Below are 72,089 nucleotides of genomic sequence, written 5' to 3' on the forward strand. Positions count from 1 at the left end.
AAGCTGTAAGCCAAAGAGCCAATAGGAAAACCATGCAGGCCTATGGCAAAAGCAGGACACTAATACTCACAGTCCAAACACCCAAAAAGGCCACCACCCACATGAACACACACAAATCACAAGGAAGCCGGGGGCCTGGGAAACACCAGGAGCTGACAAAAGGCCTATAAAAGCCAGGTAAAGGATGCCTGCTAAAGCACACTGCTCTGACTTTTGAATGCAACAAAATGTAGGAACATTCACAGGCCCCAAAAAGCTCTGCAGGGTGCATGCATTGCACACCAACACACCAGTGACCAGACACATAAAAAAAACATGGATTGTCTTTAAGACAACCAACATTAGCAAGGCCACCCCCCAAAAAGCACATTTCCCCAACTCAATCCAATGCCATCCATGCCCTAAATGAAGTCTAAATTCAACAGATCGCATAGAAAACACTTGATCAATAAAGCTGTGGCTACCTGCTCTGATCCTAGTGGATGAAAAAGCAGGCCTGTTGGCAGACAAGGCCAGGCAAGCTTGCAGGCCTAGGCCTCAAAATGGCCACCAGCCACATGGCCAGGCCCAACAACATCAGCAAGGCCACCCCCAAAAACACACTTCCTAAACTCAATCCAATGCCATCCATGCCCTAAATGATGTCTAAATTCAACAGATCACATAGAAAACAGTAGATTAATAAAGCTGTGGCTACCTGCTCTGGTCCTAGTGGATGAAAGCAGGCCTGTTGGCAGACAAGGCCAGGCAAGCTTGCAGGCCTAGGCCTCAAAATGGCCACCAGCCACATGGCCAGGCCCAACAACATCAGCAAGGCCACCCCCAAAAACACACTTCCTAAATTCAATCCAATGCCATCCATGCCCTAAATGATGTCTAAATTCAACAGATCACATAGAAAACAGTAGATTAATAAAGCTGTGGCTACCTGCTCTGGTCCTAGTGGATGAAAGCAGGCCTGTTGGCAGACAAGGCCAGGCAAGCTTGCAGGCCTAGGTCTCAAAATGGCCACCAGCCACATGGCCAGGCCCAACAACATCAGCAAGGCCACCCCCAAAAACACACTTCCCCAACTCAATCCAATGCCATCCATGCCCTAAATGATGTCTAAATTCAACAGATCACATAGAAAACACTTGATCAATAAAGCTGTGGCTACCTGCTCTGGTCCTAGTGGATGAAAGCAGGCCTGTTGGCAGACAAGGCCAGGCAAGCTTGCAGGCCTAGGCCTCAAAATGGCCACCAGCCACATGGCCAGGCCCAACAACATCAGCAAGGCCACCCCCAAAAACACACTTCCTCAACTCAATCCAATGCCATCCATGCCCTAAACGATGTCTAAATTCAACAGATCACATAGAAAACACTTGATCAATAAAGCTGTGGCTACCTGCTCTGGTCCTAGTGGATGAAAGCAGGCCTGTTGGCAGACAAGGCCAGGCAAGCTTGCAGGCCTAGGCCTCAAAATGGCCACCAGCCACATGGCCAGGCCCAACAACATCACAAAGGCCACCCCAAAAAACACACTTCCCCAACTCAATCCAATGCCATCCATGCCCTAAATGATGTCTAAATTCAACAGATCACATAGAAAACACTTGATCAGTAAAGCTGTGGCTACCTGCTCTGGTCCTAGTGGATGAAAGCAGGCCTGTTGGCAGACAAGGCCAGGCAAGCTTGCAGGCCTAGGCCTCAAAATGGCCACCAGCCACATGGCCAGGCCCAACAACATCAGCAAGGCCACCCCCAAAAACACACTTCCTCAACTCAATCCAATGCCATCCATGCCCTAAATGATGTCTAAATTCAACAGATCAAATAGAAAACACTTGATCAATAAAGCTGTGGCTACCTGCTCTGGTCCTAGTGGATGAAAGCAGGCCTGTTGGCAGACAAGGCCAGGCAAGCTTGCAGGCCTAGGCCTTAAAATGGCCACCAGCCACATGGCCAGGCCCAACAACATCACAAAGGCCACCCCAAAAAACACACTTCCCCAACTCAATCCAATGCCATCCATGCCCTAAATGTGCTTGAAAATGAAATACATTATAAAACCAAAAGGAACAGTTGCTTCATCATGCACACACACCCATGAGGCCATGCCCATGGCTAGCTCGGGCCTACTACTACAACCCACAAAATAAAAAAAATAAAAAAAGAATGATGATAATTAATTAATTATCAAAAATAAATTGTAGTTACAACAACTGCAATGCCCACAATCAAACACAACAACCACTTACTTGTAAAATATCCTATTCCAAAAATCCTTAAATCCAATTGCAATGATGCAGCAGACAAAAAGAGTGATCTTTCCAGCTCCAAATCCAAAGGCAGAATGAGCAGGAGATGGACAAAGCACTGGGAGGAGCCTGCTGGACAGGAACAGGAAGTTGGAGATTCTGTGTCACTTCCTCCCTCTCTCCACCTTTTAAAAAAATGACTCCTTGCACAAAAAAGGAAAGCCAAATGTCAATGTAAGGAGTTCTTTTCATCCAAAATCAGCATTTGCAGACGGTTTCATGCTGCTAGAGCCGATATTCCTCTCCAAATTGTAAATTTTACGTTGTTGAGTTCTCGAGCTTCACATTACTTCCGCCGGCGTGTCGAAAACGATATGATCGCGTTCTCTTCTTTGTCCCTGTCGCGTTGGATATGACGTGTTCGCGGTCTCTTTCTCCTGTTCGCGTTCGATTAGACGTGCCCGCGTCCTCATCCTCTGGCTCGCGATGTAGAATGACATGTTCGAGATCTCAATCTTCTCATACTCGCGCGGTGCATGATCGCGAGAAGAAAGACGTGATCGCGCGACAAATGACGTGATCGTGTGACAAATGACGTTAATGCAGCCGCAAACTCGTGAAGAACGCGACCCGTTCAAGAAAACTTGTCAGAGAACGCAGGGATTCAGGTAAGGCGATCGCGTGCACGCGAGAATGTATTATTTTACAGCGCGAGCAAGAAACAAATTATCGCTAAGCTGCGGAATGCGGAAATTTTGACATTTTCGCGCTTTCCGCGGAATGCGAAAATGCCAAAATATCGCAATTTCCGCGAACGGACCGGAATTTTGGCCCAGGCCTACCCAGAACTGCCAGCCTCCCCAATTTGCAGGAGGCCTGTTTCCTTCCCTTTCCCATTTAGTACAAGAGCATAGTCCACAAAGTGCTGTTGTATACTCCTGGTAGACTTGTAATTTGAATATACCTTTTTTCCATACCATGATTTTCCCCCATTCTATCTTTATCCCCAGTATCTGTTGTGACTCTTCTAGGCTGAATTGGTATTTCATATACCCAATTTGTTGATAACTTACGTGTTATGGCCTTTTTCTCATCTACGTTATTGATTGTGTAAACAATTGCCCACCCATCACCACACCCCCGCCCCTGGGTCCACTGCTGTTCTTATCCAGAAACCTCAGTTGATGGGATCCAAGCTCCCTGTTTATCCCTTCAGGTCTCAGAATGTTCTGGCTTATCATCTGTTGGCATGTCAGAGTGTGGGTGGATTCTCTGCTTCTTTGCACCATATTGCCCCTTTATGATGGCTGCTCAGTGGCTTATGTTGTCTCTGGAGATTTTGAGCATCCTTCTGTCCACTGCATGATCGTTGAAGCACTCTGTCTCATTCCTCCAGGCAGTCCCACACTTCTTCTGACGTCTGAAAAATCCATGTCTTACCGTCACCCATTATTTTTACTTTCGCCATAAACATCATAGGGGGCCCGATTCACAGAACTAACTTAAGACAAAATCCTAAACTTACTACTATTTTCGTATTCACAGAAGGCACTTACTCATTTTGGTATTCACAGAAGACACTTACTCACTTCGGTATTCACAGAAGTTAGGAGTCCTAACTTTAGGACTCCTAAATGCCTTCTGTGAATACCGAAAGTCTTAAAATTAGGATTTTTCTCAGTTTAGGAGTCCTAAAGTTAGGACTCCTAACTTTACTACTACTAAACTGAGAAAAATCCTTATATTAAGACTTTCGGTATTCACAGAAGGCATTTAGGAGTCCTAAAGTTAGGAGTCCTAAGTTTACTACTACTAAATTGAGAAAAATCCTAATTTTAAGACTTTCGGTTTTCACAGAAGGCATTTAGGAGTCCTAAAGTTAGGAGTCCTAACTATACTACTACTAAACTGCGAAAAACCCCGTTCTAGGCTCTAAGTGACACTGTCGCCTGGAGAACAGAGATGAAGGCCAGGGGGCTTCCTCTCCAGGGCAAGCCAGAGCACTGGCCAGGGTCCGATCAGAGCTTCCTAACTCAGCCAAGCTAGGGGAGACCTGCCAGTGTCTGCAAGACCCTGTCCCATGGCACTTTCAGACATGGTGGGTTGGAAAGCAGAGCCCAGGGCTGGAAGCTTGAATCTCAGAGTCAGCTAGAGCTCGGATCTGGGGCGAGGCCAGAGCTTCTTAACCCGACCAAGCTGGGGAGATTCCCCTGAGGCCTGCAGGATGCCATCGTAGTCAGCTAGAGAACGGGGCCAAGTGCCAGAGGCTTCCCCTTCTAGGCCAGCAGATGTGCTGACCAAGGGCTCAGTCAGAGTTTCATAATTCGGCCAAGAAGGGGAGCTCTCCTGGTGCCTGCGGGACCACATCCCAGGTGCTTTGAGACACAGTGTGCTAGAGGACGGAAACCATAGCAGGGGGCTTAGACTTCCACCCTAGAACAGAAAGTAGCTCTGACCGAGGGCCCATTCGTAGCTTCTTAACACAGTGAAGGAGGGAAGACCTTCCTGGGCCTGCGGACCCATCCCATGCACTTTGAGACAGGCCAGGCCAGAGATAGGAGCCCAAGGCCAGGAGCTTCCACCCCAGAGCCAGTCGGAGCTCTGACCTAGGGCCCTGTCAGAGCTTCTTAACCCAGCCAAGCAGGGTATACTTCCCCAGACCTGCAATATCCCTTCCTGGGCTCCAAGTGACACAGTGGGCTGGAGAACAGAGCCCAGTGTCGAGGTCTTCCACTTTAGGGCCAGCTGGAGCTCTGACCCGGATCCCAGTCAGAGCTTCTAAACCCAGCCAAGCCGTGGAAACCTCCCTCAGATTTCAGAACTCCTTCCCAAACATATTGAGACACAGTAGGCCAGAGAATAGACCCCAGTACTGGGGGCTTCCATCGCAGGTCCAGCCAGAGTTCCGACCTGGTGCCCACTCAGATCTTCTTAACCCCTTCGATGCTCATGACGGAACGGTTCCGTCATGAGCATCGGTTGCGCTGTGCGGATGACGGAACCGTTCCGTCATGGCCCCGCCCGCGCTCGAACCCTTCAGCACAGCGCGGGAATCCGCGCCGCGCTGAAGGGGTTAACCAGGCTAAGCAGGGGAGAACTCCCCAGGCCTTCGGCACCCCATTTCGTGCACTTTGAGACACAGCCGACTGGAGAATGGAGCCAAGGCTGGGTACTTTCGCCCATTGGCCAACCAGCACTCTCACCCAGTGCCCGGTAATAGCTTATAAAGCCAGCCAAACAGCAGAGCCTTCCTGGTGTTTGCGAGACACTGTCCTGTACACTTTGAGACGCAGCGTGCCAGACAATGAAGCCTAGGTCTTCCATGTAATTGCAAGCTGGAGCACTGAGTCAGGGCCAGATTCGGGGGGTCTTCACCCGGTGCTGCCAGAGCACTACTTAATTCATGCACACCAAGTGACAGAGGGGGACATTCGAAAGAATGTATCTGAACTTCTGGAGACCTGACTGGGCTTGAATCTTCAAATGAGCCCTCACTGGAACTTCCAGGGCAGCTTGGAATTCTGAACACTGAGTCACTTCAAGGAATGATGTGTTTGATTTATTTATTTCAAGTACAAAATATCACCAGTGATGTTGACATGGCACATTTTGTACCATCCATGCAGACGTGGTAAATGCCTCAGAGGGGTAATTTCAGGTAAATGCCTCAGAGGGGGGTAATTTCACATACCAATAACTATAATTTTGCGCAGCCCTAATTGGGATAAAACACCATTTTGTCACCCTGGATTGCTTAAGGCACCTGGCAGTAGCTGTGGTCCCATCGGTAAGAACAATCATTAGGAAGGCCAATCTGTTTTGTCATTGTCAATGCTTATTTTGCCATGGTGTTTATAAAATGTTATTACAGGAGCTGCCGGGTGGTTATCAATATTAAGTTAAAAATTTAAATAAAGCAAAAATATTTTTGGGTCTCAAAAACACACATTGCCAGAGGAGTCCCTGAAGAGAACTACTTGGTGTGTGGATGTTCGCCCTGTGAAAAACCTGAATGTTTTCATTCGCAGTGAAGTTAGCCAATGGCTGCAGTGGGCTGACCCATTACCTCACGCTGTAAGCTGTAATTGGCGGAAGAATATCAGTGTCCCAACTGGTATCTGTGAAACTCATGTAGAAAAGGAAGGAAAGCCTTTGTGAATTTTATTGAAGCACAAAAACAAATCCAATTGATATGCAGTAGCATCTTTGTAGTACCTTTGTCAGAGTTGGCCCTTCCAAAGGGTGATGCAAGGGGCCTTAGGACGCCACCAAGCGGTGGTACCAAATTACTACAAAAAATTGAAAAAATGATTTCAGAGGCTTCCCATCAGGCATGCTGCTATTTTTGCTTGTAGCATTGAAAATCTTCAGGCCCTTCCTAACCTTTCGCGACTGGACCACAATTCAACAAACAGCCTTCAACCATAACACAAAACATAGGGGAGTTGGAGACCACAAGCGAAAGGGCTACGTCTGCTGTAACTTGTTCCACACTGCTTGACTGGCAGCAAGGGAAGACTGACAGCGCCATTTTAAGTAAAATCAAGGCCATGTGTTGCGAAATAAAACACTTTAGCCCAGGCACAATGGTTCTGCGGGTCCTCAGAGCCAGTAGCCCCGCACCACGCATCACTCGCTAATGAAAATACCGTGCAGTCGACTCCTACGACTTCAAACATCTGCAGAGGCAAAAGGAGCGCCAACCTGGGAACAGCTGGCGCTGGCAGACAGTGTCAGGCGCAGGTCGCGTTACTGAGTGTTTTCTGAGGCAGATCATGTCTCCCGTCCAACGAAAAGCTCCAAATAGTCCTGTGCTAATAAAGCAAAACATGCCAGGGCTTTCATTTCATGCCCGTACTCTTGTAAAGGAAATTAAAGCAGCATGTTTTTTTCATATTGGTAATAATGTATACATTAAAAAGCAGCTTTACTGTTAGTGATCTAGTTGCCCAATAATTCAGTCCCTTTAGCAAATATCTGCAGATCTAAAGTCAATTTATTTTATTTTGCTTATAACATTTTGTGAGTTACTGTCAATTTATGTAATAGGATTTCATAATTTTGGAGCTGTACTACACATGCACCTGTTTGGCTTTGGCACCCCAAAAGATAACAAGGGTCTAGTGCCATAATGGGTTTGTCCTTGAGAGAGTCTATTTACAGGGACTTTGTGGGCAGTGCCCTATGCATTGGGCAGGACCCCGTGCAGAGCTAAAGTAGGCTGAACTGCGGAGTTCAAGTTTGCTGCTGTTTGCTCTGGCTTGTCATAGGTTGGCACCAGATTGTGTTTGTATGCTCGCACAATTGTTCACGAAGTTGGCCTAGGTGGTACTGCGTCAGACTATCACTTTCTCTATTTTTCAACTTTTATTTTTTACCTTTTTAGGTCGAGAATTCGAGCCCTCTTGTATATACTTTAGTATATACTTATATGTGACTGTACTTTGTGGGCTCTGGAGATCAGCCCTAGGACTTGTCTGCTTCTGCTTAGGGACTTTTTTTTTCTGTTCAACTGCCTGTTTTTAACTGTCTTGATAGAAAACGTCCAGAAGAGATCAGTACAATACCACAATTGCTGTCTGCTGAGGGACTTTATTTTTTTAATTTTTCTGGCAACTGCCTCTATTTAACTTTCTTGTTAGAAAACGATCAGCACATGTCAGTAAAATACCAGAATCACTTTAGCATTCTCTAGATTCTAGTCCATAGAAATTGTCTTCTACAAGCACCCGTAGACAATAATATTTTTTCCAAATCTTGTATTTTCAGTGATATGAGCACTGAAGGCCCTAATTTTATATTAAAAACAAAGCTTTGGACCATACCATTTTCTGCTGAAAGGCAACATTTCTCTCCATGTATTCCCATACCTAGCATGTCACTCAGTATGGTGCTTACTTTCCCTCCATGTTAAAGAACAGTAGATGTTTCAGCACCAAGGCTACTGTGCTGCATAGCTAAATACATATAAGGTCCCAACGGCGAGCCCGATTGCAATGGAAACGCTTGTTTAATTACCCAGTTTGTTTCTCTTTTCACTCGTGCTTTTTCGATTTTTTTTTTTTAGCTTTTTGAGTTACCCAGTTTGTTTCTATTTTCACTCATGTTTGCTGAAAGGTTGGTGTTAATTTTTTTATATTTGCAGGAGATTTTTTGGGCCTACTTTTCTGACATTTTCTGACTTTCATAATAAGTTGTTTTCGTGAGGTATACAATGTTGTGTCAAGAATTAAGAGCTATTGGTGTGTGGTTTACAGGGAGAATATATATCTTGGTAGGTTTACCCCAAAGTGGATGTTGAGGATGTTAGTAGGGGACAACTGAAGAACAACTAATGTGCGGGTGGATGCAGGTACTTATTCTTAATCAGTTGATCCTGGTACACTGGCCACCTAACTCAAAATTTGGAGTTTCCTGTTTGTGTTATAGAGATTGCCATTTCTTAGACAATATGTCCATATACATAACAGGTTTAAATTTTTCAAGGTCTCCATCTCTTTCTTACAAAAGTGCTAGATGTGGTTGAAATGGAAATGGCATATTCTGCCTTAAATGAAAAAACCTTCTGAACATATTGTATCCTCACAACTTTACAATTCGTTTCTACTAATAACGTTTAAAGTTATGGGTCAGCCTAGAGAGTTTTTCAGGACCCTCCATGTTCCACTAAGGTCAGCAGATGGCTTTTGTCCCCACAGTAGCACCATTGGAAGACCTATACCCGGTCAAGCACCAGCAGTGGTGTCACCGCCTGCCTTGAAATTACTTGAATTGATTGTCCTTAGTATTTGATAAAGTTGAGCATGGCATCTTAGTTGCTGACTTGTAAGAGAGGGGTGGCAAGGCCCACCATAGTATAGTTTAGATCTTTTCTTTCCTGTACAACAATGGAAATGTACCTGTCCCCAGTTGGATACACGTTTAGGCCGCGGACTGCAGAGTTTGTCGGACCTTCACTCTACACCCCTGTCTTTTTAATGTGTGTGTTTGAACACTGGCTCTGCTCATCCAGTATCAAAGTTTCCACTTTTCTATTTATATCAGATCCTGCTGAAATGTATCACTGGTCAGAGAGCATCAGGCACTCACTTTTAACAGACCAAAGTCAATATTTGAGTGGAATTGGCTAAAATGAAGCACAGATAAAACTGAGGTGATGATGATACCTGGCCCTCTGAGGATGCCATCTGGCCTCAGTAAATATTTCATTGTCCCATCCACATTAAGCAATTAACATCTGTGCTTTCAAATGAATGATGTACAATGTATTCAGTATTTATAAAAAATGGGTAACTCAGTGCTTCTGAAAAACTATGGTACTTGTGCACAAGTTCATAAAAAAGAGTGCCACCATAAGTATTCATTCAATGACAATCTGTTACCTTTTGATTCTGACAATCCAGAACAGATACCAACCCTTTCAAATATACTTATCCCCAGACTACCAGTGTCAGAACCAATATCATGCATAATGTTGCAGGAAACAGCCTTTACATCGAATGTGCTACAATGCATTCCATTACAACGCGGGCGTTACACCGACCACGTTATTACAACGCAAACCATTACATCGTAAGTCGTTTCAACGACTTGTTGTAGGGGCGCACTGGTGTTGTATTTACAATCCAACACCTTCCCTGCTGTTGCACAAACTGGAGTAGGAATAGTAAATAATACTATTCCTAAGTCCAGCGCCCCCTGCAGCAAGTCGTTGTAACGACTTGCGATGTAATGGTTCGCTTTGAAACAACGCGGTCGTTGCAACAACTGCGTTGTAATGGAATGCGTGAAAAACACATTTGTTGTAATGAGACATATTCAATGTTGCTTCTTAAATAGAACTCAATATTCAGAAATGAGCCTTCTATAGAACAACAGTTTATTAGTTAATCAATAGACATGTAATATTGTTACATATATATTTTAATATGCAAAACCATGAAATAATGACAATACACTCAAATCACATTACTTGCCAGCAAGGAGTAATCTACACAGTAATATAGATTGGATGACAAACAATAAATAAACAGATACCATCTACATTATTAATGTTGACAACAAATATGTCACATGAAATGATCATTATCAAAGTCATTTTTTATCTAACTGTCAAAGTTTCAGTCCCCACTACACATTATGAAAAGGGAAACCATCAGGGATCAAACACTTCAGAAATAGACCATTTTCACCTGTGATCACAATGTAACTCATCATCTAACCAGCATATACTTACATATCATCTGAGTGTAAATGTGCTGAACTGTATCAGTGATGACAATCATTGGCTCATGATTAAATGTACTGTAACTTAAGATAGCTGCCAATCTATTGAGCCAACTATTCTTCATCCAAAATTCAGCAGAAAGGTTGTTTTATGCAGCCCGGAGAGTCAAAGACACAATCACCTTTTTTTGCTCCTCCTAAGTTCTGTGAAGACAAATTGAGATCCTATAGACCTTTCAAGTCATTACAGTTTACACCTCACCTATTCCAAGAACCATACTTTTGGAGTCAAAGGAATAGTCAACAAGCACAGTCAGTCATGGGCCTTAGTGATAGGCTATTCTCCCTGTCATCAAAAATTGATTCAGGAAGTCATGAAAATTTGTTTTTTTCAGGCAACTTATGCTTTCATGTCTCTGTCTAGTTTCTGTTCTTCTCCAGCGGCAAGCAGCCAATTGGATGTGTGCTGCTCTTTAAAAGTGTTACTTAAAAAGAAATATATATATTTTCCACTTCAGTTTTATTTGAAGAAAACATTAACACATTTATCGGTAGGACTTCTGGTAGCCAGCACGAGCCCCAGGTCCACCAAATTTCTTAGACTCACAACAACGAGGATCTGCTTACTGAGTGCGTAGAGCCAGAAAAAGCACGAGAAATGCGCGATTTCAATTGATTCATTTCTCTGTGCTCCACAGAGCATACCTTACCCCAGACAAAATTAGGAAATACTTTGGAGCTGCGGAAGCTGCGTGCCCTAGATGTAACAGGGTAGGAGCAGACCTGATCCACATGCTGAGGGCCTGCCCAAATCTGCAGGAGTACTGGGGGGAGGTTGGTGGCACGTTGAATGAAGTAGCAAATAGAGACTTACAGTACGACGCGGCCGTTTGTATACTCCACTGGTTCCCGCACACGCCCAAGAACAAAATATCCAGCAAGTTTATAGACATGGGCCTCATCCTGGCAAAGAGGGAGGTGACGAAGGGATGGAAGTCGAAGGTGGGTCCTACACACCGGAGATGGCTGAACGAATTCCTAAAATGGGCGGCTAGTGAGAGCACACTCAGATACCAGCTAGCTCACCGCAAACCGGATGACCGGGCTCAGGCGGCGGCAATGGAATGGGAAATGTTGGTACAGGCCTTGCGAGATAGCCTAGCCAGTGGGGAGGAAGATGAGAACTCTGATGACGTAGTAGACGGAGTCGTGACATCAGCTCCCCTGCCAATCACACACGCTTAGGGATTACTGGATCTTTCCTGCTACCCACCACACATGCTAATTATTCCTGACTAGGCGCAATGGGGGGGGGCACTAGGGAGGGGAGGGCTGAGGGTGGGATTGCAAGTTTAAGGTTTCATGGAAGTAGAATGTAAGTTATGTGAGTACCTGGGGGAGCAAGGGGACAACGCTCAAAAGCGGGCAGCGGGTCTCCCCACCAGAAGTTCGTTCTTGTCAGTACTATATCAATGTGCCACATGAATAAGTGATGCCGCCCGGCCTCCGGGATGTGGGCAGTACGGCTGTGTATGCTGCACGGATAAATGGTTAAGGGGGGGACGGGAAACCCGCATCACTGACATGCGTTCTGGTTGCTGTACAATATCCTTGGTCCTGCAATAAAAATGGTTTGACAAAAAAAACGAGGATCTGCTTCCAGTAGGGTCTTGCCACACTGGATCAATATACCCTTGATTTACTTCTTGGAAGCTTCATTAACATATTTCTGGTAGTAAGCCCCTAGCGCCTTTAAAATAGACTGGAGAATAGCGTACACTTGTGCAACATGGCCGCCACACTTCACACGAACTCTGATGTCAACACCAGCAAATCTCTATTTGCCTAGGAGAAGAACCAGCGCAAGAAGTCTTTACTGAAGTGTTCTAGGGTCAATCATTTCCAGAGGCCTTCCGTTAACTTTTATCAAGCGATTTCACCTTTTGCAGTGAGCAACAGCAGTTGCAGTTTTCTTTCGCCAGAAGACCTGGACGGACTGCAAAGGTCCTTTGCCGGCATGGTTCAGTGTACAATCGGCTTCAATAGTGACAAGTGCCCCATTACATGGGATTCACCCCAAAGGCGAAGGCCAACAGAAGGTGCCTTGGATCTTTCATTCCAATTATCAAAAGGCATCCTACCAGTTATAGGTGTCAGAAATTCAGCACTTTCCGTAGAGGTTTCTTTTGCGGCTTATATGGTTCTGTAATGGGAACCATACCTATACAAGTAGGTCATCACTGCATATGTGCACCCCCTTGAAGGATTCTCTGAATATTCTGTTCTTGCCTATTCAGTGCGCCCAGAGTAGCAAGTGTCATTCGTCTTCAGAGTTGCCACCTTCAAAGCAAGGGTGGACATGGTGACATAGAGTGGTTGCATAGAGGTGCCAGTAAAGGAGAGGCAGAAAAGAATGATGTTGCATATGAGAATGGTTGGCCAGAGGAACACCACAGAGACATCCATGTGTGAAAAAGAGCAGGGTAACGCAAAGCTCCTGCTTGCAATTAAAACCATAACAGAATGGCGGCTGTGATGACCGACTTGAGAAGTGGTAGGCCTAACATTTTAGGCATTGAAGGACCGGAGCCATATGATTGAGTGGTAGACAATGCTGGAAAGACTGTTTGAGATGGGCAGAAGACAAGAGAGTAATAAAAAAAAGCACACATGTAGCCAGTAACAGTGGCTTTTCTACCTACTGTCTATTCTCCATTGAGTCCCAGTGCCGCAGACTGAAAAGCAAAGGAGCACAGACAGTAGGTAGAAAAGAAGAGTTTAAGTAGGACCTTCCCATCAAGGGTATAAAAGTACAGGGAGCTGAGAGAAAGTGGAGTACAATTAATCTTGGAACAGGGTGTTAGGTGGCTGGTAGGGACGCTTCATACACAGAACGAGAAAACAACTCTACTTGCTGGAAATCTAATGTAAGAAGCTCACCAGAAAGGACTGTGTATTGAAATATTTTGCCAGTCAAATTGATCTTGAACCACTGCTCTGCAAAATAGAATATGCCCACATGTGAACATGTTGACGCCCAAACATATCTAATTTTATTGGGGTCAAGTCTCAGGAAAGGGAGAAATCCTGGTATCATATATTTAGCCAATTACATTAAGGAAAATACCTGAGCCACTAATCTTTTATTCAAATACCAAAATAATCATTACAGAAGGCAAAAAGGTAAGTTAATCAATCAAGGGAATAGCATAAATCCAGAATCATAATAAATGCATATTTTCATTTGCCTTTAGGAAATCAAACAAGCATTGACACGGATGTGCTCTGGCAAGCAATCATAATTATAACAGAACATATTTAATAGGCCTAAATGCAGAAAGGACCACAAGCATTTAACCCTCTCTAAGCAGCAAGCAGAATGTCTGACTGCACATAATGCATGAAAGAAATGGAATAAAAAAGAATCTGTCTGTTCCCAAAAAAAGAGTGTCTTTTATAATGTTTTAGATAAAAAAGCAAACAATTTTCATAGAATGACATTACATAAATAAGCAGTTCTCAAGTTTTACTTGCATGGCACCCTTCCCATTAGTATTTTAAAATAACATGTACTTAATAGTGCACATAACTTGTTATTAATGCAAAATGTCAGAGAAAGCAGCCAACTGCTTTTGCACATAACATCAACATGTTAATGGAGGCTCAGCACTGGAGGCGCAGCTCGGTGGCCCTACAATGTTGCAACATTAGAACATTATTCCAGGGAACACTAGTGAAACATTCTTTTGTTAAATGCAAGTATAGTCCATGGTTTGCAGCTGAATTAAAATTATTTTTTGAAACAGAATTGAAACATGAATGTGTTGCCTGATTCGGCTTAGGGCCTTATTATGACTACGGCCGTATGGTGCGCCATTACGACTTTGGTGGTCGGACTCCATTGGCACCACCGGATGATGATCACTGGTGGTTTTGCAGCGGTCTTGAGGCCACAATATGCTTGATGAAAGCATATTATGAGTTTCCTCTCTGCTGCGGTGAGCCTGCCATGAAAAATGTGTCAGAGAGGAAACAAAGGGGGCCCTACAGGGCACCCTGTTGCCTCTGCGCCAGGGGATGCTTGTGCCCCCCTAACTGTATGCACCCCCAGTTCCTGCCGAGCATGGACTTAACAGTCCATGCTCTGCAGGAACCTGCAATGGTGTTCCCATTGCGGTGCCTGTTACGGCTCTCCTATAAGCCTTTAAACAGGCACTGCCGTGGCTCAGCTGCCACAGGACGGCCTGATCTGAATTCTAGTCGGAATCCAGCATGCAGTCTAAATATGGCTTTGGTAGTGCGGGAGTGGGGCTCTGGTGTGCCAACCTGCTACCACACCACTAAAGTCATAATAAGGCCCATAGTCACGTCAACTAAAGCAAGCCTAAAGTAGGCCCAATATTTTTATATGAAAATATGCTCCGAAAAAATGTATGCCCATTCTTGCAGGCCTGCAAGGCAATTAAGAAAAGGTCATGTATAACTAAAAAGTTGGTGTGGTGGATAAGACAATTTATGTCTAGATTTATATTACTGAATCACTGCTAGGTGCATATTGCCAAATCAGAATATAGAGCCTGGTTCTTACTTGGGTATGGGAAATGGAAGGTTTGAAGAGTTTTGCATCATATTTGGTTTTAGTTTTTATTCATTGATCAGATGCAGCTGCAAAGATGCAATGTTGGTTAGGTGACTAGACCCACGGTGACAGAACTGCTCTGAAAGCATATGGTCTGCAGGTCATGTGTTTGAGTCCTGTTAAGCCGGAAACTGAAAACTATCACACCGAGTAGCACTAAAACTAGGGGTGGGCATAACTCGAGTAATTCCATGTAGCGTAATCACATGGAATTACCTAAGATTTCTGCAAGATTATGCTTGCATTACATGAGAAATGTAATTCGGCATTTAGCTTCTTAGCACATACATGCCCCCTTGTGTCCAAATAAACACAAGGATGCATTTTGTGCTAAAAAATCACACTAAAAGAAACAGAAAACAAATAGCAAGCACCCGCAGCTGCTCGCTAAATATACTCTTGGGGTAAGATTTCCCCCCAATTTATTACCGTCATTTAGCACTATTTTTGTAGTGCAAAACCCCTAGGGGCCCAATTACGAAGCGGTTCAGAAATCATTCCGACTAAATCGGTTTGGGAATGGTTTCCGACTGACTCGGATCTGGAGACTCCGACTGACCGATTACGATGCATCCAGATGCTTCCAGATACGATTCGGTCGGACTCCCATTGACTTCAATGGGAGCCTATGTTCCGATCAAATGCATAATCTCCCATTAAAGAAAGGGGTGCCCGGCACACTGTGCATGGCTGGTAAGGGTGGACCCATAGGTACCCCCAGGGCCTAATTAGGAATGCTCCAGGTGCATGGGGGACTGCTACGGGCCCTTAAAGTCTGATTCCGACTGCCAATTCGAGTTGGACAACATGATTCAGAAAGCCTGTCCGAATCCAGCATCGTAAACGGTCGCTCGGAAATGTGGCCCATAGAGATGTATGAGTCTGCTCCGTACGGCTCGGTCATTCCGAATGCCGTTGGGTTCCAATTAGGATATTCCTAACGCCTAACTGGCATCTTAATCGGTCTGTCGGAAAGACACATTCCCGATGCGATTCGAACAGAGCAAATTCCGTTAGGAGGCCTGCCAAACTGCATCGTAATTGACCCCTTAGTGTCTAAACTGGACACGAGGATGCATCTTGTGTTAAGAAATAGCGCTAAATGCAATAGAACATGAATAGCAAGCAGTTGTTCATGCTCACCAAATGTGATCTTTGGATAGGATTTTTCCCCAACATACTACCGTCACTTAGCGCATTTTTCTTAGTACATAATGCATTTTGTAGTGGTAAACAGCGCTAAATTCAGCAGAACACTGATAGCAAGCACAAGCGAGCACTCTCTTAATGTGCCCTTGGGCTAGGATATTTTCCCCTAAATGACTTTTAATTATGCAAGGAGGAGTAATCTCGTAATTATCCGTAATTTCGTGTCCACGAGTAAAACAGAATTACTGAAATTACTCTGACATAATTTGCAGCACGTAGACGTGGAGCAGGAATCACTATATTGTAAAGTGACAAACTAGGCTGCTGAACAGTTAGTAGGTACCAATGGAATAGGGTGTGTAGATGATTTTTCCCACAATGTTTCACAAAAATCCACTGGCAAACTGGACACTGTGATTCTTTGTGTCTATTAAATCGATTTACATCCGTATGTTAGCTGGGGCTTTCTTGAAGTGGCTTCTCCTCCAATGTAAATTAAAGGAAAGCATTTTGAAGCCATCTCAATTTTTGGCTGGTATGGAAACTGAGGCATAGGGAAATTAATTGAATTGTTGAGGGTCACACCATGATGGAAAGGCAGAAAGGCCTGGACACAAACTGAAAGCACAACTATCTGCATGTGACAGCTCAGCTACTTAAAAACTGTGCAAAGACAAAATGGTAATCAGATTCAAACACCGAGGTTATCCTGTATGACGGAATACCCGTGTGCCAAATCTGAACCATAAGTTAATCAATGTAACACATGATGAGGTCTGAAAACCTAGACAAAAATGAACACATTAAATGTATCCTCCCACATACAATGCAAACAATGGACATTAATAAATGTCGGGAAAGGAATTTGAGAATGCTGGAAAATGACTCAGAGTTGAATTTAAAAGCATGGAAGAAACCCCCATTTGCATAGACCCACAAATCAAGTATACATTTTGTACATAGGAGCAGATATAAGACAACCCATCCGCAACCAGAATAGAAACCTACCCCTGCTTAACTTGTGTCAACTGGAGTGGCATTATTGAACGAATATATATTTAGGGTCCTCCAACTGGCAAACAAATTAGCATAACAACATATGCAACATGTGATACAGAGATGATTGCTCACCTCATCAGATGTCCTTGTGCATTAGTTTATGTAGGTCAGACATCGAAAAAGTTGAAAACACAGACAAGTGAACACAAATTTGCTACTAGAAACTGTAATCCGTTTGGCCAGACACTAGATAAAAAATATATTTCAAATACCAGCACCTAGACGGTGAACAACAATACCTGGCTAATGTAAAATGCAGCTTGTATACAGCTGAGAATCAAATGTGGAGTGCAGTATTAGACACAAGCAGCAATGAAGATGGATGATTCACTGAAAAGTATCAATAGTAGCTGATAAAAACATTTTTACAGTAAAAGACGCTTGGAAAATTTACAATGAACTCGGTAGAGACATAATGGAATCTGCAAAAGAAGGAATTCTTGGTTTTGTAATATACAATCATCAAGATATGCTCAATAAAACTGGCATCCATTACATTGTTATGATATTTTTTTTAAACAGCTACATGCTAATGTTTCTATGAGATATTATTTATTTATTTGCTCTATCATATTTTTTTTTTTAATGAACTCCTGAGGATAAGAGGAAAATAATTTAATTGGCCCTGAAGAAGTTAATCTTTTTACCGAAGTTTATTTATTTATTTATTTATTTATTTAAACTTATAATGCACAACAGCTACCCGCAATGGGTTTCCCGGCGCAAGGGATAGACTCAAGAAGAAAACAGACCTCTCAAAACAGCACCGTGAATCATCTAAGGCGGCATGCAGATCATTGGAAAAGTAAAGTTTTCAATTTTTTTCTAAAAGTGAAAAAATTGGTTTCCGTTTTCAGGGTGGTGGGTAACGCATTCCAATATTTGGGAGCTAGATGGGAAAAGGCCCGTCCTCCCATTTTTACAAGCTTATCTGTCCTGAAGAAGGTGGCACTTTAATCATTTGGCACCACCGAAACGCGTCAACGCCAATTATTTTTGTGGTTACTTCCAGGAACTACCTCATGTCTATCAAAGATTATGTTTCATAAGACTGATGGTGTCTATAATTTGATTCCTGTGTGAAAGAACCAAGTTTGATGTTTTATTTTGTCACATCTGTCTTGTCTCTCTGGGTAGTTTTTATTTGCAATATATGTACTGGATTGTTTTTATTACCTGTATGTTTTTGGGTACATTATGTAATAAATTGTATCTGTGTTTTTAATATATAGATCCTGGTTACTTATCTCTCTGTTATGTACAGCTGTTTCCTTGGGGTTTCGCCCTTACGTGCTTTTAAAAAAAACTTTTCCCCTCAATTCTGGAGATGTATGTATAAGTGTATCTGAACTATATGGTTGGTTGGATGCTTGATTGAAGATCAGTGCTTGTCCAAAAGAAATTCTTTCTACACTTTGTTGTGGTACCCTGTCTCCTGGTCAGTGGGGTCGCTCCCTTTCTCTATATACGGAACATAGAAGAGACCAGAGAGGCTGCTGTTCAAGGGCACCGGTAGCATTCTCTAATATATGAATTGCAAATAGTGTGAAGATTTAGGGCCCAATTCCGACACGGTTGGAAACGGCTCCATCGGTCGGTCGGAGCCGTTCTGACTAACCCATTTTGATGGGGCCAGTCCAAAGGGAATCTGTATCGGTTTTCCGAATGGCCTCTGAAGGGCTCTTGGAACCCGTCCACAATTCGGAAAGTCTGCAGTAATCCCTCGTCCGCCTCTTTCCAGCCGAGGGATTAAGATGGCAGCTTCCCACTGCCTTTCTGTGCCGGCCTTTCCAACACAGAAAATAATTGGAAATCTGGCTTTGGGGGCCCCCAGCAGGGCCCCAACGGGTGCAAGGCCGCTGAATGGTGGCCTAGGGGACACCGGTGGTGTCCCCCTGTTAATCCCTGCACCCGGTGACCGGTACCTTGAAGTGCCTGCCACGGGGTGCAGGTATGAACTGCACCTCTGCTCTTTGCAATGAAAGCATGCATTCCCTTTGGAATGCATGCCCCCATTGGAAAGAATAGGATTGCGACCGAACACTGTTCGGTCGCATCCTACTTCCTGGACTGGAACCGACGACAGGAGTTTGTTCGGTTCCAGTTCCAAACCGATGTCAGACGTCGGACTCGGGGCCTAAATGTGTACTTGTAAAATCAGCAAATGTATCATATTTCTTCTTCTATACTGAAGAATTGTTTTTCTTTTAATAATGCCATATTTATGCTATATCTGTTCTATTTTAAATTCCATTAATGCATTAACAACTGGCCCTGGGAAACTAATGCTGTATTGTACTTTTCCATTGTGCAATGGGATTGCATCTATTTCCATTAGAACTATACCTAAGAGGTAAGAGAGGAAAGCAGCAGAATTTTAACAAAACGTAAGCTTTTTTCACTTTTTTAAACTTTTATTTTTTAAATGTTCAGTTAGTTAGAAGGCGTATTGTAGTCCTTCCTGTTTTTTGCTAAATATTATTATTAAAGGCTTAGAATGAGCTGCACTTGCTTATGTGAAACAAAATAAGGCTGTCAGAAGGTGTACAGCATTCTTACACAGCCTGGCAAACTCTATAAATGAGAGTCTTTGTTTTAAGGCAAGAGAAGGCCCCCTAGACTCAGGGATTCTGCTATAGTGCCTAGCGCAAGCATTGATATTGATTATTGAGAATGCTTGTGAATTTCTCTGCTGTGGGTAAAACCCTCTTTGCCATGTAGTGTGTATAATTCCAGAGAAATCCGAAATACTAGCACAGGCAAATTTGTATACTAAAGATGACAAAACATATGATAAATTAGAAATCAGAAGGTACGATGTCGAAGGTACTTGCATTTCTTTTATTCGCCCTGTTTTTTTCTGCCCATTGTTTCCAGAGTCTTTAGCCAACACTTGTTCGCCCCTTTAGTGCCATACAGGCCTGGGTCGTTGCCAAGGATGCAATTAACACACATTAATACATATGTTAGAGATATGTACAGAGTAACATACAGTGAGCTCTTTTTGTAGTTATATATCTTACTCGCTGGTCTTTGAATACACACTGGGAAGAGCATTCAGAGAGGTACAACCATTGTAAAATGCTCAGAAGACAGGTGGGAAGAACAAGCAATGTGAAGGTGACTTAGGTTTATGATGCACGCGCTTTAACCCCTTCTGTGCCCGCCCCTTTCCCCGCCCTGTGCCGGCCGTTGAATTAGCGGGCGGGGTCTATGACGAGCTGGACTCGTCATGGGCACAGCGCCACCGCGGCCCATGACGAGTCCAGCTCGTCATGGGCACTGAAGGGGTTAACTTCCTAACTTTAGTTCTTTTGATAGTAATAATAAGTATAAGTATAAGTATAAAGAAGCTTATTAAGCGCTCGAATGCCATAAGGCATCTTGGCGCTGGGGTGTGTGAAGTCGGTGGAAGGGGGAGCTAGTAGCTAATGAATGTTGAACAACTGGAACTTCAGGGCCTTCCTGAAAGAGGAAAGATTCTGTTGAAGTCGCATGGCCACTGGTAACTTGTTCCATAATTGGATTGCACAGCTGGCAAATGAGCGGCCGCTCCATCTTGCCAGTCTATATCTCGGGGTGCATATAAGGCCAAGGTTGGCCGAGTTAGGTCCCGAAAAGGGGTGTAGGGCCTAAACCTATCCTTACAGTCCATTGCGCCCCCTCCAAACCGTGCCTTGTGCACCAAACAGAGCGCTTTAAACTCAATTCTCTGCTGAACCGGAAGCCAGTGTAATAACCTTCTTCCATTGGAGGTAGGGTGACCCCTAGGTAGATTTAAAATAACACGGACAGCAGCATTTTGCAGTGACTGGATCTTGCTGACCTGGTGCTTATCAATGCCCAGGAACATAGCATTACAATAGTCCAATCTGAATCATACCTTTCATAATCATGGAGTTAAAGTAAAGATGTCCAGAGGGAGTTACCGTTTGGGGTAATGTCTTGCGGTTTGTTGTATGGTTTAGCTTCAAGCTAATTGGCATGTAGGCCTAAAAGAGAAATAAATGAGAGACTTTGGAAAAATGGCAGATGAGAGAGAAAAACAGAAAGATTCGAGTGGATGAGAAGTGACTGGTAATTAAATAATACCCCAAAGGGTTAATATCTATTGTTTTGAATATAGGATTATATATATATCGTTAAGCAGCCTGAGTTACTTAAAGGAACCTGGGCTACTTTAAAAAGAAAAAAGGTTTCCATTTTGGAAAGCTTCAGTGGCAGCAGGTAGTGTTTGGATGGAACACTGCATACCTCCACTGAAGCTGCCACAATGCCCAAAGGGAATGAGGTTCAAAGGCGACCGCTTACCCTTTCCGAATCAGTTACCATCCCAACATGGGAGTTGGTGGCAGATCAATAGTTTGTGGCAGGAATTACGGTTGCAAATCATTAATACATACCTCACTGGCTCCCAGTTTGGAAGAAACACCCTTAACCTGCCCTTTCCAGATTGAATTCTGTATGGCTTTCTTGTTACAAGTGCCCAATGTCATGGGTGACACCTTTTGCCAGTCGCAACAAGTAAACCAACATCATGTTGCTTTATTTGACTTGTAGCTTGAGTTTAACATTGTAAATACAGATTAAGAAAGTCCTATCATGCATAAAGCTTCATTATGAAATCAGAGGAATTAACAAATGGTAGGCGTGTACTGAACAAGTTATAACCCAGGCTAGTTTGTAAAGTATATACGCCTGTCTTATGTTGATCCAGTAAATGTCATTGGATACTGCCAAAGAGTGTCTACCCTTTCTCATGCCCAGAAATCAGCAAAAGACTAAGAGATCTCTGCCAAGAGTAAAAAACCTGGGCTTTACCCAGCTTAGGGCTGATGCTCACTCTAAAAAGTCGAGAGTGGTTTCTGACAATGGCAGCTTGAGGTTCTGCTCCAGCAGGGTCTTTACTACACCCCGAGGGAGCTGGGTCCAGGCCCATTTCAGTGTTTGTGAAACTACTGTGTGAATCCTAAAAACGTCTCGAAGTCTTGTTTACAGCAGAGACAATAGCAGGTTCGATGCACACGCCACACAGGTGCAACGGGCTGTGGTATTCACACGTGTGAGCTGCCTTAAAGGTGTGAATTGCAATCTTTAACATTTAAACCTTTTTCTTACTTTTTGTTTGTAAGCTTAATCTGTTCAGATGAGCACTTTTGTTTGTTATCTCTGCAAAGCTACATTTCAATGATGGCTTAGATAAGACTTCTGCAATAATAATGTGTTTCATAACTCTTTTTTTTCTACAGTTTAATAAAGAGCGTACTGGACCCGAAGGTATTAGAGCGCTTTACATGAGCACCAATTACGTTACAGAGGGACACATTCATTTTTTTGTTAGGCACGGGGAGATTAGGTGATTTGCCCAGAATCACAGGATGTTAAGCGTCCCTACCGAGACTTAAACCCGATTCCCCACTTCAAGATCCACCGCTCTAGCCATTTGGCCACATCCTGTTCCCTATCATTAGAGCACTTGGGAGAAAAGAATGTGGTCCTGATACACAAACACATTTTAGGCTTGTAAATTCAATTTAGAGATGCATAAAGGGTGATTTACTAGTGCAAGTTATGCCCAAAAGCTAACCTTGCACATAATGATCCATTTACTTTTACACAATGTTACCACGCTTTGGTGTCATGTGGTTTATGAATAAATCCCTCTCCAGTGGACTTTGGAGTGACCTGAGAAGGTAAGGAGAATTGGTACTACAGAAGGAGAAGCAGACACTTGTCTGGCCCCCTTGTGTAAAACCGATGGTGCTGATGCACACGTGCGTGGTCCCTCATTGCATGGGGACGTGGTGGGCCCATGCAAATGATGGAAGGACTCTGTCTCTGCACCTGCGCCGTATTACTGACGCCGGCGCAGAGGCAAACAAGCCCTTAGGAGATGCACTAGCAGTGTGCCACAAAAGGTAGCACAGTGTCAGTGCACCCCATGAGGACAGTTCTCTCGAGGGGCAAAAGGGAGTCTCATGGACCCCCCAGGCATCTCCCTGAAGAATGGTGCACACACTTTAGGGGGGTCTCCCGCCCCTCTTTAAGGTGCATGCCTCCTGTACACAAACCTGGAGCAGCTTTGAAGCATCCACTCCATACTTCACTGAAAGCACTGCCCTAGGACAGACACAAGCTGTTTAAAGGTGCGCTATGGCACAAACAGAGAAAGTGCGCTTTGTTTGAAATACAGCCCCAGGAAAACAGCAACTTTGACCGGTTGTCATGTATAACCTGAGAAGCCTGTGTGAATTTCACGAATTGGCAATTTTGCACTGATGCAACTTTTTCAATCTGCATGGGCCAAGTTCCAATATTATTTATGAGTCCGGGTGGATGATCTTACGAGAGTGATTATAACGGCACAGCACCGCCATCCAGGTAACTGATGTGTATTGCTGGAGAGGCGCACAGCCGCGGTGCATGGGTTGACAGATACCCACATCAGCAACATTTGAAATACTGGCTCAAACATCCCAGCATGCGAAGTACCATTGGCTAAACAGGCGAGAATTGCCAACAGCAGCACCCTTGACTTGTTGCCACTTGGCAGCTATGATGATGAGTTCATCAATCACTAATGCATGGATGGGGTGTGTGAGGCTCCCCGATTGCTCCGCGTCAGGAGGATGCCATGTATCCAGCCCTGAGATGTTCCAGGGCAAGAATGCTCTGAAACATTGGGTAACATGCTTTTTTTGTGGGCATTTCCAAACTATTCCCACCCTGGAAAAGTTAGAAAGGCACGCCTACCAGAAATAATAGGCTTTGGGAACGGAAATGACAAGGGACAAACATCAAAATCGATGAGGGAGTAAGGGTCAAGTAGCAAAGGCAAATGTACTATTCAGTATGCTGAAGAAGGAAAGGGTGTGGATGATTAGATAACATGCAATACCCTTCCCTCTGACTCTTCCCCCCCCTGCGTTGTCACATCTCGGCAGCGCTGTAATGCAAGCACTGTGAGTCATGACACCGAAATGGAAAGTGTTTACAAAGGTGTGCAGTTTAAGAACAAATACCGGAGTCAAGGTGCGGTGTTTTTATATGTATTGGTTATAATTTGCACATCAATGCATACAGGCCTCTGGCGGTGCTAAGGCTGCACCACAATGCAGTAGCTGCCTCTCCTTCCCTCTCAAACCAATGAATACACTGGTTCAGTGCTGCTGCTCACAATTGAGGTCAGGAAAACGACCAGCAATGACTTCTGTGTGCTTCATTCCATTCAGGTTGTCCCTTGCCTGAGTGGGACCCCTAGTGAGTGCTGCGAGCAGGTCAATTCTGGGGCTGCTGGGTAGAGGCTACAAATGTTCTCCCCTTGCGTTTCCTTTGCCAGTGTGGTACATGTGGTACATGTGCACTAGAGTCTTTAATTGATTTTTTTCTGTGCCTCACGTTTTGAGGTGGGGCTGCTAACCCATTGTCACTTGCATTGTCATGCAGAAAAAGAACCGCACCCTCTAACAGTTGACTATGAGCATCGCACTGGCTCTGTGACTGAGAGCAGTCGGCTCAGAGAAGTCCTGTAAGGTAGCCCCCTTAGGTTGTTCGGGCTCGCTCGCTACGCTCACTTGCTACGGTGCAGTATGACTAAAATTTTACGCCCCACCCCTCGCAAATGTCACCAGCCGTCCCTGGTAAGGGAAGGGTTTCTCCCTAGACAAACATGTTTTATCTTGGAGAAAAGCAAATTGTATGGTGCAATTGCACTCATGCAAGACACTTTCCCATGTGTAAACATATACGTTCCCATTTATGCATTCGAAAATGTTTTGGAATTGTCATAATTGGAGTTTTTCCTTTTAGGCATTAAAATCGATAATATATTCTAAAAACAGATATCAAACTGCTGGAGTAAATTTCCAAGTTTTTTTGTGAATCAGGACTACGGTGTCAATCTGATGAGGTGGGATCTGGGACACTCACTTTAGTGCTGCAAGTCATGTATTTAATTTTTTAAAGGTTTTTTGTTCGGGTAAGTTTAATTTTGGTGGATAAAAAGTCATATGGCAATGCAATTTCTGAGATCCTTAATTGCAGAATCATGGTCTCGGACATCTAGTCCTGCAGGTAGAATTATGTATCGTGCAAAATCTGCCAGAATGGCCGATTAACTATCTTCCTAAATGTGTGGGTAAGGCACGAAATTAGCTGTATCTAGGGGAGAGTTACAGGGGTGGAAGACAGTGGCCACAAGACAAAGAAGAATAGAAAAGTTAAAGCACTTTTCCCGAAAAAGCCCCATCAAACTGATGGAATTTCCACTGCTGAAAAGTCCCTGGGTTTAAAGATAAGCGTACAGATGAAAATCAACAATTTTTCTAAATTTCTATTCATTGTACCGTTGATTCATGTGAAGCCCTTGAAATGTGGAAATCATAGGAGAGTCTATGATTCTATAATGTTCATTTCAGCCTCAGTGTAGGAAAGTAGGATCTGCTTTCATGGTCACTCCCACTTTATGCTGGTGTCATTATGTTTTTCTGACTGTTCAGACTGGGATCCTGCTAATCAGGACTCCAGTCTCTGTGCTTCTTCCTAAATTGGACATGGTGAGTACTTAGGTACACTCCAGATTAGCTAGTGGAGTACCCTTGCAAGGCCCTAGTATATGGTACTAAGATACCCAGGGCATAGGTACACCAGGGGTCTCCCATGGGCTGCAGCATGTATTATGCCACCCATGAGAGACCACACAAATTGTGAATACAGGCCTGCAATTGCAGCCTGTGTAAGCTGGTGCTAGCACCACTTACAACAGATGTAGGCTTCCCTATAGATGAGGTCACTACACTTAAAACCTATAAGTTACTCCTAGGGCAGACCTTTCAATCCTGAAGGCAGAGTGCTGGGTCCTAAGTGTGAGGGTGCCCCTGCATGAGCGGGGCATCCCTACAACTTTCAAGTCCATTCTTCCAGGTTGTAAGTGCATCAGTCCATCAGGAGGAGAAGTGTGGCTCATTGGTTAGAGCGGCAGACCCTGATGCAGAGATCTGGCCCGGGACCAGGGTTCAATTCCCGCCTCGGCGGGTCTTGGGCTCAATTTCCTCAGACCTGATAATTCTCGCCTCGGTGCCTACTCTAATCATGGGTCCCACTCTGCAACTCTGGGCAATAGCTTGCTTAATCTCCACAACGGCCCCAACAGCGCTGGGGATGCCTTGCTTCACCTTGGGGGTGCCCAGGAGTGGACATTTCACAGGGAAAGCCAGGAAGGGTTCCACAGCGGTATGAGTACAAGTGCCAGGACGCCCTGTCGCTGGGGCAGCAGTGCGCAATACAAGTACAAAATTTCATTTCATTTACTTCATTAAGACATATAGAGTGGCCATGCGTCATTACACGATGACCATCTCTAAACTGGCTGTAACGAACCCTGTCATGTTTGGTATCAAACATGTTGTAAGTTGGAATCATAACCCCACACCGTAAATGGTGTGGGAGGTATGATTCCATGCACTGTAAAGGTCCTCAGTGCTCCCGGTACCTGTCTTCCAGAACTGGACAGCAAGCTAAGACATGTTTCTGCCCTCCTGCTGCTGAGCCAAGAACAATAGATATCCTGTTACAGGGAGGTGTGATCACCTCCCAGACAAGGTTTAGTGAATTGGGGCAGTGTGGGGGCGCCTGTCAGCGCCACTGAGACTGCTTGAAGGGCACTGTCAACTCTCCTGCATCCACCGACATGGGTGAGCATTCGTCTTACGTGCCTTCTGGTCACTCATGAGTGGCATAGACTCTGTCCCCTCTGTTTGCAGGTTCTTCTCACCTTGATTCCACCTTTGGGTTCCACCGGACTCCTTCATCTTCTTCTCCAGCAGCATCTTTCCTGAAGTCCTCCATTGTGGTCAGCGGCGGTTTCTGATGTCACTTGACACCTATGCACCCGCCTTCCCTGGTGTAGGTATCCTGGTTCCTGGGGTATCCACGGGTGGGGTGACGGGTGGGGGTCCGCTGGGAAGGGTCTTTTTTTCTTTAAAACTAAAACTGCGACTTACCTATTGACTAACATTGAGCATGCAGTTGTGTTCCCACTCTTCACACGACCTCCGTGGGGTTCCTAGATACTCACCTTGGGTGGTTCCTTGGGTCCACAGCTCTTCTACACCTTGTGGGTCCGCTCTTGTCTTGAGTCGTGGTTCGCATTCCACTATTTTAGTATATGGTTTGGTCTCCCACTGGAGACCATTGTGTATTTGTGCTAATTAGGTGCTCTATTTCGTAAGTATTGTGTGTATTATATTTGTATCTCCGGGTAGGAGTTAATGCAATGTGTTAGTGAGTGTTTGTAATGAAATACATATTTTCATAATTACACTGTGTTATCTTTTTCACTTAACCTATACCATAAGATTAATTACTGGTGAAACAAGCTGCTTCACACTCCTTCTGGACTAAGCCTTAAGGCTACTCTCCACAGTTACCACTTAGAGAGCTTTCTAAGTTTGTCTAAGACCACTAAAAGCACCATAAGGGTTGTCTGGATTAGTGCAGGGTGCTACACTTATATAAGTGAGCACCATATTCTAACCCAGCCTCTCACACTGAGCCTGTGTGAATTACGGCCATGGAGATTAGAGAATAGAAACTAAAAGACCCAATGACATTAGGGAAAGCATATTGCTTTTCTGGTCTTTCTTCTGCCACCCATTGTAAACTAGAACTAAAGTTGATTTCATGGGATTGGGCAAACACATGATTATTGCTAAAATAATGTGTGGCTTGTGAACAAAGATGCTTAGATCTGGACCATGATGCCCCTGATTCAAGTGAGTCATCTGGTAACTTTACCACTGAAGTATAACACACTTATGCCTGTTATTTCAACATCGATAGACTTGGATAAGTAAGTTTTAGGTGAGCAGTGACCTTGGGTGTTAATTTCCACATTGCACAATGAGAGAAAATGTTAGGTTTGGAGGTTTTAAAAATCTCCAATATTATGAACTATATTCTTCATCAACAAACTCATCCAGCTATGTGGAGGTTTTCTTGAAAATAAGAAGGTTGATTGGGATGTACAGCCTTGTACAGTATAATCTAAACTTTGAAATAAATACCCAACTTATAGGAGCAACCAGCGTAAGTCAGTGATGGGGACTTCACCCAACAGCATTTCTGTCTTCTTGTTACTAGCTGATTTGCTAAATGGGATCTTCTAATAGGGCTTTAAGATTGACTTTGGGAAGCCCAACGAGGCACATGCTGACCCTGTTAAGATAAAAAACAGAAGAGGAATTGTGTAATTATTGCAACTCTGCAGCCTGGATGTCTGGTTAAATTTTCCTCAGGAGGTTAAGGGGTTAAAAGACCTATTTGGTGACATGGACTTGCATACTTAAATTTGAATCAAAGGTGAACCCCAAGGATTTGGCTCAAGAAATTATGTTTGGAGAAAAGTTCATTGGTTTGAATTGTTAAATGTCTGGTGTGTGTTTCTCTGGGTCAAAAATAATAAATACAGTATTTAAATTTAGTTTTCATGGGTTCTGTTTTAGGAATAGATCAATTATCTATTTTATGCTCTGCTTTGACAGCACAGCTGTCTCCAGACAATAATGTGAGCATCACAAGAGAGGGGCTTTGGCTCAGCCCACATGTTGGGAGCCAAGAGTACATGTTGTTATTGAGTAGACGTTTTGTGCTTACACAAAAAAAGTGCTTGACCTCCACAAAGCTGTGATCATTTTATATTTCCAAATGCTGAGCTTGAACTTTCAGCAGTACACACTGACACTATAATGCTATTAAAGTGTCTTCTTAGATAGCTAGATAATTTATGGTGTTTTTCTCTGGTAGCAGTACAAATGGGAGGAGGACAGTCATTAACCTACATGGGAGTTTAGGTCTGGCTTGACAGTGTAGAGGGGAAGATGTGGCGTTATGGTCAGAGCTCCCAACTTTGGAACTGGAGAATCAGCTTCAAGACTTGGTATCGGGTCATTGTCCTGTGATTCTGGGTAAATCACTTAGGGGCTAATTATGAGTTTGGCGGTCTGATGGACCACCAAACCTGCGGTTGCGTATTATGAGTTTGACGGTTGGACTGCCTTAGGACCACTGCTACCACCCGGAATACATGATCCCTCAGAGGTCTTGCACCGGTCTCAGGCCGCATTATGCTGGAGTTGCCACTGCGGCTCCATCAAGCATATTCGATATTACGAGGTTCCTCACCGACACAGTTTTCATGGCAGTGAGCCCGCCATGAAAAGTGTGGCAGGGAGGAGACTAAGGGGGCCCCACAGGGGTGCATGCAGGGGGGCACATGGCGTGCCCCCTGTCTGTATGAACCCCCTGTTCCTGCACTGCATGGACTGCACAGTTACTGTCATTACTGGCGCTTATGTAAAGTACTCTAATTCCTTTGGCTCATTTAGGCACTATATAAAGCTGCTAAAAAAACTGTTATCTGACTTTTTATTCAACAACAATTTTGTTATGCAGTTCTTTGCTTCCACACAAATACTTATCCATCACAAATAATAATTTATATGGTATATGACTTCTCAACTTAATCATGTACAAACCCAACAACCTGCTACTAGTTTCAAATTAATTATGAAAGTAAAATATATACATTTTACGATAAGATTACCAACTATACAAAAAAAAGAATGCAAATAACATTATAATTCTCTGACCATACAATAATACAATAACTGGTAATTAATACATTAATTAATTAAAATGTGATTTTTTTTTAACTATAATAAACTAAATGTTATATACAATGATTTAAAAACAGATATTATGTACTTAAAAATATTCTTCCCTTCTATATTCTGTCCAATGATATTTTAGAGTTGACAATATGTTTGGACACAATATTCTTGTATCATGATATTTCCGCAATGATATTTTGGCAGAATACCTAATGAAAAAAAGAGTGGTGAAGGATTGTATCAATTTTGGAATAAGGACATTTGTTTTTTAAAATAACCACAAAACCTCTCCCATTTTATTTATTTTACTTCAGTTACATAGACTTTAGTCATTTTCAGCCACTAATATATTATCAAACAGAGTAGATTGATCAAGATTTGATGAAGAGGTAAGATGAGCAATCAATCTACCTTGATAGATATGAGTACGCATCAGTTAACACTCAATTGCGAATGTTTTGGTGAGAAGTAGGATCTGATCTTTAAATGAGAATACAGAGCATTTCTGCAAGTGATGGTTCATATTTCAAGTTTGTGAAACAATTATGGGACCGATTAGGATGGCGGTGAGACCGCCACAGACAGCCCGTCGGTGGCGGTCCCACCGCCATCGGACCCATCACATCTGCCTACCATATTTCAATGGCAGGCGGATGTGTGGCGGTCAGAAAGACGGACCGCCACGCATACGACTGGCTCCTTGAGTCCGCCGGTGCGGTGGAGGGGCTCGTAGTCCCTACAATGGTGGCAGTGCCTACAAGGCACTGCCGTAGGGATTACGATGTCCCTTTCCGCCCGCCTCTCCATGGTAGTTAACCCGCCATGAACAGGCAGGCAGAAAGGGACTTTTGGGGCCCATAGCGGACCCCCAATTCCCCTTGACCCTAAGCTGTGGGCACTGGGGGGCACCTATGGTGCTTCTCTACATATCCCTGCACCATGTGCCAGGCACTGCATGGTGCTTGCTACGTAGTGCAGAGATACGTAAAGTGTTCAATTTTTGCATTGCGGCGGGTGCTGCAGCCAGCAGCACCCGCCGCAATGCAAAATATAGGTATTGCGACCACCATGGTGGCGGTCACATCGTAATGTCTAGTGCCGGACCACCGACAGCCTGTTGGGCGGTCCCGTCTACGACAGGATGGCGGGCAGACGAAATTCCACCCGCCATCCTAATCAGGCCCTATGTGCCTGACAATTGATATTAAGGGGCCGATTACGATGTAGGGCGGAAAGCCTCCGACTCTTAGTCATAAGCTTTCTGACCGACACAGTTGGTTTGCGGTCCAACTGCCCGATTATGATGGTGGTGGTCGGAACGTAAACTGACTCGGTTCTGATCGGCACTCGGAGTCTTCCTGCCGGTCAGAACAGCACCGTAATCCCCTATGGACGGAGTTTCTGTCATCGGGATTATGATGTTGGTTTTCCACAGCCTTACTGCGCTGGCCTGTCTGACACAGAAAGGCTGTCGGAAAGTGACTTTAGGAGCCACTAGCATAGCCCCCTTGCCTCTGTGGCCTACGGTTGGTGGTCGAGGAGGTACCTAGGGTACCCCCGTAAAACCCTGCACTGCATCATGGGGTGCCTGCCACAGGGTGCAGGGATTTACACACACACCCATTTCTCTATTAGAGCCTGCATAACAGACGGTTTACGGCAGTAACACAAGCTCCCATAGAGAATAGTGAGTATGTAACCGAACAGTGTTCAGTTGCATCGTAATCAGGCGCTCGGAACCGCGCGACTAGAGGTTGGTCGGTTCAGAGACCAAGACAGTGTCATCGTAATAAGCCCCTAAGATCTCACAGTAAATGCAGAGCCAATCTTTTCTTTGGCTTGGCGAGTTTGGGGTTGTGTTTGTAAACAAGTACATTTTCCATTATCGAAAGTTTATAAATGTGAAATGACTGTGATCGTCAAGCTGGATTGCCAGTGTGATGCAGATAAAGGACCCCTTTGGGGATAACATCCAGAAGGTAAAATTGGATACGTATGGTAATATATTGAGCAGAAATAAATGGTTGGAGTTGAACTATGAATAAACCCTGAACTAGAGTGATTGCTCAATGAAAGAACCATAGTTTCCAGAAGGCTTTATGATATGTGTGCAACTGATAAATTGTCCTGACATTTTTTCCTACTAAACATTGAGTCACTCGGTTTCACTTCACTGTTATAGGGATGTCCCTTTGAGATTACAAAGAGCGGTTGGCTAAAATGGCACAACTGGCTGGTGGTGCTACACATTTTACTTAACTCTTGGCTGCTATTTGTAGACCCAAAAAAAGCAGTGGGAAGGCTTGGGGAAATTATTGAAGTATAATAGAATCTGAGCTGGGCTACTTGAAAATGTGGTGGGGGTCCAAGTGCTACCAAGGTCAAATTTCTAATCCTTTGATACAAGGACTCAGCTCAACGGGTATATAGACAGAATATCGAATATAAAATATCATGGGACATAAATATCGTCCTTAAAATATTGTGTAGTGAAAATATTGAGGTATGTAATATCAAGGTCAAGAATATCAAAATTAGGGGTTGTTTTTAATATCATTGTCAAAAATATGGAAGATGTAAATATTTTGTTAAAAAAATTTATATTTTTGTTATATTTAGTTTAATGTGTTTTATTTTTTATATTTAGTAATAATATTTTTTTTTTCTAAAATGTAATTTTTTAATGCAATTTAAATGTTATTTTTTTTTTCAGTGTTTAGTAACTTATTTTTAGGAGCGTGATGTTGTGTTTATAGGGAACTTGGTGGGGAGTAATTTAAATCATATTGTAATTAAATTGTATAGTATTCATTTTAATTTTGCAGTTTTAAAAAAGATGAAACATTTAATAAACATTTAGGAGCGAGATGTGGGGTTTATAGGGAATAAGGGTGGGGGAAATGAAAAAAAGTGGTTTACATTATGAATGAAATGAAATTTAAATATAAATCTTTAACATTTTTATTTGGAATTGAAAATGGTTTTTGGTATTTTAGTAATTCTGAGCTATAAATTAAAAAATGTTATCATTTTTAAAATTTATATGTGAGTTTCTGAATTTTAAGAAAAAATGGGTGGTGTTTGTGATAATGTTTTAAATTGTTACTTACAATTTTCTGTACACTTGGTTATTAATATATTGATAATATGTAATAAACATTATATTTTGTAATTTAATTAAAGAATATTTGTGACTATCATATAAATATATTTATTTTGTTTTTGGTTGTTGTTTTTAATTAATGGGTGTTGGTGTATTTTCAAAAATGTTTAAGATTTAGGTTTCTTTGAAGAATTTATTTTGTAGCTAATTTAATTTAAGTTTTCTTTTTGTAATTTCTTTTTGATCTTTAAGTATACATTTAATTTATTTTTGTGAAAATAAGTTATTTAAAATTAATAATTTTAAAGTAAATGTTAGATAAATTAAATGGTAGAAAATAAATATTTATTATACATTTTTCATTTTTGTATGTATTTTATATTTAATTTTATTTATAATTTATAAAAAAAATATGTAAATGTAACAATGAAAACATGTGAAATTTAAAAAAAATGATAATGTTTAGATAGTTTTTTGAAATTCGTATTTAAAAAAATTAGAATGTAATATGATAAGGGAAATATTGTTATCTCTGGTAAATACATTTGTGTTAAATTTATTTTACAATATAACAAAAAATGAAAATTTTAGTTAATAATTAAAAAAAATTGATGTGTTTTTAGAAAAAGTAAATTAGTAAAAAAAAAAAAGATTGGGATGTTGGTAAGAGTTTCCTCTGACCGACTGACCAACCTCAGGTCGGCAGTCCAAAACCGCAATTATGATGCAACCGCACATGGTGCTGTCACAAACTTCCATTTCTTTATGGGAGCTTGTGATGCAGGCAGTTTCCACCCACAGCACAAGCTCCCATGGAGAAATGGGAGTTTGTGTAAATCCCTGCACCGTGTGGCACGCACCACCTCATGGTGCCTGCCACACGGTGCGGTGATTTACAGGGAGGCACAGTAGGTGCCCCCTTGACTCCCAACTAGAGGCCACAGGAAGAAGGGGGCCCTGCTAGTGGCCCCCAAAGTTGCTTTCCGACAGGCTTTCCATGTCGGAAAGCTGTCCGTGTGGGATTATGTTTGGTTTCCGACTTGCCGACGGGCTCCATGAGCCCGTCAGAAGCTAGCCAGAATAACGGGCCATTTTGAATTCCGACTGCCGTAATCCTAATACAGCGGTTGGAATTCAAACCCAGGATGTGGGACGGAAAGCCTCCGACCTGCAGTCAGAGGCTTTCCAAACAACTTCCTAATTAGGGCCAAAGTTTTTAAAAAAATTTAAGTTGCTTTATAATTTTTCATTTAAGTTATATTGGCATTTTATATCATAAATTTAAACTTTTTAATGATTTTAATAGATTGGCTAAAATTTGAAGTGGAAATAGAAAAAAATTTAAAATCAATTATAAAAAAGACATTTGGAGAGAGATAACTAATTCATTAAAAAATATTCTTTTTTATTTTATAGAGTTGAGTTATTTGGAATATTTATTAGTAAATTATGTATGAATTCTTTTCACTTTCGTTTTTACCTTTCTTTTTATTTTAGTGGTAATAATAAGTTCTAATTGTTCACTATTTAGCACCTTGCATGATTTAAGATATATTGGTGTGGTAATAGTTAAATATGTAGGTTAATGATGAAATGCTAACCTAATTTAAGGTTTATAGTAGTACTAATATAAAATTATGAATGTTTATTTTGTAATCATTTTAATGAATTAAGATATATATGGGTGTTAATAGTACATTATGTATGTTTTGTGTCCTGTTCCTTCCTCAACTTAAGGTAGATTAGAGAGGTATAGTAAGTTAAGTATGTAGAGGGGCCGATTCCAATCCTGGAAAAAGGCTGTACAAATCGTTGTATGGAGCGTTTTTCCCGTACGACTCGTACCCGGTAACCTTTTCTTACAACCTAGGAAGTACGATTTGTACAGAAAGCCTCTTTCCATACAAATCGTACAAAAGACCATACGGCTAAAATAAACCAACAATTCTGATCCGGAACAGCTTGTACGCGACGTCTGTACGTATTTAAGCAGCGGTTTCTGGCCCAGCAAGTACGATTCGTCCCTACGGCACTCCGTACGGCTCTTTTCTTATGGGAGCCAAAAACAGCCGTAAAAGCAGAGTCCCCAGGGGTACGAGTCGTACACGCATACACCCCCGTGCGTTGTGTATGTACGGTGCGTACACCCAGTGCGCATGTACTGTGCGTACCCCCAACATCGCGTACCCCAACATCGCGTACTCCAACATCGCGTATGTACGCACCGTACATACATGAAGTTGGGGTACGCGATGTTGGGGTACGCACAGTACATGCGCACTGGGGGTACGCACAGTACATGTGCACTGGGGGTACGCACAGTACATGCGCACTGGGGGTACGCACAGTACATGCGCACTGGGGGTATGCACAGTACATGCGCACTGGGGGTACGCACCGTACATACACAACGCACGGGGTGTATGCCTGTACGACTGGTACCCCTGTACGACTCGCTCCCCGGGAACAACATTTCCCGGGATACGAGTCGTACAAAGTTCGCTTCGTAGCGAGTAATGGCAATACCCATGTACGGGACGTTTTCCGTACAAATCGTAAATCGGAAAGCCGGTCCGGATCGTACTAGTACGGTCGGGCTACATTTTTACAATTTGTACGGAAAAGTGTCCGGGTCCGTCTCGTACAACTTTTCCCGATCCAATTTGTACGGATCGGGCCGATCCGTACAAATCGGATCGGGAAAAGTTGTATTTTTCCCGTACGAATCGTACTTCACGGGTCGGACGGGACTTGTCCTATTTGTATGGAAAAATTTACCGATACGAGTCGTACGGGAAAAAAAAATACAGGATCGGAATCGGCCCCTTAGTGTCCATTGCCTTCTTTGAGTAAAGATAGATTGGAGTGGGAATAGTCAATTATGTATGTTTAGTGTCCAGCACCTTCTCTGACTTAAAGTAGGTTGGAGTGGGAATAGGACATTATGGAATTATGTATGTTTAGTGTCTAGCACCTTCCCTGACTTAAGGTAGATTGGAGAGGGAATAGTAAGTTAAGTGTGCTTAGTATCCAGCGCCTTCCTTGACTTAAGGTAGATTGGAGTGGGCATAGTAAGTTAAGTATGCTTAGTGTCTAGCACCTTCCCTGACTTAAGGTAGATTGAAGAGGGAATAGTAAGTTAAGTATGCTTAGTGTCCAGCGCCTTCCTTGACTTAAGGTAGATTGGAGTGGGCATAGTAAGTTAAGTATGCTTAGTGTCAAGCGCTTTCTTTGACTTACGGTAGTTGAAGTGGGAGTAGTAAATTATGTAAATTTAGTGTCCAGCGCCTTCACTGACAAAGTATATTAGGGTGGGAATAGTAAATTGTGCATGTTTAGTGCCCAGCACCTTCTTTGACTTAAGGTAGATCGGAGTGTGAATAGTAGGTTATGAATGTGTAGTGTTTAGTATCTTAAATTAATAAAAACACAAATGCCCTCATTACGATGTTGGTTGAAAAGACCGTCTGACCGACTCGCCCTCGGACACATTCCGACCGACTCGACCGCGATGTCTCCCACTGCTGTATTATGATGCATAGCAGGTAAAACTCCGACAGCGTCGGTTGGAGACCATCCCGATCCGACCACGTTGGTCCGTAACCATTCCGAACCAACGGATTTGGTCAGAGAGTCGGTCCCATAGGCATTCCGGTTACAATCAAGCAATGTTTGTCCCGTTGCGCAGATTAGGATGCATCCGATGCGGTTGCGAAACCATGTCAGTTTGTGCACCACATGGCAAGTGCAAAATAGAAAAATCTGGCCTAGCAACAACAAGCATAGGCAGCTCAAAAAAACTTAAAAAATGTAAATAGTAGACACGCCCACCAATCCACCTATATAAAGACCAAAAAATGACAATGATCTTTTGCTCACACAATACTGCTGGAAGCCCCAGAGAGACATTTTTGGCCAGTCACTGCTGTCAGCCCTGCACACACTCACACACTGCATTCACACCAGTACTTGAAAACATCAATTTTTTGTCGAGATTCCTTTTCTTAAACACACCCTCTAATTCACATTCACCCTCACACTCAACCTCACACTCACCCTCACCATGCCCAAGAAGAAGCATCCACGTTTTAGAGATTCAGAGTTGATAGTGCTTCTTGATGAAATCATCAAAGTAGAGCCACATTTATTCAGGACCCTAGTCCAACAGACCCCCATCAGCCAGAAAAATAAGATGTGGGACAGGATACTCAACAAGCAGAACTTTGAAGCACCTGTCCCGCGCTCCCTGGATGATATCAAGAATAGGGGGTATGATCTGCAAAGGAGAGTAAAAAAACTGTGTGCCACAGAACATGAGTCTGCACAAGCACAACAGACTGGTGGTGACCCTCCTGCACCACCTGTACACTTTTCCTGGAAGGAGAAGGTGCATGTCATCCTTCCGCCGGAGAGCTTGTATGGAATCCCAGAAGGAATGGAGTCTGGTAAGTAGCTACTCCACATTTCACACAAGTTAGTAATTACACTCATGTAGACATTTCTGTAATGGACCCATTTAACTTAATGTCTTTTTTTAGATTCAAGTAAAATATAAGTTCCCTCTAGAACAAATCTTAGTAATATACCACCATATAAACACACAGTGAGGGTGAACAACACATTTAAAGACCCAAACTCAAGGATAAAAGATCAATTCTTTACACAAGAACTAAACATATATTTTAATAAAAAGTATTTCTTTAATTAAAATTGCATAAAAATCAATAAATTCCCACACAAAAAAACAGTTGTCTCCTAATACATTCACTCTATTCAATACAAGCTGATTACATTAACATATAGGACAAAAATGTTTTTTACAAAGACATAGGCGTCAATACATAAACACAAAAGAGAAAACAAATTCACAGACTACTATTGTTAGTCTTTCTCTGAACGCATCTTCTATAGCAGTGAATAAATGGTCTGTTTTGAGCTTCTATCTGTACAATGAAACAACCATATTCCAATAGAGATTGTGTGAATTAAAATTGTGTTTTTTTAGATTCAAACAAACCAATGGTCAATGGTCATGTGATGTGTATGTTATATAGAAAACCCACATACCTGCAATGAGGATTAAAAATCTCTAAACTATTGCCATATACACACTTTCCCAACTTCACATCAAGGCCCTCTGCTCCAAACACCATGAACAATTGCCAATCATCTTCCCAGTACATTTCCACTCACTGTCAGAAAAGCAGAGTTCCAGTTGGGCTAGTTGGGATGGGTGGGTAGAGTGTGTGTAGAACAGAGCCTGATGGGAGTTGTAGTCATTGCAAACACTTCTCCTCCCACCCAGCCCAACCAGCCTACCTAGAACTATGCTTACCAGGCACCAGTGTCAGACATCTTGCCAGTACATTCCTACTCACTGTCAGGAAAGCAGAGTTTCAGGTGAGCTGGTTGGGCTGTGTGGGAGGAGGAGTGTTTGATATCACTCATTCTCCCATCAGGCTCTGTCCTACACACACTCATGCCACCCACCCCAACCAGGCCACCAGGAACTCTGCTTACCTGACAGTGAGTGGGAATGTACTGGCCAGATGTCTGACAAGCCCTTGTTGGGAGTTGGCTTCAAGGGAGACACCAGTCCTCAGTGTCAGCCATCTTGCCAGGACATTTCCACTCACTGTCAGGAAAGCATAGTTCCAGGTGGGCAAATGGAGTGTCCGAGGAAACATCAGTGAGAGTCGGATGGCAATGTACCACCCCCAGGAAGTAAAAAGCTGCCCTTGATATCATCCAGTGTGTGCCAAGCATTCACTTTGTTGACTGTCAAAAATAACTGTCCCATATCTGATGGAGGGTCAAAGTTGGACTTTGGACTTGAATAACTGTGGCTTGTCTCTGTTGGATTTCATCAGCAAACACCATGAACTCCAATATGCACTTTATTTTTTTATGTGAGCACACCACCATTGTGTGGCTTTAATTTAGCACTCATTTTTCAAAATAAACTACTTTGCACATCAACACTTACTCATGTTGTGACTTCGAATTCAAAATGTACATATTGTAATCACCCTCTAATAATAATGATGAAAGTGTCAACAACCTAGGTAATCAATTACTTGTAAGTAGTAAACTAAGCGCCCATGAGTAAATTAACTTTTGCTGTAGTAAATGATACCTTTTCACTGGAAGTCAATTGTCTACACAGCTACCACCACTTGCCAGCCTAGTAAACAATCTGTGTTAGCCAACTAGTTCATCATGGTCAAACTTTGATTTGAACATGTCCTGATGTGTGATATAAGACAAGGCACACCTCAATGTGGAACATATTTTTATCATCCAGATACAACCTGGTGTCTGAACACAAAGTAAAATCACATCACACAATACTGAAAGGCACTAATAACAAAATCACCAGACTATCAGGTCGGAAGGAAATGCGTGCTACGGAGATCAGCAAAATTTCCATGTTGGTGTCTGTCACAGCATCATATGTCTGGTGAGGTAACAACCTGCAAGTCCACTCTGTAGATGACATGTCAATGTACCCTGGTAAAAAAGCATAAAGAACAGAGTTTAGCAATCAGAAATAAGGTAGCACAAGTCAGAGAAGTATGATATCTCAAGCCCAACAAAGTCATTGTTAACACTAGCTAGGCTTCACTGAAAAAATGTCAATGTAAATTTGACCATTTCAATAACCACTCTTCGAAAAAACTTCAGGACACTTATCATACACTCTCAAGCATACATACACTTTGTCCACCAGCTGCACAACAACAAGCAATGGTGGTTAGTCACCTCCTCTCACTGCATACTTAGAGTCATGTGAAAATGTTGTGGATAAGCTGTTGTCTCCAATCCACTCCATCATCATCATCACCACTGCCATCATCCTGGATCCTCCATGGGTGGCACCTGCTTGTCTCCTTCGTCCAATAACAGAGGTATTCCCTTACGTATTGCTATGTTGTGTAGCATGCAGCAAGCCATGATTATCTGGCACACCTTCCCAGGGGCATACTGGGGCCTCCTGTCTTATCCAGATTGCGGAATCTTGACTTCAGGAGGCCAACAGTCCGCCCCACTATCCCCCTCGTCCAGCCATGGGCCTCATCAAAACTCACTTCTGCTGGGGTGACTGGGTTGCACAGTGGTGTCTGTAACCATGGCTGGTTGGGGTATCCAGAGTCTCCTACAGTGAACACAGAAAATAGTTCAATTGTCTAATAACATATCACTATGGCCTGTGGTGGTATCAACTCAACATGAGTGCCATCAATAGATCCAATTACATGGTACATGGGGTATCTGTCCTCATGCATAGAACTCACCCTTGATGTCATAAAATGCTCCAGGTTTAGGAAACTTGATGTAGTGGTCCATGTAACGGGTCAATGCCTGCAACACATCACGAAGGACATTACTGAACATGGGCTGGGATATTCCACCTGATGTTGCCACTGTGTTCTGGAATGTTCCCATGGCAAAGAAATGCGATGCTGCCATCACTTTCACCTTAGGGGTTAGTGCTGTCGCATAAGTGCGCTGCGGCTGCAAATGAGGTGACAACTACTGGCACAGCTCATCAATTGTTGCCCTTGGGAAATGGTATTTCTTGATGATGTCTCGTTCTTCCAATGTTTGTAGATCTGGAAAGGGCCTGCATACAGGAGGCTGTCTGCCGCCTCTTCTGCGATACCTATGTGTAGAGTGTATGCACAGTTGGTGATTGTTCACAATGTACCAAGCAACATGCCCTTAGACCAACAGCAAAGAAAAAATAACCACACCTAAAACTACATGTCACTGAAAATACACATTTCAATGAACAATGTTGACCTTAGATACATATGGCAGCATGCAGGTCATTACTAGACATGTTTGGAAGGTTTGGTGACAAACCAATCAGAGTGCAGTAGTGTAAACATCACTAGTGTCTGTGATTGTTCATGTAAATCAAGCAGGACATACTCCAAAACTCATAAGTCAAAAAGCCTAGATTTATGTTTGTGGGCACAATCATATGGTTCATATGTACACACAATAGGATCATGTAATGCATGACATGTGGTATACCACATACATACAGCATATCACAATGTAAATTATGCACACTATTGTCACAGAGTGGACACTGTCATGTTGTCATGTCTGAATTACACAATCACATACACAAACCATTTCCAGTGTAGAAGTTCTATAAAATGCAGTTGCCCATTTAAGTGTAGCACACAAAGATACCCTAGAAACTCACATATCAGAGGTAAGCATATGTGGCTGCTTAATGTCACGGCATTGTCATTCCTTGGAAAAAGCAGTACCACATTTCCAGTCTCACATCACACCGATTGCACACTGGGTCACACTGTCCTGTAGAGCAGTGACTAGGTGAAGACTGTACTTGGAATGCACCAAAAACTAATTTTGACTGTGATCAACCATAAGAGGCAAAAGGGAATTGTTTGCTTTCCAGTGGGTATTAGCCTCTCAATCAGTGTGTCATGTGCCCCTCAAAGTTAGATCATCATGGGAGTGTGAGCGTTTCAGTTAGATGTCCCTTTTCTTTGAAATCCAGCCGTGGAATATCAGAAACTCACATTTACAAAAGTGTTTGCACCGCAGACTGACTTTTCAAAGGTCGCGGTAGGCGCATCATAACCGAATCGGACACAGCCATAGGCTGTTAGTTGTTATGGTGATAGTCGCGGGTCTCGGATTGTGTCCACATCGTGTGTAAACCAACGTAGTACACTCCCATTGGTAAGGTCTCAAAGTCACTTGCCGTCCAATGATATTTTTTGAACCGCGTGGTAGGCTTATCGTCAGTAAGCAATGGAATGCATTGGAGGGTTTCAGGCAATGCAACGGATGCGGGCCTATCACTTTGGCCACATGGACTGATGACCGCCACTGCAGTTTAGATTTAAGTCTGTTGTTTCCCTAAAGAGTGCACTTGCCTGCACTAACTGCATGATTCCAGGACCTCCCCAACTCTCTGAGGCTGTCCACATCCTCTGGGAGCTACTATGGCCTTCACAGCTGAGAAGAACAAGATGCTGCTGGACACGCTCCTGTCCCTGTACAGGCAGCTCTATGGCAAACCAGAGGGACAGGTAATTGATGATCAGACAGCATTCTCAGTTTTCATGTGCAATAACCATGCACTACTGGCATTAGAAATCCTAGAGACAAGCATTTAAACTTTAAACTTTTTTTTAAAGTTTAACAGTGTGTATATAACTGTTCTGGGCAAGTACACTGCTGTAGAAGTGTATGTACTGGTGTAAACATAATTTCACTGTTCTCACGGGAGAGAGTCATCATTGAACACTGGTGAAGTGCACAGAATTCCACTGTGCTAACCTGTAAACAGTGTGGTCAAGCTGCTCATGACCTATGTGTACCAGTATTTGTATCTGTACATGTTACATGTGAACTAAGGGCTTGTCACCATGTCATCCTTACAGGTCAACTCCCATCAGAAGGCCAAGCTGTGGAGGACCATCACCCGGAAGGTGCACTCCATGGGGGTCAGTCGTCAGCGCAGTGCCCACTGCAGGAAACGGTGGCAGGACTTGAGAGGCTGGAACCGTAAGATCGCAAGAGTCCAGCTGGGCCTGTCAACTCAAGGCAAGAGGGGCACGCGCCGTACCCTAACCCCCTAATGCTATGCATCCTTGCAGTGGTCATCCCTGACCTGGATGGGATGTTGAGAGCCAGACAGCAGCAAGGAGGGGGTGAGTATGTGCCTTGTTGCACAACATATTAACTCATGCATGTACAAGTATCTTAGGCTGATGGCCCTTTTTCAGATTGTAAGACACACAAAACCACTGTTCAGTGTTAAAAGATGCATATGCACAAGGATAAGTAAATGCATGGTTATGTCCCTTTCATCTGGAACTTGTGAAGATAAAATGGTCAGGGTATTGACAGTAGTGCCATGCTCTTGTTATCTGAACGCATGAGAACAACATGTGCATGGAGATAACCTTCAGAACTATTGTAAGTGCGCAACATGTGTCAGCACATTGACAAATGTCTGCACTGTTCTCTGTGTGGCCACTCCAACTCTATTAAGTATGTTGATGTTGGAGCACTCAACTCTGAAAACCCATGCCATACATACTGGTAGCAGGTAATGTCTATGTTGAGGGTTTGGTGAGTAGTGATTGGTCAGTGCGCCAATGTTATGTCCCAGCACTGGTGCCCAGCGTACTTCAATGTATCCCATGGGCAAATTGCAGGTTTGCTAACTAATCACCTGTCTCACTGGCCTTCCACATCATTGGGTGTAAGATTCCATCCTCTCTATTCCAAAGAGTGAGTCCATGGTTCTGACTCTGTAATAACATGTCATTCAGTTGCTAACAAAGTAGGTCTCTGGTGGAAACAGGGTTTTGATTGAAAGGGATGATGTCAGATACACATTCACAATGGTTCTCATGTGTCTAAATGCTCTTGACTGGTCATATGTGATGTTTTCTAAACTATGCTTTGGTTGCCTTACTGCTAGATTCAGAGATGTCACATGAGCATCATTTGGTAGTGCTTTACAAAAAATAGATGTAAAGCAATAGCATTTAAGCTGTATAAATGGTGCACAATACAAATAATAAGTGAGGGACATTCAGACTTGCTTTTACAAATGTAGACCTCTGCAGTCTAGACAAAATGGTAAGAAATGTGGAATACGCTTTTACAAGTAAGATGTTGAGGACTAATAGTTTGTCCAGACGATGCATCCAGACGGCCGAGGGCATAGGGATCCACATGAAGCATGGGTAACATGCAGCCATTGGACTTGGCAGTGTGCGCATCTGTGTTTACATGGCAAACTGGTGAAATGTATCCAGTTTGGACAATAATCTGATTAATCTTTCTAACACTGTGCATAAATGACACAGGACTGTGGGACATATACCTTTCACCTTAGCTATGCCTACTACCTTGGTGTCTCCACGATAAGAGTTAGACATGTGACCTGACAAACAACTACTTCAGCTACTGGACAGAAGGGCAAAATCAATATGATCTGTGTGAGATGGCCTATGCAATGGCTACACCAGCTTGATGTATGACAAGAAAGATATGATATCTGTAACACTAGACCTAACCAAGTTGATGAATAGGGATTGCAGAATGGATAACATGTCTCAAATCAACTGTGTGACTCATATTCCCATTATGAGGTCTAAATTCCCATGCATTAGGCATTAGATGAGACAGGTATGTTATGACACAAGGCCGTCAGTAGCGAAAGACAATACATCAGCTGGTACATATTGATATAGTAGACATTGTGGATGCGGAATTTGAATTTGCTACACACAATATCACTGACATCATCATGTGTGAGGGTACATAAGTTTCCTCGCCTACTAACATGTGATATTTACGGAATAGTATTGAATATTTCACCCAGTAGTCCGTTTGATGTAGTTGTGTAATCTTGGAAGAGTTTTGATGAAACATGTGTCAAGTACATATGGATGACTCATGTGATTTATTTTACTTCTTGTTCACAGCATCAGAACCGGCCTGCAGATGAGACAGCACCAAGGAACTTGGGGACGCAGCTAGCCAGAGTGGTTCCTGTGCTGAGACCGAGCAAGAGGGAACCAGTGGCACGGAGGTTGAGGGGAACTTCACTGAGGGCACATCTGAAGTCACATCTGTCAGCTCGACAACGAGCTCAAACTTCAGTGAGGACTCCCATCAGCTACAGTGTATTGTCAGTCTGTAGGAGCATAGACCTCAGTTCAGGGCTCAGATAAATCAGGCCCACTCACGAGGTAACATTTCCAGATATCTTGAACAGATGTATACGCTGTAGCGATCAAGGTCGCACGGGTGCGCCTGATTAATCTGAGCCCTGAACTGAGGTCTGTGCTCCTACAGACTGACAATACACTGTAGCTGACAAGATAAAATAACATACTTGATCACCGTGAGCACCTCAATGAGGTCATTGCCCTGTGAGAATACATTCATCAATCCTTATTAGAACCTCCGGGTGTCTTCCAACACAATGGCCCCAGGAAATCGCTATTGATAGTGTTGGTTACAATGGAAGGCTATCCCCGCACTACGTTCATTACGAACATATGGATTTGTGAAATTTTGACACATTAGGTCATAGAAGGTGGATTGGATATATATGGTGGCCCCTTCTTTCCTTTCGTCTCATTGTCTGTGATTGATAAACAGCATTGTGAGGCGCTAAACCCGATTGATACGGCAACACACACTCATTCTAGTCCTGATGAAGATCCCATACTGATGATCTATAATCTCACGCTGCATTTGAGGGGGTTGAAACGTCGACATATATGATAAATCAAACGTCTTAGTCCATCTTAACCACCTAATTGTTGAATTTAATTGCTTTGTTTAACATAGGACTGTCTCATATGAATTTGACGTTGAATGAATTAATAATATCTATAAGTGATCAATGTATGTTTACTTTATCGTTTTGTGATTTTTGTATGTAACAATTTATGCACTGTATTTGTATTGTGTTGTTTGTATTAATTTTGAAAATAATCCTATGTGTGTGTATATGTTATGCCTTTAATATATATGAATTTCATGATTTGATCATTTGGATTTATTGAGTTATATTGGGAGAATTCAATTTATTATTTTTCTCATTGAATGAATATCCCCCCGACTGGTGGGTTTGATTGAGGTAGCGAGATATATGTGCTAGATACAGGTAGCAGAACCATTGTTCCTATATTGTGAATGTCCTCCAGGTGCATACCTATCACCTTGCCCAAATGGTATCTTTCCTGGAGGGCATTAACTCTGACATTTCTGCCCTACAGAGATCTAATTAGGCTCTAGCCTTCACACTGATGGCAGCACTCTCTCAAATTCAGCTGTCTCACACCCTTCCTGCCTCTTCCCTGTCCACAGTCCCAAGTACCCTCCCTGACCAAAGCACACGCAAACATAAGAATGCATCCACCTCAATATCCACATGCAGCACACAAACACAGAGACATAAGGGTAAACACACAGACATGCACACTCACAAGACAGATGTCACACTCACTTCCACAGACATGCCAACAGACACCACACCTGCATCCACAGACATGCGGCAGACCTTACAACCCTCTGCCTCCTCAACCCCTATCCTTGCCTCTCCTCGTACCCACTCTGCCCAGAAACTCCACCTCATTGCCCTTGACCTCTTCCCTACCCAAACCTCATAAGCCCCTCCCAAAAAGAGGACAATGACCCTGACACCCCTGCCATACACATCACCCCCACCCCAGTCCTCCACAAAGAAAAGAACCCCCAAAGCTTCACCCAAAAGAAAATCCCCCAGTCCAAAAAGTCCCAACCCCCTCCTGAAACCCAGACTTCCACATCCCACCCCAGTACTTCCACACCCAAGAAATCCCGCCCCAAGAAATCACCTGACCTCCCCATTCTCTTGCAGACCCATCAACATTATCGAATCCCTAAAGTCATGAAGCCCAGCCCATCCCCCCTCCATCTAGGCCTCCCACTACAGTTGTCCCACCCACCCCTCCATCTGACCGTACCACCGCAGTTGTACCACCCCCCTCCCCTCTCCTGATTACATCCCTCCCAAAACTCAACCCAGTCCTCCCTAGTCTTGTCCCATTGGTGCTTGGCCTGCCCCCTAGATGTCCGTCTCGTGGAAGGTGTCCCTTTGCAGGACTAGTGCTAGCAAGAGAAGATGAGCATGATGTTTGTGGCCTATGAACTTTGTTGGACTGGCCATTGGCCTTTTTCATAATTTATTTTTTACCTTATTTTACTTAATAAAGCATGTTCTAATTTTGATTTTACATTTGCGTGTCCCCAAAATGGATTTGTTGTTAACTGCCATTCACGTGTGAATTGTGATGTAAGTATACAATGATGTTAGTATGGCATGGATTGCATATGGTCCATGGAGTATGAGCACTTGGTCAATATGTAGTCTAGAATTTTGTGCTTACATTGGCTGGGTGTCAATGTCAACATTTGTTTTGACTATGAGTTTGACATGTAGTCACAGAGCTTTGTTTTGACAATCCCACTTCCACATAGTTCATGCTTTCAGATTTCAACACAGTGCAAAAGTACAACAGTTTAGGAGTAGTATGCTGCATATGTTTGTAATGGGCTGAAAGACAGTTGTCTCATAAATATACCTGGATACAAATGGACTTTGACTACATGGTAGTGACTTTGGGCACACATATGTACACGGAGTAATGGTACAATTGTTGTATGTGACTTGATAGTGGTAGACCCATGTCTGTGCCTTCTATAGATCTGGTTGGCTTGTTGCAATGGCATGCCACTGTGGGCCAATACCCTTTCGAGGCTGTAGACCCATATGATACATTTCCTGTGCCTATGGTGAGTGTAAGGTAGGCATTATTCTGACAGTGTCACAACCCTGTTGCTTTCCAGGACTCCACTTTCTGCAGATATTCCTGTTAGGCAAGGTGTCTGTGGTCTGTATTGTCGAGTGCCTTTAAAATTAGATGTCAGTCATTGCATCCTGATTTTGTTTGGGTACATCATGTGGATGGTATGTGTGTTCAGGACATGTATCAGTGAGTTACAGTGTTTTACTGTCTTTACAGAGACACAGTTGTATGTGTTATTTGAATGTGTACCCAGCGTATGGTACAATTAGAATGCTAGTGATGAATACCAAAACAGAGGTGTTGGTATTAGGGAAGCATGCTGAGCTATGGGGTAACCAGTGGTGGCCATCAGAGTTGGGGGTCACTCCCATTCCAGCTTCTGGAGTGAGAAATTTAGGCATCTGGTTGGACTCTGCGCTCACCTTCAAGGACCACACTAAGAAGGTGGCTGCCACGTGCTATGGCATTCTGCGGGGAATAAGGCCGGTCTTAAAGTATTTTGATCCCCCCACCAGACAGCTTGTGGTCCAGGCCTCTATACTATCTCGGCTGGACTACGGCAGTTCACTGCTGTTAGGGGTGAATCAAGAGGAGGCCTCTAGGCTCCAAAGGGTGCAAAATGCCGCGGCTCGGGCCATTGTGGGCCTCCCTAGACATTGCTCAGTGTCTGGTACCATCGCGGCCTTACATTGGCTCCCGGTCAGACAGCGAATTCAGTTCAAAGCGCTATGCCTGACCTTTAAAATTTTGAAATCTTCTTCGCCCCCGGCACTTGCTAACCTACTCACGCCCTATGTTCCTTTGAGATCCTTGAGATTGGAGAGGCTTCACCTGGCGGTCTGTCCGCGCTTTAAATTGAGTAGAATGGGTGGCCGCTCCTTTAGGGTGCTCGCGGCAGGTTTGTGGAACTCGCTCCCGGTACACATCCGAGCTCTTGAAGACCTGCTCGCCTTCAGGCAGGCGATTAAAACTTTACTGTTTCCCGTGTCTGGTTAATTTCCTTTTCTTTTATTGTGTGTTATGTTGTAGCATCTGTCACAGCGCCAGGACGCCACTTTGCTGGGGCAGCTGTGCGCTATAAAAATATAAATAACATAACATAACATAACATTGTAAAGTTGTACTGTAGCTAGCGTTGTAAAGTACATCTCAATCTGGCCTTGTGCCACAGTTAAAGTGTGAGAGTCTGTGCATTTCCCTATTCTGTGAACTGGAATTAGGCCACAACATGCTCATGTGATGTTCCTTTGGATTCTGTATTGGGGCACACTCGGCCGCGCGTTTGCTCATACTCCCAGAAATATGATGCACCAGACCAGAGTATGGTAAGCAGTAGGATGGGGATGTATAGCCTATCCCAGCCCGATGTTAGTTGCAATATGTTGTCCAAGCTTTTCAATGAGTATTTGTGAAGATGAGTGAAATTGAGTGTGTCTACATGGCCAGAGAGGATGTGTGACAAGCTGACTGTGACCAAGACACAATGCGTGGCACTTCTGACTTGTGGTTTTGTGGTTTACTCTACTTGTTTTTTGCATTGTGACAAGCTTTATGTTGTCCCTTCAATGAAACCTATTGTGTATTCTAGTTTGACAAGGGTTTATTTTGTGTAGTCATAGGGATGTGTATCATGAGTATGTGCCTACCTATTCCACCCAAACTGAGCAACATGCTAGTGCTTTCACATATGGGAACTAGTTCTGAATGTTGTCATTTCAGGCATATGATGATTCTGAGATGGGATATGACACGCCTAACATTGTAACTAAGATGGCAGACAGTTTGTATTTGCCAAACGCTGTGATAGTCATATCAGTTAGGTGACATCCATGTGACCTAGCTCCAGGTAGATTAGAAGTTGTCACAACACTGTCTGGAGTGGATTGTGCTTGTTGTGTCCTAGATATGCCATCTACTTGTTCAGGGACGCTGCTGGGTGCTGCATGGTCTAAGTGTGTCATTTATGTTTCGTACATTTATCCAAAGTCTGTACATTTTTAAAGGGTATTGTTTATGTACATGAAATTGCCCTGTGGGTAATGCTAGGCCAGGTCATTATGAGTGAACAACATTTGTCTGTGCTTGGTCATCCAATGTCCCTTCTAGCACCCTCATGTGACACAGCTGAAGGTATACCTTTGCTGCATGACAATGCATGGCAACAATCTCCTTCTTGGCTCAGTTCATGCAAGTAGACTGAACTCAGTGGTTGGTAACAGGAGTGGTGTGGAGTGGATTTAGATCAAGGTGGATGCTGCCCGCGGACAGCTGCCCAGGGCCTCACAAATGCTAATGACTACAGAGACCAGGAACAGAGCACTGACTTTAGTGGGCTGTCACTGTTACAAGCTACAGGTAGACAGACCCTTCCTTTGGGTTTTCATCCATGATGCATCAAGGTGATGCACAACAAACGCACAACACCCCTTACCTGAGACTCTTAGGAATGGGCTGAGATGTCAATCTGTTTGGCATAAACAGCCCGTCAGTTTACAGTCTGGAGTGAGAATGTTTAATTTGAGTTTCTTTCCATGCCACACTTGACATGCTCTCACCCCTCACTCAACATACAGAATACATCGTCATCATTACAGCATGTGGCCACATCACTTGAGGGTGCTATCCATGTGACCGCAAACCTTCCTCTGCCTGGATGAACATCGGGGAATCCTATGGTACGCCCACACAACTGAATTCTGACAGACACAATGGCATTGTAGCTCATTGGGCACTGTTCATCAAGGATAAGGGCAGAGTGAGAACAGTGGAGAACGGATGAGATTTTGGATATTTGCACTTTTCCACTGACAATTGTTTTGTCTGTACAAGCTAGGACTAAACAATTTAACCCACACATCATTTGCAATTGAGCATATGATATGTGTGTATATAGTCATTTGTGTATTGAAAACAATTGAGTACTTTTTAAATATGCTTGATGCTTGGAGAGCTGAGCTTGGAGGGTTGTTATGGCTAGTGGATTACCCTGTGCCACATCTGGTAAGTCAAGTGAACTGTGAGTGTACAGAAGTGAACCCGTCTGCTGTGCAGGTGCTACAGGAGCCTGTGTTACACCCATGCACTAAATTGACAGACAGGAAAGGAGGTGGATGTGGGGATGCAAGACCTAGCTGCACATGTTGTTGGAGAGGTTGATGCTGTAGGGGCTGAGCTAGCTAAACAAGGGTAGAGGTGAGAGTGACTTGTGTTTCCATTTTGGAAATGGAGGGGAGAACAAGTAACACTTTTTATTATAGTGGAAGGTAGGAGTTAAGGTTGAAGGCAGTTCTTGGATACGATAAGAAGTATCCTCATTATTACAATGGGAACTGTTGGAAATGCTGGGGTGTGGATATCAGAGTGTAGGACCCTGAAAAACTGGTTAAAGTTTGGGCGAGGTATAGTAGGAATAGGGAGATGTGATTGAGGTAGAACCAGCTAGACTTGGTTAGAGGCTGGCTGGAGTTGAGAGCTGTAGTTTGTGGCACTACGGTGAGAGATGGCTGTGATTGGGCAGTTTAATTGAGAAAGGTAGTTGGTAATGTGCAGAAGTCAATAGAGGTATGGGTCATGGAACTGAGATGTGGATGTGAAAGAGCCACAGTGAGACAAGGTTAAAGTTTTTAGGTGAAACAAAGTGGATAGGTGTATGTCAAGGGTATACACCAGTTGTGTAAGTTAGGATGCTGGATGGGGAGATGTGAGGTGCTGGCCAGTAGATGGATGTTGCGTTTGAATCTGTGGATGCACTAGTTTGTCAAATGACTATCAGTAGGCCTTAAGCAGAGTAGGGTAAGTGGATGGTGAGAGGCGAATAAATGAGGACAGATTCATTGAGCAATGTAAGTTTCTGGATGAGAGATGTGGTGAGGTGTTAAGTGTCAATGTCAGAGTTGGATATGATGCTGTACCTTGTGAAAAAAGTGCGGTCAAAGCCATTAGTGAGGGGCATAATGGGGATGAGAGGTGTACATTTGACATGATACGGTATTCGTCTGCTGAGAAGGTGATGAGTACAGTACATTGTATGCATAGAATGAAGGGGAGAGGTGTTGTGTACATAGTGGTGGAGTGATGCTGGGAATGTAGGTGTGGTGGTTGTAAGAGGTGCAGCACCGGAGTGAGAATGTGAGAGTCTGAGTGGAAGAGTTAGAGTACAAGGGTAGAGCTTGGAGGGCAGGAATGGTTTTAAGGATGGCAGCACCAGAGGGTGATTGTAAAGAGCTTGTGTGTGATGGATAGGTTGAGAGCTGAGCATGTACTTTGAGGTGGATGTGAGAGGGCTCAGACCAGCACAAGTAGAGATTATGCAGGCCAAGCGCTAATGTTGAAATGCACACATGGAGAGGATAGGTAGATGTAAGCATGCAAAAATAGTTGGCAGATGAAAGTTTAGGATGTAGTATGTGTTAGCTGCTGCTTCCTGTCTACCACTGATTGTTCATGACAGATTGTTGACATGGCCGCTAGGAGACCACTAGCATATGCAAAACCTATTGGCATCACTGGACACGTTCCCTCCACCTAGCCTTACCTTGGTTGAGTTGTGTGTTGGCCTAACTGCTAAGTTTCCCTTTGTAGGTTGATGCTGTCACTAATTGCTCAGTCTTCCCCTTGGATATTGCCCTAGGATGGAGGTGTTGAGGGTTCATGTTTACTTTCATGAGGCAGAACCATAGAATGGCAGTCCACTGATTAGAAGCCCATGGACCTCCAAGTGAAAACTATAAACTATGTGTTGGTGGGCCACCTGGGGGCAGACTGCTCCAGAAACGCCTCCCCACACTTTCCAGTACACTACACACACATGGGTACTCACGGCATTATGACTTTGAATGTCAGCGGTATGGGGACGATAAGGAAGAGACATGCATTGTGATGATATATCTGGATGCACTGGGAAAAAAACATTGAACTGTTACAAGAGACACATGTGACACTGGAACATTAGACCCAGTTCCAGAAGTGTTTGCAAACCCAATATGTTTGCATAATCTACCCTGGTTTGGCAAGGGTAGCCCTTGTGTGGGTCTGTACGGGAGTCCCATTTAGCCCATTAGACACTGCCATGGAGCCTGAGGGCAATATGTCTTTGTAGAGAAGCTCCTTGATGTTTTCCGAGATTAATGGGCAATGTTTCTGTGCCAAATGTGGACAAGCCGGACTTCATTCTGCACCTATCCCTCATCCTCACAAGGTGTATACATAGACCATGGCTTGAGCTTGGCAATGTCAGTTGTGTCCAAGAGCCACAGATTAACCGTCACCCTCCCCCGCCGACATCCTCTCAATATTGGCAGCGTACCTTACACGATGGGCTGTGCACTGGTCCCTCCAACACTGTTGGTGGATCCTACATCCTAAGAACCGTGGGTACTCCTACTACTCTGCAGTACATAATCTGCACCTTCTGAATGGAATATTTTGTTAGCAGCTCACACTACAGCATGGATGCTGTATACCCGTGAAGAACATTCTCAGACAGGAACCCAATACACATACACATTGGATGTAGTATGCAGCGCACCCCAGTCCACCCATGGTGACTGCATCCTATATTGTTGTTGGCCCATGCATTTTGCTAATTTCTGAGGGATTCCGTCTCCAAATATTTCACTGACAACTGGGACACAGCCACTTCTAGGTTGTTGGAGTGGGAAGCACTGAAAGCAGTACTGAGTGGCGGGTACATGGGGCTTGGGTAGGGCCTAGGGCCAATATCCACAGGGCTTTGATGTAAACAGAGGCACCACTAGTTCAGCAGGAGACAGTTGTAGGCTGGAATGTTACCCATGCTGACAGATGCTCAAACACACCACACCCATCTAATTGAGCAACTGTGTTGCTTCCTTTTACTTTGAAACATGACAAGCTGATATGCATGTGGAGGGAGATACCTCAGGACAACTCCTGTCCTGCCTCCTCCGTTGCATAATAACAACCCAGCAGATGATGATGATTAGGGATCACCTGCACAAGATCCACAATAGTCAGGCAGCCATCCATGAATCCTTCACAGTGTATTGTTGTGGCCTATAAGCACGTGCAGTGATCAACAACCCATTGGTTGGTACCAGAGATACACAGATTGATTATGCACACTGCCACGTTGATAACTCAAGGGTTCGACAGCCTCCCATCCAGGTTCGACAAGGCCTATGAGTTTGTACTTGCCCACAGCTGACTGTAGCTCTCTCCAGCCACCTTGAGGGATTGGAGACAACCGCAATCCATGCAGACATTTTTTGGTGATCATTGGTAAAACCCAACAGTGACCTGGTCTAACTGATGTCATACAATCCATTGTCCATGCTTGCAATGGTTTTTTAATCCTTAGTACCGTAGTGGCGCCTTGCCTGCTGGTACACATACTGCATCTAGTGCATGGTGTCCAAAACATTTCTATGCCTGATAGATCCATGGTGCTTAACATTCATAGCCAAAATAGGGTGCTGTAGCTGGTCCAGGGGAGGTGTCCCAACGTAGCTTTATTAGTGCTGGAATTGGTGAATGCATTCAATACCCTTGATTGGGTATACATGTTTAACACTCTGTCAAAACTGGACATTGCAGGGCAGCTGCAACAACGCATATGTCTTTTTTATACCAAGCCAACTGCCCAAGTCAAGTTTATTAATAGACATGTCTCCTTCTTTTGGATTGGGCAGGGGGACTCTTCAGGGCTGAGCCCTTTCACCACTGCTCTTTGCTGTGACCATGTAGCCGCTAGCTCAGCAAATTTGTCAGGGCTGGTAAGCATGGTGAGTTCCAATAGACAATGAGGTACATGTAGTATCCATTGATGCAGACAAAATGCTGCCTATATTCAGTCTCTCTGCAGGGACATGCCAGAGTTTCTGTGAGACCATTAGATTTGCAGGGTGTGTCGAGTTTGTGTGTTAACTGGGCCAAGTGTTGTGTTTTTCCTGTCTGTGTGGAGTATCCTCCACAAGAGGTGAAGGTGGGTGAGCAGAGGGTGATGCGTGAGCTTCGTGCGTCTTTGTACTTAGTGATCTGTAACTGTCATGATGCAAACCATCTGATTGTGTAAATCTGAGCAGGGCTATATCCTCCTTATGTACACAGATGGGTTTCTGTAGCACTCTCCCAGTTACAGGCCAAGGATGTATTTGACTTTCCCCTGCATCTTGTAATTTTCCCATCACCTAGTGGTGGCTGGGCCTCATGCCACCTCTAGGGAGTTGGACACCATGCTGCGACAGCTGATCTGCAATAGTGGCAGGATAAGGGTGGTTCTGCGGAAGCTGCATCTGCCTGTGTGAAGGCTGTCCAGAGTATGCATTGTTATGAAATGTTATGTGTCAGCACCGCTGCAATAGCCGGTGTGCTGTTTGGCTCGGAGGCAGTTGTACGAAGTGGTCATGTTCCCAACATGCATGGCACAGGAGCTGATGGGATCAAAGCTGCTCCCTGGAACGCAGCTCCCCTATGGAGCTGATAGCCTGGTGAAAGTGCTTATTTGAGCTAAAAGGGCCTGAGGCTACCGAGGGACATGATATCGTACTCTCCATCCGGTATTCTGCACTTCCCAGCACTTTTCCATAGAAGCATTGTTGGGATGGACTAACAGCATGGACAGACACGGGATTGAGCTCAGTGGGGGACCTATTCAGGGTCCGGGTGCACATTACCTTTGGCCAGTAGCAGGAAGATCCTGACATTCCAGGGGGCCATTTCTTGGCACATGGCACACTGATAGCTGAGATGGGACACCTGTGGAGAGTCACAGACAGGTGCATCACCCCCAACCCACACCCTGCACGTCATGTGTGTAGGTCAGAGACTGGTGACCTTATTTGCTGATGTGTTTGAACACATTAAGAATGACCCACTGTCACCCGCTCGCTGGCTATGGGATGCTGATATATTACATGCCCTCACGGCCGAGGTGTGGGAATTCACTAGGCACTACCGATGTACAGTATCTCGTGATGCCAAACTCCAGTCCATTCAATTTGACATCTGTCACAGGGCACGTCTCACCTCAGCTGTCCGACCCCAAAAATGTGTGTCCTGCCCTCTGTTCCCCTGATATAATGCACCTATTTTGTATTTGATACATATGTTCTGAACATGGCTGTATGCTGCAAACCTGTGGTCCGGAGTTGCAGGCCCAGTGTGGGGTTGGTTCAACCTCCTTCCATTGAAGGGGATGCAGAGAGGGATATTCATGCAGGTGAGATTTTTAAAGGTACCCAATGAAAGGATAGATTTGTAAATGCTCATCACACACAAGGACAGTAGCATGCATTGTTAGGCCACTGCAGTCCCAACATTGCAACATTTGGGTGCAGCCACTCGATAATGTTGTAGGGCTGAGGCTACTGTGTAACACAGGGAGTAAGTCATGTGCCTTCACAGTATTGCAATAGCTAAGCTGTAGGACAACTTGGCACAGGATGCACAGAAAGAGCTACTGGATAGGTGAAGGTCTTTGAAGGGTCAAGTTGAGAGACACGTTGTCATGGACCTATCTGAGGTGGTCGGTACATGGCTAGATGAGGCAGCTGCTCTGTCATGTGAGGTAGACTGACTGCCTGACATTTCCTCCTTCGTTCACATGTAGGGGTGTCTTTTAGAATTCACATACGCTACAGTGTCAATTGTTGACAATGGCTATTGTACTAGAGGCCACAGTCTCACCCCCCCATGTGTGGACTGTGAGATATGTGGGATGCTGACCTTCTAAATGCCCATGATCCCTCTGTGCTCGTCTATCTTGTTATCGTTATTGTGTTTTTGAAGGTGTTCAGTATTCTACCATATGCTCCTGTTGTGGTATGCTTAACTCAGTGATTAATGTTTGTTGTGCCCAGCTGACTGGATCTGAATTGCCTGCTTAATGTAAGATGATTTACAACCATGCTAATTTGTGCCCAAGACATGATAATGAGCTGATAGTAAGGGATTTGTTTGGATGTTAAAATGCCTTGTGACTTGTGTTCAGGTACATGCATTGAGCCATATGCCAGCAAACGCAATTCCCTGTCTCTTTCTTTTCTATGAAAGAAACTGTCTTAGTTTTGAGATGTGTGTCTTCCTTCCCCAAAGGTTTTGGATAATGTACCTGCAGATTCGAGCCTGCTCTGTGTGGACTCTTATCTTTTTAGACCTTTTTGAGTGTCGTAACTCCAAGTGGGACATTTTGATACCATGGCCGGATTGAACAGGTGTGTGTCCTATCTCATGCCCCACAGGCTGGCCTCAGTGAACAGTGGTGGAGGAATGGCACAGGTCTACCATGGGCGTGAAAACATGGACTGGCAAAGCATATGGGGCCCCAAGATAGTTGTGTTCCAATGTATTTGAGTGAGATGTGCGTGCAAGCAGACCTGGGTATATGCTATAGATTGTATGGAGGGGATTTATCTGTCTGAGTCCTGCTCTGGATCTTTGCTGGATCCTTCACATGTTGTGATTCCTTATACATCCAACATTCCATGCTGGTTGTGACTCCCTATGATAACCTGGCTACCTGCCCTATGGTGAGGCTGAGATAATGAAGAACGGAGGCTTTGGTGGATGCCTGCTCGGACACTGCTGTACTACTCATCAGGACACAGGATGTGGGAGTGCACGATTGAGCTGATATGGGAGTGGCAGGCCAGGTCGGACTGTATTAGTCAATTTAGTGTTTAGTGTCATGTCTTGATCTGTCAACAATTGGTTCATCAGGTTAAGTGAGGTGTGAGATTGTAAACGAGGTAGGCCTAGCTTTTCCATTTGATTGGGTGGCTGTAATGTATTGCTACTTGGTAGATCAGCCATGTATTTTGACATCATTTTCATTGCAATGTGACTTCCTTTGACATGACATCTTGTGGTATTTATATGCATTTCAGATATTCAGGTTCTGCCCGGGGAAATGATGAATCTAGGGGCGGCCCTGGTGCTAATGCATATGCTTCTGTGGACATACATTTGTGAATGCATTGATGTTCTGCTGCCCTGTAATGTTTCTTTGTGTGCTGTAGTGTACTCATCCATTCATTTCGGTATACATACATATATGTAGCTAGGGGCATTCCAGTTCAAATGTAAAATTTGTGTTTCTCCCAGTATTTGCCGGTCAGACTAAAGATAACTGATGATTAACCCCGGGCCGAGTACGTCGCTCCGCCAGTGAGTTTGCGGAGTTTTACCAACTCCGCGCACCATTGGGAACGCGAAGTTGCTGCAAAACTCCGACTCCGTGGTGGAGCGGAATACGAGGCCAGCCCCCTTAATCAATGTATGAACTGCAGTTCACACAAGACGTAATACGTATGAGGACGCGAGGAGGAGGACGACGGAAGAAGGAGACACCGCAGCGAAGAGGAGGACAGGCAGAAGAGAAGGTAACTGGGTTTTTAAAAAACATTTTTTAACCCTTTTCGTGGACCTGGGGCGGAGCGAAGCGTAAGTTCACTGAGTTTTTTTACATTAATTGTTTGGATTTATTTATTTAACAAAAATACATTAATATGTTTTTCATGTATTTCAAGTATATTAAATTCAGTTTTGAGAAAAGAATATCAGTATACATTAATTACTTTTTATAATGTAAGATTTTTGTAATATTATTTATAAAATAATAATATTTATGGAAATATTATTTAATTCATATTTTTAAACAACAGATTGGGCTTCATTAGGATGTCGGTCGGAAAGCACCTGACATCCCTGGTTTGACTTCCGACTGCCTAATTACAATATAGGCGGTCGGAAGTCAAACCAGCCGGTCATCTTGGCTGGCTTCCAAAGGCCTCATGGAGCCTGTCGGCCAGCCATAAACTGCAACATAATCCCTACTTACGGCGTTTCCACCGTCGGGATTAAGATGTCAGTTTTGGACAGGCTTTCCATGTTGGGCTTTCCGACATGGAAAGCCTGTCGGAAAGCAGGGCCCCCTTCTCCCTGCGGCCTCCAGTTAGGGGCCGAGGGTGCACCTATGGTGCCACCCTGTAAATCACTGCACCGTGTGTGCCACACGGTGCAGGGATTTACACAAACTCCCATTTACACTTTACACAAACTCCCATTTTTCTATGGGAGCTTGCGACCGCACAATGGGCCTGATTATGATGTCAGCCGGAAAGCCTCCGACTGACAGCCAGATTCTCCTAGACCGTGTCGGAAACAATTCCGGCTGACCGATTACGATGCTCGCGGTCGGATGGGAAACCATTTGGGCATTCCGAATCGGTTCCGACCGGCACGCGGAGAATCCGAGTCAGTCAGAGCCGATTCATACAGCTCTAGGGACAGCATTTCTGACCGATTACGATGTTGGATTCTGACAGTCTTTCCGACTCAGTATGTCCGACGCGAAAAAGCTGTCGGAAACTGACTTTGGGGTCCCCCAGCAGGCCCCCCTTCATCCTGAGTCCTCCGGTTTGGGGTTGAGGGGGTACCCAAGGGATCCCCCTGTAAAACCATGCACAGTGTGGCAGGCACCATGGGGAGCCTGCGACAGGGTGCAAGGTTTTCCACAGACACCCATTTTCCCCATAGGAGCCTGTGTTGTTAGCCCGAACACAGGCTCCCATTGAAGTCAATGGGAGTGCTTCTGAACTGTGTTTGGAGGCATCATAATCGGTCAGTCAGAACCGCCGACCGTGAGTCAGTCGGAACCAAATCCGAGAAAGGAGTCGGGCGGTTTAGTTTCCGAATGACATCGTAATCAGGCCCTTATGCGGTCACATCATAATATTGGCTTCGGAACCGCCGACCTACGGTCCGTAGGTTCCCACCCGAAACTGTGTTGGGCGGACTAAGTCCGCCCGACATCATAATTAGGGCCATAGTAAAGAATATAATGTATATAGTAATATTAATTACTATATATTGCACAATTTTGTAAAAACAATTATAACAATTTTATCATTTTTACACATACATTGTCATAATAACATTGTTTTACATTAACTTCAATGAGAAATAGTCTTTCTTCCATTTTAATTAGGTGGCCATTTTTTGGGGGTCCAAGTGGATTTTTTATTGTATCCCTGTTGTTATTTGGACACTTATGGAAAGAGAAGCTCACGTTTTGAAATTGCGTAGCATTGGTTAAAATACGTTTATTTTAAGTTATTTCTAAGTAAATTTAAGAGTAGGGGGAGGTGTAGTGCGTAGGTAATAATATGTGTAGTACTGTTAAGGCATTGTTTGTTTAGTGATATGTAATGTTGTAGAATATTAGTTATATGTAGATAAGTATGTGTGGAGTAATTGTAGTTGTTTTTAAGTGTAATGTATAGTATTATTAGCATATGTATGTGCAGGAGGGATGTGTGAGTAATTTTTTTTTAACAGGTGTTTTTTTGCTGATTTGGAGTTTGGCGGAGGTCTTGGTTGTATTTTGTTTTTTTAAGGAAATGTTATTAGTTTATTATAAACTAATCATTATTTTACATTTCCTTTATGCTTCAGATTTCTTGTGTTAGACACTAAAGGGGTAACATTTACTATTCCCACTCCAATCTAAACTAATTTGGGGAAGGTGTTGGTCACTAAAGGGGTGACATTTACTATTCCCAATCCAATTTAAACATATTGGGGGAAGGTGTTGGACCCTAAAGGGGTGACAGATACTATACCAACTCCAATCTAAACCAATTTGGGGAAGGTGTTGGAGACTAAAGGGGTGACATTTACTATTTCCAATCCAATCTAAACCAATTTGGGTTGGAAGCGGAACACTAAAGGGGGTGACATTTACTATTCCCACTCCAGTCTAAGGCTATTTGAAGAAGGTGTTGGATGGTTGGATGGATCACATTTAAAATATCCACTTCAAAATAAAACATTTTGCACATGCACAATCAATACTCCATAATCACACATATTTTATTTTATTTTTTATATAAAAGTAACTAAAATGTTATCTAAAAAAACACTAGTCTAAACTACAAGCCTTTAGATACAGATGTAGAACTTATTATATAAAGAGTGTTTGCTCTTATTAGTGTCCCAAGGCCCAAGTACTCCTTTTCATCCACCAAACTTCTTTGTGAGGCTGCTCTCTTGATGCCTACAAAGGTTAGCGTTATAGCGTTCTTGCTCTCCCGTGTGCACCTTGGCTGCACAGCACTTCTTGTTTGTTTAGCCATCCATTTTTAACGCATTGAATTCACACATATGGTGGCTGCTTTTTTTCCATTTACCTGTGCGCCCCACTTTCCCTCAGACTCCCTGTCTCTCGTTTCCCACATCCTCACTCCCATAGCTGCTTGTTTTAAGGAGACAACAGACAGAGAGGCCCCTGCCAGCCCACGGTATGTGGCCGATGAGGCCATGTCTCGGTCCTGGAAATGCTCTCCAAACTGCAACGGGGGCAACTCTGGCTCCCGACACAGGGAGAAGGAAGCTGCTCCCCCTCTTGTGTGAGACACTGCAAAAGGTTTTCGGGATGTGGTGGATACCATGGTTCAGTAATCTTGCCTCCCACATGCTACTGTTAAGTCACCCCTTCGTGCACACATGCCTCCTCCAAGAAGAGCGGTGGATGCTTTTTTTCTTCTTTTTTTTACTATTTCCTAACAGTTTTTTACTTTACCACCGCTCCCCACTTTCCCTTAGAGTCCTTGTCTCTCCTTCAACACGTTCTCACTCCCATAGCAGCTTGTTTTAAGGAGACACCAAACAGGCAGGCCCCACAGGGTGCTGCTGACCTGCCCCATCCCAGCCCTGGAAGTGCTCTGCCAACTGCTCCCGGGTCAGCTCAGCTTTCACTGAACCCCCTAAAAGTCTCTTTTTTAGTGCATTCCCTCACTTCTCCCGCAGGTTCGGTGCGGGGGCGGGCGCACCAGGGCAGCCCTGGCTTCCGGCAGTGGGAGAAGGGTGCTGCTCCCCCTCCTGAGTTAGATGCTGCTTTTAGGTTTTGGGGGCCAGGGCAGCTCTAGAAGCTCTTTCAGTGGTGTTCTTGTCCCTGAGCTCCACATCTCTGCTCTTACTTCATCTCCACACTGTCCACTGCTTTCCTTGTCTCTAAGTTCCATGTCTCTGCTGTCACATACTCTTGACACTGCCCACTGCTGTGCTTATAGCTAAGCATGGCAACTGCAGGAATGGTTGATTGCTCTGATATGGAGACAAATTGGCAGACCTGGTCATTGCTATGCGCTAAGCCCATTGGCACACCATGAAATACCCTGATTGGTCCATTCAGGAGCCACATGTTGATGTTGAGAACAAGAAGAACCAATAAGGCTCAAGGCGGTGTCTTATTGTTTTGAATGGAATACCCCTGCATCACAGCCACAAAAACATGAAATACAGGTTTATGATTAGGACTGATCTAGGGTCTTCAACCAGTTGCTTTGGATCGCTGGTAGGATGCCAGCTCTCTGGATGTAGCTTACAGATATAAAGGCTAGACCACAACATCACATGTAGCATTCTGGGATTTTGCAAAAGGCATTACTGCTCATCTCCAGGCACTTGGAGTGGCAGCCTGTCAATCCAAAAGCAGACTCTCACTAATACCCCCACCTATACTGGCCTGCAGGGTTCTGTACCATAATCACCACACTATACACTTAAGCCACCAAAGTTGCATCTTTGGCACAGCGATAGCCATGCTTGCCATTTTATTGTCCATTCTTGGCATTAAGAGATCAATCCCTAGCATATTAATGCAAATTTGCGACATACTGTGGACATCTTTGGTCTATTTATGGCCATTCCAGGCTTGAATTGCAGTGTGCATCTCTGGCATAATGATAGCATAAATGTGTCCATACATAGTATAATGGTAGCTGCCCCTGCCAAAATGTTGCCCATTCCAGACACATTGTGTCCAGCACAATATATTGCCTTTCTCATAAACATGTCATAACACTTTAATGGAGTTTCAGTAACTTATATTGCATAACTGCTCACCAAGCTGCAACTTACAACAAAAAAAGCTTATTATTAATCACATGAGTGAACTTTAATGCATTTACCAATGCTTGATTATTGTATTATAATTTTTTTCTATATGTTCCCTATGCGAACCATTGTAGCATGAGATTTTTGTATACCCAGGCTCCTATAGGTTTAAGAGTTGCTCCTGTAGCCAATTTCTAAGTGTATATAGTCAGCATCTTGGACTCTACATCGGATCCACATGAAATTGTCTGTCAAGTGAATCTTCAACAGCTTAATTTGGGTGTGGTAAGACTAGTGAAGGAATTTAAAGTCCATGAGGTGTAAGCGGCCATTAGGGGACAAGGTAACAATATAACCAGTCCTTATCCGGATCAGATTTCCCATGTCATTCTCCAATTTCACCCTAGCACCTGGGATATCCACTGGAGTCTCTGTCTGCATGAGACGAGTACAGTCTGGAGACCAAGCATTTTGCTGATGGTGTGGTCACTAGCAATGAGAAGGATTGTGAGGTAACTAACTGTTTCTTGGGGGGAATGTCGGATACCAATGGTTACAGAGAGCCTGGAGTCAGAATTATGTGGACATATCCAATATGTAGATACCCTCACCCTCTGCTGAAGTAGGGCACCCCAGGAAATGGCCATTAGGCAATAGATCCCCCATCAAGCGAACTTCCCAGTTGTGTAGTTTAGAGTGAGCCACTCTTGCTACTTAGAAGGGGCAGTGGGAAATGTCTTACAGAGTGGGAAGGGGAATACAGTACAGTACTTGTTAGCCTGCTACACAGCCCATTCCATGCCAGCTGAGTCCTTTCCACTGAATTTATCTCCATATGGTGACCCTGTGGTAGCTGGTCAATTTTTTTCACAATAGCAACACCATAGTTTTCCATGAGGTTTCCTATCTTTATTGATCCATATATGTTAAGTATGTTAAGTATTTAACAGAGGATGTGCACAAAGGCAGATGGAAGTCAAGCACATGGGTCAGTGTGGCCTATGTTAGTGAGAGAATGATTGACTTGCTTCAGTTGATTTTAATACCAGACACTGCTTTGAATAAAGTGAATTCCCTGATGACTGGGTCAACGTTATGGATGGGGTTACAAAGACAGAGCATAATGTCATCAGCATACAAGGATATGATGATGTTATATGGGGATAAGGTGAGACCTCTGTGACAGTGCAGTTGCCGGATGGCACATACTAGGGGCTCTGATGCAGGGCAATCAGTCCTGGGGATGGTGGACATCCCTGGCGGGTACCTCTCACTATGGGGGGTGGGTTGATGAGCAACCCTTTAGGGTGGATTCTAGTTGTGAGGTTTGTGTATAACAGGCAGCCTAGGTTAAGAAAGGTAGGTGGTATTCCCACATTAAATAATACAGAGAATAGGAAGGGTCATTCAAAGGTGTCGAAAGCCTTCGTGGCATCTAATATACCACCATTGCTTCCTCTTCTGGGTTTAATTGATTCAACAAAGCACTGAATTTCCTGAGGTTGTGAGCAATGGAGTGGCCTAGGATAAAGCCTGCCTGGTCAAGGAGGACCAAAGTCAGGAAGGAGCATGAGTAGGCGATGGGCCAGGATTTTAGCATCTGTGTTGATGAGCGAGAGTGGCCTATAAAAGTCAGTGTATCTTGGTGGTTTATCCAGTTTCAGAAGGGTAATGAGAACAGTCTCATTAAAGGAGAGGGGGTACATGTGCCTTTAGTCAACTCCTCATTATATACTTGGAGAAGTCAGTGGGATATTGAGCATGAGAAAGCCTTGTGGAATTCTGGAGGGTACCCATCATTGCCAGGGGCCTTATATGTGGGCAATTGTGCAATGACCATTGTGATTTCTTCAAGCATGAGTGGTGAGTCCAGGAAAAGGCGACAGGGCCCCTCAATCCACACTAAGGCAATATGGTCACAATAGGTGACAAATTCCTCCCATGTTCTTGAGGTGCGGGATGCGTAGAGCCTAGAGTAATAATCAACAAATTCTGCCAGAATGCTGTCAGCGTGAATTAACACGCTGCCACCATTGCCTACAATGTGCAGTATCTCCTGCGGCTGTTGAGCCTAATAAATTAACAGTGCGAGGTTTCTACCTGGCCTGTCAGTCGTGCCATATGCCCTAGATCTGGCATATTTGTGTAGGTGTTGACCTCCTGCTCTGCCTCCATTGCAAACTTTGATCTGTTCCTCAACAGGTGTATAACAAAATATTTCCTTTCCACAAGTCTTAAACAGTAAAATGTGGTTAAGCTAGACATTTTTCTGAAAACATTCTGGCATGCCACTGGACAAAGATGTCCTAGACAAAACAAAACTAAGCCCAACACCAAACGCACCTACATTTGCATCACTTTTTTGTTAGCAAAGTTCAGTGCAATGGTAATTACTTTTCTGCTATCAAAGACCCACAGGCACTCCTGAAATATGGTTGAATGGGTACTAATCTAAAATGAGTCCCTAAAAGATGAAAATATTCTGAACACAAATTACACTAAAAACGAACATTTCCCTCTTAGACATTCTGTATATTGCCCTCATTACGATGCTGGTCGGATGAGCGTCCGACCGACATCGTAGTGGGATCTGGAACAGCCGACAGGTAGTCAGTGGTCCTGCCTGCCGAAATGCCATCTGACTGCCATGTAGGTAGTTGGAAACATGGCTTTTGCCATTGAGGCTTATGCTGCATCCTGGAAATGGGCTGCAGCACAAGCCACAATGTCAAAAGGCATGTTTACAAACGTCCCTGCACCATGTGGTGCCTGGCACAGGGTGCATGGTTGTTTGGGGGATGCCATGAGTGCCCCCCTGTCCCATAGCAGAGGCCCAGGGGTGACGGGGTCCCTGCATGGGACCTCCAAAGTTCTTTTTCATGGCGGTGGGACCACCATGAAAAGGCAGAGGATAATGTACATTGTAATCCCGACAGTGGTGCCTGCACAAGTACTGCTGCCATTCAGGGTCTACTAGTCCGACTGCTGCCCTGACGGGATCTTCGATCCTTTTAGAGGCAGCGGTCTTTCCCCAAGACAATAGCACTCCGACTACCGGCATCATAATCCACGGTCAGACTGCAGCCCTGGATGTCAGGCGGACCGCTACCGATGGCCTGTCGGTGGCGGCCCGTCTCACATCATAATTGGGACTTATGTTTTGAAGCAAGAAGAGGGCTTCTTTGCCACAGTTTCTGTAGTCATTGCATCTCCTAGGCCATGCTTCAGTGAAAGGATCTGTCAGTGTAGGGCCTTTCCAGCCAGAAAGACTTAATCTCCTAAACACTCCATCCGCTTCTTCCCAATTATCCAAGAAAGTCTTTGAAGTGTCAAAATCTTGGCAATCACACAAGTGTCCATTAGAATACGCTAATTAGAGTTACCTGCAGCTAGTGAAATGTAATTAGCCATCACGTTGTAGCCTGACTAGAAAATAAAGAGGGAGTTGGAAGGCAAATCACAAAACCCCTTGGGCCTTGTGACACCACTTGCCATATTTAAGGTTCCCTGCTAAATCATCAGGGAATTGTCACCAAAAGTGATTGTATAAACATGGGAGAACGTTTGGGGAATTTGCCTCATGCCATATTTCATGGTAGTGACTGGCCAATATATATATATATATATATATATATATATATATATATATATATATATCTTCACTGAAAAAACCATAGGTTTCACACACGTTATAGTTAGGAATTAGCATTTAAAAAACCTTGCAAATTCACTTAAAAAACCATAAGTTTCACACATGTTATAGTTAGCTGGACATTACACTTGTGAAAAACCATTGAAATTCCCCCGTTATAGTTAGTGCAGGCAACTATAACTCACGCGACCGCAATCCTCTGCTGATGACGTCAGATATTACATCACTGTATTTAGACACTTATTTACCCATGTCTTCTTCCATTAATTTTTAGCTATACATATATTACAAATATTTTTTTTCAGAAAGACACATATGTCATCAGTGATGTAATATCTGACGTCATCAGCAGAGGATTGCGGTCGCGTGAGTTATAGTTGCCTGCACTAACTATAACGGGGGAATTTCAATGGTTTTTCACGAGTGAAATGTCCAGCTAACTATAACATGTGTGAAACCTATGGTTTTTTAAGTGAATTTGCAAGGTTTTTTAAATGCTAATTCCTAACTATAACGTGTGTGAAACCTATGGTTTTTTCAGTGAATTTGTACGGTTTTTTAAATGCTAAGTTATGTATTTTTTTTTAAGCTTTTTCACCGTGCGCGTACCGTACGCGCACGGTGCGCTTCGCACACCGTGCGCGCGCTTTGGGCGCACGGTGCGCTTCGCGCACCGCACGCCCACATTACGCAGTTCGCGGAATTTTTCCGTTTCTACCGTACGCGTACGCTACGCGTACTCCGCGATTTTTCGCAAAAAAATTTAAGGAAATTTTGGCTCTTGGGGGTCCTTCTGGGACCCCCTGACAAAGGCTAGGGGGTCAGGAACTGTCCACCCTGCCCCCTTTTCACGTTCTCCACCTTTGTTTTTCACCCCCTCAGACTGCGAGAGACAAAATGGCGGCCGACACTTCCTGGTTTCGACCAATTCGAATGTTTACTAAGATCTAACAACCAATCAGAATCGCGCTCGCGCACGGCATCGTGCGCGTACGGTAAGTTTTACCGTACGCGCACGGTGCACGCTTATAGATATATATATTGATTTAAATGCTATTTTCTCAGGAACTACTGAACAGATTTACACCAGAAGGCACATCCCTGACCTGAGGACTACCTCTCTGCCAAATTTCAAGTAATTCTGTTCAGCCGTTCGGGCTGTAGCTTGGACTAAAGGTCCTATGGAAAAATGCATGGGGGAAACGCGTTTTGGGACCCCCCCTTTTTCTCAACCCCCGCTTGACGAATCCCCCCGAGACTTTCAGGGAAGGAGCGGAGCGGAGCGCCCCACCTATTTTGAAAATTTTGCGAGGATTCGTCAATCGGCGCCAAAGTTATTCCAAATAGAATGTTGCGGATTTCCTATGGAAACACGATCCTACCTATAACTATCTACTGGCGACCGCCAGTAGATAATATAAATTCAAATACAAGCCCTTATCTATCCCTGTTGGGCTCACAGTTTTCTCCCAGTGTGCTAGGGGCATTGGTCATGCTTTCTTGGTGATGGCTGGTGGTCTTGATCAGAAAAACACAGCTGAAAGCCCGCTCTTATCAGGGTGGGCCTTCAGTGCCATGCAATGGTTCACCTACCTCTAAATGAAGAAGTAACAGCAAGGTCACAGAAGTAAAGGAAAGAGAGTATCAGACACAGTGGCAGTCATAACATGCAGGTAAGATGGGGTCTGTGTCCGGTGATGGGATATGGGCCATGCACATGATTGTCCTAGCTTGAGCCCTGCCTCAGGGCCCTTATCATGGCCTTCTTTAGGGAGGGGAGGGAACCTAATTTCAAGGGTACTTGGGTTATTTTTGGCTCCACCATTAGTCCTCGGCCCCAGAGCTGCTTTTATGTGCAAGGGGAGAGTCTGTGGAATAATATGCATTAACATACATATTTGATGGGGTAATTGAATAAAGTTGCCTATGTATAATTCTGCAGATATACTGTGGAATACGATAACCTCCCCCAGTTATGTTCTCAGCATTTAAAACTGAAACGGCGATCTGGTGAGGATGTTTCAAGCATGCCATATAAGGAGACTTAAAAGGTCTCCTTGTTACCAATTTTCACCAGGGAAGTAGTCAATCATCTTCCAGAAAATCCACCTGTGTTATATTTCTGCATGCAAATATATAGGGCCCGATTCACAGAACTAACTTAAGACAAAATCCTAAACTTACTACTTTTGGTATTCACAGAAGTTGGGATTTTGTCTTAAGTTTTTCTTAAGACAAACTTAAGACAGACTTAAGTTAGGATTTTGTCTTAAGTTTGTCTTAAGGCTGTCTTAAGTCTGTTTTAAGTTTGTCTTAAGTTTGTCTTAAGTCTGTCTTAAGTCTGTCTTAAGTTTGTCTCAAGACAAATTTAAGACAAAATCCTAACTTCTGTGAATACCAAAAGTAGTAAGTTTAGGATTTTGTCTTAAGGTAGTTCTGTGAATCGGCCCCAGTATCTCCCCTCCCTTCTGAATTCCTACGTTCATTTCTCTTCGCTTTGCATGGTATTTGAAGTCTTCTGGAGCTCTTACTGGAAGACCGCCCTTGCGTGCCACCCCCAGCAGGCCGCCTGCAGCCCCCACCAATGTATCACACCCTTTTCTTTAATTATGGAAAATAAATTAAATTCAGAGGTGAATCACTTGCGTGGCATGCAAGGGGCAAACAGCCATTCGGGCTGCTGGCTGCTACATTTACAGCGTCACCGAAGAAAGCAGTTTTGTTTGACTTTTTCAGTTTTTTTTACTTTGGGTAGGAATGTTTTCTTTTTCAGCAACCATTCCCGATTTCATGGGTGGGTTGTATCTAGTCCTCTGTCCATGAAGCCTCATTGTTCGAAGCTGGCGGAGTGTATTTTTCCCTGGTATGTGTTTGCTCACGGTTGTTACGTTGCTACGGAAATCGTTTTCTCCCACATTTTTTTTTCTTACAGATATGTGACTGGCTTGTATTTGACAGCTTATTTTGTTTAAAAAATGAAAGCATGAGGTCAGCGCTTAGCCTGTCCTATTAATGGCATACCTGCATTCTTGGCAGGCACCGGGTTTGGAGAAGGTTTATCAAATCCAAGCTCTGCGGGGCTGGAGGAAACATAAAATTAATAAGCAACATAATTTAGGTTTTTACCTGCCTTGTAAACCGCACGCATGTATTTGCTTGGTTTAGAGAGATTTCCCTTTGATCCAGCACTTATGTTTTAAAGCAGCCTGTGTTTATATGCTGAAATAAAGTTCTTGCATTGGCGAACAACTTAAATGTAATCGACCAGATTAAGTACTCTAATGTAGTAATTTCTTTTTAAATCGCATTTTTTTGTAATCATGTTCGGAAAACTATGCATTAAAAAATATATCTTGAATCTATATTTTAACTCTATAAGTAAAACAGTTGTAGAATTGATATTGCACGTAAAAATAATATGCAAGTTTAAAGAGGTTGGCAGGGGAACATCATTCTCCTTGTCACTACCCATTCCACCACAGTATTTCCTCTCTTCCTCAATTAGCAAGGCTTGGCTCCCTTTGATAAACAAATGTAAAAAAAAAAACAAGTATTGGCATAGCCAATAGGTCTCTCCCTTGGGATTTTATAAGTGTTTAGCCTGAGCTATTGGCTTTGCCAATCTCTTTAGGCTATGTTGTACAGCAGTGTGGCTGCTGTGCAGCATGTTGTAAAGTTATAATAAAAAAGTGTTTTAAGTATTTTTGTTACCTGATGTATAACCTAGAAGACATTATGTACAAGTGAATGACCCTATTAAATGAAGAATCAACATGAAAATTTCTTCTAATATTTTTGTACTTGCAGTGCTGGCAACTTCTTCCAGCCTGTTCCAATGCCTGTTTGTTATCAGTTTTTTTTGTTATGAGGGGGACATAAACAACGGAAGGGTGGAGGTTTGGGAAATAGTACCTGAATTACAACATGATCAGCAGACAGACACTAGGGGAGACTGAGGTGATGCCAAGTGATGCTGAGGTGGTGGTGTGCTGGTGCGGTGGTGATTCTCAGGTGATACCAAGTGATGCTGAGGTGGTGGTGTGCTGGTGCGGTGATGATTCTCAGGTGATGCTAAGTGATGCTGAGGTGGTGGTGTGCTGGTGTGGTGGTGATTCTCAGGTGATGCTGAGGTGGTGGTGTGCTGGTGCGGTGGTGATTTTCAGGTGATGCTGAGTGGTGCTGAGTGAAGCTGAGGTGGTTCTGACGTGTTGGTGTGCTGGTGCGGTGGTGATTCTCAGGTGATGCTGAGTGATGCTGAGGTGGTGATGAGTGAAGCTGAGGTGGTTCTGACATGGTGGTGTGCTGGTGCGGTGGTGATTCTCAGGTGATGCCAAGTGATGCTGAGGTGGTGGTGTGCTGGTGCAGTGGTGATTCTCAGGTGATGCTGAGTGGTGCTGAGTGAAGCTGAGGTGGTTCTGACATGGTGGTGTGCTAGTGTGGAGGTGATGCTCAGGTGATGCTGAGTGATACTGAGTTGGTGCTGAGCGATGCTGCAGTGGTGCTGAGTCATGCTGAGGTGGTGGTGCTGTGCTAGTGCTCAGGTGGTGCTGAGTGATGCTGAGTGAGTGCTGTTCTGAAGTGATGCTGTACTGATGATGAGGTGGTGCTGCGCTGATCCGGAAGTGGTGCTGCGTTGGAGCTGAGGTGAAGCCATGCTGGTGCTGAAGTGGGACTGCATGGTTGCTGAGGTGGGGCTGCACTGGCAGTGGTGCACTAATGCGGAGGTGGTGCTGTGCTGTGCTTCTGTTGAGGTGGTGCTGAGCTAGTGCTGCTCTGGTTCTGAGGTGGTGGTGCGCTGATGCTGAGTTGATGCTGCAGAGGTAGTTGTGCACTGATAAGGAGGTGGTGTTGTGCTAATGCTGAGATGGGGCTTTTCTGATGTTGAGGTGGCGCTCAGGTGGTGCTGCGCTGTTGCTGAGGAGACACATAGTTACCCATTTCGTGAATGGCTTGTACAAAGTGAAACCAGAAAAACAGCAATTACTCCCGGCCTCCCACTTAACCAAATTGCGTGATCTTAGGCAAATATTTTATTTTACCTGTCTTCCTTTTGCTTCATTATCACATATGAAAGTACCTTAAAATATATGACTTCAGAATACCAGCACTAGCACATGAAAACGGACTTGCCTCGTAGGTCACTAATGGCACTGTCTTCAGAGTGCAGGCGGGACAAGAATAGTTCCTCTCAGTGCCCTGATGAAACGTGACTTAAGAAGAAAAGCTTCTGTATTTTTAAGAAATACACTTGTTTGACTTTAAAAGAGACTTTGCCATATTTTACACCGTCTTGTTGCATAATTTACATGGCAAACATTGTCGCTCTGTGCATCTGCATTTCTCAGACCCTCACTTGACAGAAACGAACGAAAGCTCAACACTCATTTAAGCCTGTGGATGCAGGAAGAGCGAGTGTCTCGAGGCACAGCGTGAAGGGGAGCCAGCCATGGAGTGACAATTAGGAGAAGGCTGCAGTGACGGGAAGAGGGGCGAGAGAGACAGAGAAGGAAACAAGAATAGGCAAAGCCAATAGGTTTCACTTATGTAACATCTGTTGCCGTTGTCAATTACTTTTAGACATGTTGCACTGCATAGCAAAGCGGGCTGCTGTGCAACAGGGTTAAAGAAAAAAAGAGCTATGACACAGTCAATGCTGGACACGTTATAGCCTTTTTTTTTACTTTAAGGTTTTTTTCCATTTACAAGATATATTTCCCTCAGGCGAAAAAAATCATATGTCTCCTATCCATGGTTGCTCAGGGAAGCATCATAGATTCTGTGCCTGCTTGCATGCGTCTGAGAGAATGTGGTGGTGCAAGTCAGCTGCGTTGTCATGAAATGTATGTGGGTGAAGGGCACAGCTTAGGATCCGCACCCCTCGAGTTTGTGCTTGTGTTGACCGGGACAGCACTGGTGTGCTCTGGGCACCAGCGCTGATGTGTACATTAGATTAATGATTGGCTCTGCTCAGGTATAAGTACCAGGAAACAAAACCAGTTTTACATTAATTAACAAGTGCCCGAGAGTGCGTAGTTAACAGTACAAGCCATATTTACAGAACAGTATAGGACATCTGTACTCTATGTGCAGAACAGCCTACTCTCATA

General features: G+C 43.8%; 1 pseudogene; it reads right to left on the reverse strand.

The window, feature by feature from the left end:
• Positions 1 to 11,014: 11,014 nt before the first annotated feature.
• On the reverse strand, positions 11,015 to 40,557 carry LOC146829539 (uncharacterized; annotated as a pseudogene).
• Positions 40,558 to 72,089: the final 31,532 nt, after the last annotated feature.

The sequence above is a fragment of the Triturus cristatus genome, chromosome 5_2 (assembly GCF_964204655.1).
Source record: "Triturus cristatus chromosome 5_2, aTriCri1.1, whole genome shotgun sequence".
Taxonomy (NCBI): Eukaryota; Metazoa; Chordata; class Amphibia; order Caudata; family Salamandridae; genus Triturus; species Triturus cristatus.